Source organism: Paramisgurnus dabryanus, chromosome 5 (assembly GCF_030506205.2).
Source record: "Paramisgurnus dabryanus chromosome 5, PD_genome_1.1, whole genome shotgun sequence".
Lineage (NCBI taxonomy): Eukaryota > Metazoa > Chordata > Actinopteri > Cypriniformes > Cobitidae > Paramisgurnus > Paramisgurnus dabryanus.
Genome location: NC_133341.1, coordinates 17056888 through 17121124, shown reverse-complemented (window position 1 = coordinate 17121124; position 64237 = coordinate 17056888). Strand labels below are relative to the sequence as shown.

The following is a 64237-nucleotide window of genomic DNA, read 5'->3' as shown; positions in this document are numbered from 1 at the left end:
AGTTGCAACTCTTGCGTCATTAGAATAGGGTGTTCAACACATCACCGTTTCTGTTAAAAATATGTCATTGGAGAAGGTAGGGCATAAGGCGATCTGATTGGCTGCTGTATGCATTGGCGCTTGAAAAGTTGAGAAATGTTCAACTTCAGCCGCGAGCAATGGAAGATGCCAACGCATCCTCAATTCAGTTCGGCAACGCATGATGTCACCCATTTAAAGTAGGCTAAATGAGTAGCGTTACAGCTTAAGCCCCGTGTGAATGTACCGTTATATGCACTAAAAAAAGAAAATAGGGTCTATTTAGATTTCATGTAGACAATTGATTTATGTGTAAAGTTGTTTATTTCTTTATGTCATTTTAACAGTTGCAAATATAATATCGCTAGTTCAGCCATATATTGTTATTCTAATATATGAATGCATTAGAATTGCAAACAATTTAACACATTATAAGCATTATAATCAACACGGATGGTTTCCCAGACAGGTTTTAGATTAATCCAGGACTAGGCCTTAGTTATAATAGGACATTTAAGTAGTTCTTGCAAACAAACCTTACAAAAAACAATAGTGTGCATCTTCAGACAATATAATGGCACTTATATATGGTGGGCCTATGTTAAGATATGTCAGTACATGGTGTTTTTAAATTAAGCTATGTTAAACATGCATTTTAGTCTGGGACTAGGAAGCCCTGTCCGGGAAACCGCCCCATAACGTTTCAGTATTACAGTTAAATACAGCAGCACAAAAAAGTGCACACAAACACATTTTTTAAGGCATATTTTAAGAATTCCTAAGTGATCAACACTTCACATTGGATTGTAAAACAGCTGGGTACAGATGAGCTTTTTCTGAAGAAGTGAAAAAACAGAATAATTATTTATGCGTATCCTATTAGTTCCCAGACTACCATGACTTTACATAACAGCATGTATACACTTGTAGCGAGAAAACTTGATTGCTCCCTTTATTATCGAAGCGTTCTATCCTGCAAACATGCATTGCGTTGTTGACAGACACAACAGTCTCATTATCAGGTGCACAAAGCAGACAGGTGGGAATTGAAAAATCAAAACAAAACGTATGTTTTTTATTTGTTTAGTACTACTGTCATGTTATCCAACACAATACTTGGCGTCATACCAATAATCAATTAACATCAAATTGTATACAGTATACATGTGTATTGTAACTGAACTGAACTGGATACATAATCCTGCATTTAACTATTGTATTTCTGTTGAGGACAAATCAAAGTCAAAGAAGACATCAGTAATTCATAATGTCCACTGCAGTTTATGTAACACATAAGTGTTTCTAAAACTAAAATCTCTTTTGTCAGTTACAGTAATGTAAGTTGTAACCATAAACTCTTCTAAGTATTTTCATATCTCACACTTTCACAATGGAGAAGTATTACATTGTTTTGTACTACATGTCTTAGGTGTTAAGATCTTTTGAGGAATGTGGGACCAGCGAGTCGTAAAAACCCAATGGTGGTGGGCCACCTTAATCTATTGGCTTTTGGAGAAGCTTAGGAAAGCAATCAATGTTTTCTCTTTATCACTTCTGATGAGCTATTTCACGGTAACCTTCTTCAATAAATGGAAAAACACACCCAGATGCTAAATCCGCAACAAATGCTAGATAACATTCAATTTGATCTTCTTCTCCTCATATGAGAGATGCTCTTAAGCATGCTTTCACAGCTGGAACCCCTGCAGTTGCTTGAAATCTGGTCTTAAGGATGTCAAGCCCTTAGTCATAGTACGAAGAAAATTCACAGTAATTTAAAGTGCACTTCACTAATCATAGCAAGCCTCTTTTTTACACTGTGCAGCACTGTTCGCTGTTTGAAACAATTTTTAGGTTCTCATTGATTTATTTTGCACCCTAGTAGTTCATAATGTTCACCTGCAATAGACATTTAAGCCTGGTTTTACAGACATGGCTTACCTAATACTGTAGGCCTTATAAATAAAATAAACATGCCATATAAAAGACGTTACTGGTGTGTATCTTAAGACAAATAAATCGCACTGATTTTATTTTCAGTGTTTTAGTGGACTTGCCTTAAGCCTTGTATGTGAAACTGGGGTTTAATGCCATTTACAGTAGCAAAATGTAAGTCCAACACAGTTGTGAAGCCAGTGCCTCAAAAATGACCACAAACTACCAAAGCAAATATCCAAAGCTGCAAATCACAAAAGAATAATATTAAAATGGAAGATGCATTTATGAATTCAAAGCTGTAAAATCTGCTCTGACTGTGACTTTTACTATGGCATAATCAACCAAAGAAATACAGGCCACCACTAGGTGGAGCTAGGACACAAATAGAACTGATAACTCAATGTAACTTCTGTACACTCGTAAAAATAAAGGTGCTTCACGATGCCATAAGAACCATTTTGACTGAATGGTTCCATAAAGAATATAGAAATGTATAAAAGTTATGGTATTTGACTAAAAGGTTCTTTGAGGAACCAAAAATATGTCTTCTACTGCATCGCTGTGAAGAACCTTTCAAGCACCTTTAATTTTACGTACTATTTTCACAGTTATGGTCAAAATACTTTTTAACATTAAAGACAGATATCGTTTATTGCTTTACCTCTCTTGTGCAGTAATGCTGTGAAACTTACTCTGACAAACTCCATCCATCATTCCACCTGCTGGTAAACATTCTTTTATCATCCATGTTTACATGCAAGAATTAGATTTTATGAGGTTGTAATGGAGTAGCAGCCACATAATGGGCAAAAAACATCATACAAATGATGACCTTAGGAGAGCTTAAAAAAATACTTAAGCTGTCTTTGGACACATTGTGGATAATGTAAAAAATATCTTTGAAAGGACAGTGTCAGCGAGAAGGTTGTTATTGACGTGATAGCAGCAGTTGTGCTTGTCTTTTTCTGATTGACCGCGTCTTTTGCCAAAGGGAACAGCTTGGAAAAGAAGATTACTCGAGTGGAAGGGACGGGTGGTGGGCTTTGGTCCCCCTTCCTTGCCCTCGGGTTGTTGAGAGAAGGCAGGTAAACTCATAATGCGCTCAACAGATTTAATAATGTGCCATGGCTCGTCCTTGGTGTGGGCAGACGTGGCCCCAAACCAGACAGTGATTGATTATGTGAGAACGAACTCAATGATGGCAGTGTAAAATTCAATCATTCATTTGATCTATCCGTCATATCAAGCCATCTTTAAAAAATGGGGTATTCAACTTAGGCTACCTTCTGGTTAGATAAAGGCTATCATCTAATAAATGTACACGGAGTCTAAGAGAAGTCCCGTGTGTTAAAAAACAGCTTTCCTGAAGTGCCGATGTGTGATGGACTAATTTAGACTAATAGGGCTTTTTTTGGACTCCATCTGTAGCGCTCATTTCATGTCATTAAACACGTTTTTTTTCCTCTTTTTTTTCTCCCATGTGTCTCCACATTTAGCAGAAGAAGGTGAGAACAAGTAGGTAGGCTCACAATTTACCACTGGGGACCTCTTATATTAGTTTTATGTTGCCTGAAAATCTCATGCAGTATGATATTTTCTGCATTAGTGTGTGAAAAGCTTATATATCACATCTGTACTGAGCAATTTGAACGTTTCACACATCTGTCAAACGTACGTTTCTGTGCATATGCTCACATTTCCACACCATCTGAAACATCCAGCATTTTTGACTTAAAAGATTTGTACTACTTTAAGATTATACAGCACAAAGTAGCTATTTTAAAAACAAAACACATTTGCTGAGCATTTGGCTGATTCACAATGAAGTGTCTGACAAAAGATAAATTAAAATGCATGGGGTTTTCTTCAGACAGAGTGAAACGGCAATACATTGGATAATGTGATTGACTAAAAAATAACTGATTTGTAATAACTTTTTCTTCTCAGAATGTACTGTCATCAAACTGAGGAAAAATCCATCATCCTGATCATTAGCAAAACATCTTCTCTCATATACAAATATATAACGAATAATCTGCTATGCTCTCTGAAAGACTAAGTTTAAACTATCAATAGGCGAGGCAAACCATAGCAATTACTTTTCAAATTGTTGTTCAGTTTCCTTGTTGTTTAAGGTCGCCATGAAATTGAAAACTGTATTTGTTATGATATATTGTAATGTTTTTTTTATATAAATGAATTATCTGGGCATTTTTTTTTTAATTCATGTGCCCTCATAATCTTTAATCAAAATTGCTAACCTCCTCTTCTCCTGATGACATCATGCAAACGTGGGTTGTTGCTGAGGTCAAGTAGTATGCATAGTTTATGTCAAGTCCTCAAACTTAAAAACTTTGTGTTTGGTTTGGGGTTAGGGCATAATATATGTGGCCTGGAACACAAAACCAGTTGTAAGGGTGAATTTTTTAATAAATGGAAAGCTAAATAAATATGCTTTCCATTGACGTATGCTAGGATAGAACAATAATTGGCCAACATACACCAATTTGAAAATCTGGAACTTGAAAGTGCAAAAAATCTAAATATTGAGAAAATCACACAAAAATCCAACTTTAAAATGTACATTCAACAAAGAACATTAAGTAACTTGAACAAAGATTTCTTTGTTGAAGGGCATCAGTTGATTATTTTGTGTTCACTGAATGAAAAGAGCATAATCATTCAGCTAACAAATATTATTTTGTTGACTGGACTTAGATGTATAAGTTTTTATCCAATTCGTTCACCCAACTTGCCAAACTGAGTAATCTGAACAAGCAATTAAAAAAAACAATGGTCGGAAGGGTTCCCAGCATGCATTGCGACAGGTTCACTTCTTTGGTTAATATTTACTAAAAAGATGACTGTTTTAATGTTTGCTTGATTTATTTATGTTGTTATGTTGTTAATGTTAGTTATATGTTGTATTTAGAGTAATTTTTTAAGAATTATGTTTGTTCATTGTTACCATGATTGATAAGTGTGTGTTCAGTGAAGAGGGCAGCACAACAAGTCAGCGCACATCATTGTTGCCTCACAGCAAAAAGGTCTCTGGTTTAAGTCAGACAAAGACTTTGTTTATGAGACCTTTCTAAGTACACTCCCACAGTCCAAAACATGTAGATTAGTTAAATTTTGATATACTAAATTACTCTTTACCCAACTTAGTCACTAGTTGAGTAAACATAGAAATTTGCTTATTACCTAATCAGTTTAAGTTGGTTCAACTTTTTGGTGTAAATTGACATTACTCAGTAAATTGAGTTAGGTGAACTATATCATCCAAGAGTTGAGTAAACTCAAAAAACCTGTGCAGCAATTTGCCTTGAAAATTTAAGTTAAGTCAACATTTTATTTTTTACAGTGCATTTAAAGTCCAAATTGAGTCCTTACCCTGCATATTAAAGGATTACTCCACTATCTTAAACCTCACCCCATGTCTTCTAAAATGTTGATGTCTTTTTTTGTTCAGTCAAGAAGAAATTAACTCTTTCAAAGCCATTGACGAGTTATCATGTCAATTAAGAGAAAACAGTTGCCTGAAAAAACGTGTTCCTGATGAGTTTTTATGGTAATCTGTAATACTGCAATTATCCACCAGATGGTGGACCAAATTTATAAAAAACTTAAGCCAAAAATTATTAGTTAATTTTACACGCCTTGTTTTGATAATCATTTTGAATTTGGTCTCGAAAAAAATTCCTTCACAAAAATGCAATTATTTCAGCTTTTGCTCAAAATTGTGTATTTTTTAAGAAAAATAACCAAACGTAACAGTTTATAAACAGAGGAAAAAAATAAAGATATGGTTTTGATTGTTTGTTTAATTAATGTTTGTTTAAGAGCAGAGGGTCTGTTCTTTCATTTGATATATTTGTATGTTTATATATTTTTAGAAGAAAGTTTTCCTGGAAGGCATTTTGTGAAACTTTTGGGAAAATCACAAAAAATGCTGGCGGGCAACTTTTCAAAAAAAGGATGCCGGGGAATGAGTTTTTTTTTTTTTTTTTTTTTAGAAAAACACAACATGATTTTTCTCAATTAAATTGACTTTATTGGAACCCAGCACTTTACAGTTTAAATGCAATTTAAAATTGCAGCTTCAATGAGCTTCAAATGGCTCTAAATGATCCCAACTTAGGCATAAGGGTCTTATCTAGCAAAACGATCGTCATTTTCAGCAAGAAAAAAAAAAGTACTTTTTAACCACAACTTCTCATCTTGCACTATCTGTGTGACCTCCCGTAATGTGTCATGACGTCAAATATCACGTGTGACGTATGCAAAACTACCAGCCTAGTGTTTACAAGCGGAGAAGAGGACCGTTCTGACGTTGTTGTACGTGGAATGATATTAATTAACGTCCTTGTGTTATATTTATTGTTTAAATGGTCCGCAAATGTGTGTTTCACATAAGTAACGCATTAACTTTTCACGTCATGACACATTGCATGCGGTCACACTTGCGCATCTGACAGATAGTGCAAGACAATAAGTTGTGGTTTAAAAGTACATATTTTTTATTTTCTTGGCTAAAATGACAATCGTTTCCCTAGACAATACTTTTATTCTTCGGTTAGGATCATTTAGAGCCCTTTGAAGCTGCGTTGAAACTGCAATCTTTTTTAAACTGTAAACTCTTAGGTTCCAAGAAAGTCTATTAAACAAAGAAAAATCCCAGAAATCAAAGAAAAGTCTCAAAAAACGTAATTTCTTCTCAACTGAACAAAGGAAGACATAAACATTTTGGATGATATCGGGGTGAGTAAATTATCTGGATTTTTTTAAGAAAGTGCAGTAATCCTTTAATAATAAAGATGGTTTGTTTAAGCACTCTTTACTGGCTTACAACTGCAATGCCCATGTTGACTGAATAGGAGACGTTATAAGCTTTTACATAAACCAAATTTTAATGGAAAGGGGTAGCAAAGCGAAGTTTGTAGGCAAGTTTCTGGTCAATTTTGATAGTGATTTTGGCACATCTACTAACTAAAGTTTTGTTATATTTACGATTGAAAATATTATTTCCAATCGATCCACAGTAGAAAACTCATGCCCTCTATTTTCCTTGTCTGATATTTCATTTCACACGGAAATATGTCAATATATGCAGTTGATGGAGACTTCCTGTTCATGGGGACTTTAAGTGAGGCAAACTGTCCTCATGTCATTCTGCAATATAATCAAAACCTAATATGAACAGTCCGTAATGAAACTCCTTTTTGAGATAACAGAGCTGGCATCAGAATTTGTGATCAAGTGGAAATTGAAAATGGCAAATTATGCAGCTTTACTTGGTTTATTACAATAGGAACCCCACAGATACCCTTTCGTGCCAAAGGTTATATATAATTCATATCATTTATTACTGGCAGAAAAGCTTAATAAAGGAGCACCTTCAATCCAACAGGATTAGCTGTGATAATTTGCCAAATTTTGGCAAAATATTCTTGGATTAGCTGGTGACTTTAATATCTCAGTTTGCCGGCTAGTGTGGCGTTTCGCTTGGGTTTCCATCAGGTGAAGGACCAGGTTTAATCAGTATTTTAAAGACATGTATGATAAATGAGTGTTTTCATTTTATAGGTTAAAAGGAATATGCACATTTCTGTTTCTGCATATATAACACATTGGATATAACCACTAAAGCACATTTGGTGATGGTACATAAAAACAGCTGGTATCTTGCACATCTTGACATCCAAAGTCTTGTTTTGTCAGTTAGTCCAGCGATAAAGTGTGATTTTCCATGACACCATCCTTTATCCCTAATTTTCACCAAACAGGTTAATTAGCATGTCAGAAAGTGACTAAGTGACTGAGATTTATATTTAGCAGGGCTTTCTCTAATCAGGGCTGGCAGTGTTCAGTCAAATGAGTCATAATTACTGTCACATCAAGTACCTTGGGTCTTTTGCACGAAGCAAGCTGAACGAACTCAAGTTGCAAGGTATGGTTTGAGTTGAGAAAACCTGTGTTGGTTTGGGTTTATCTGTTTTAAGATTCTGGTTATCAACTTTCTTTCTCAACTCCGAATCTATGATGCCCATGCTCTTTAAGGTCATGACCGACTTTACTTTCATTACTTGACATATTTCTGTGCCGCCGCCAGACCATAACTAACAGGGGGGCACGCGGCTTTTAACCAGGGGGACTCAATCAGCAACAATAACTTGCTAAAACAAGGCATAAAAACAACAAAAACAGTGCAAGCACACACTATCAGTACCATATCACGTCGCAATGCTGTTAACTATCTATAGCCACATATAAGCAAATCAAAACAACGCATAACTTACCTTAAAAAAAGCTGAAGGCGGCGTGGGCGAACATTAAACTTCCTTAAAACAGTGTCCTGTACATTTGAAAATTTCGGCTCAAACTTGTTGGCAATAATTTCCGAGTTTGAGCCAACCGGTATTAGCATGAAGTCACACTGAAAAAAAAAATCCTTTCAATTTACGTAATTTTAATGTGTACATCGGTCCCACATAATCCGATTGTGTAAAACCAACATAATTTTCCTCATTTAATTTTTATGTGTCAGACCAAAACATTTTAATTGTTTTAAGTAGTCTAATATAAATATGTTGACTCAAAGTGCTATTTCTCTTTACTATAACACATTTATTTTGTAATGTTTAAGTAATTTTATTATGTAAGGGGACTAGATTTTCATCTGTAATTCCAACATGCTTTTTTAATGCTTATATTATGGGATTATGTAACTCTAAAGCAATTTCATTATGTCTCTGGCCCCAGAATAATCACCCATAATTATCCAAATGTTATTTATTTCTTTTTTAAATACAAAATACATTTGCATTGGCATAAAAAGCAAAGAGTTTTGAACAAAAGTTTAGTGATATTGAGGCAAACCACTGCTTTCAGATCATCAATTAATTTAAATCACTACACATTAATTCATTAACAGTCAATAACTATTACAACAATCAGCACATGCAGTACATACAAAGGGGCAATTTCCCAGACAGGTTGTAGATTAGTCCATGACTAGGCCCTAGTTATATTAGAATATTTTTTACAAAAAAAGTTTACAAACAAACCTACATTACAAAAACAACACTGGAGTACATCTTGAGACAAAACAATGGCACTGATATATGTCAAGATATGTCAGTGCAATATGTTTTCAAATTAAGGCATTGCAAAAGTCTGGGACTAGGAAAAGCCCCATCTGTGAAACTGACCCAAATGTTTAAAATAGTTACTATCACAGTAGATTTAGAAGTGCTAAAGCACAAACACTGCATTCCAAAGAGACATGCAAAACAGTAAGTACTATTATTTTTTAAATGGATTTACAAACTGGAAAATATCAATCCTTCAGAAAGTCAGAGCTACAGCATTTGTATAAACTGATAATCAAAGATTCAACAAAAACAAAATACAACAACCATTTCCAAAATCAACTCTGAGCAGCAAACTGTTAATGTTTTAATAAGAGAAAACACTTAAAAAAGATAAATAAAAGGAACATAAATGAGCAGCACAGTCTTTCTGATCCTTTCACTGAAAGAAACGGTTCGTTAAAGTTACGCTCAATGCAGTTCCATTAAAATCTTTTGGATTTCCTCAAAAATAAAGCGGAGATCAGGATAGCTCAGGTTTAAGGCATACATCAGCTCAAACAACATGGCACGATGTTGCAACACCTTCATGCCTTCCAGGACTATACAAAGATCCTCTTCTTCATCACAAGAAGCATGTTGTTTGAGAGCACAAATCCCAACAGTGGTGTCTTCAAATGACCTCACTGATGCTGACTTCATCCATGCCCTGTACAAAACAGACCAATTTAGTTAAAGAAACAGAAAAATGTTACTGTTACAATAAAAGTGTCATTGGAAATTAGTACAATGCAAACAAATATAAATGTAAGTATACAGACCCATGTGCATTGCCACAGCATGTTACAATTGGTTACAAATATATGGGTTACAAAGCAAGGCAGCTGCACTGTCCACTGCTCTGGGTGTGTGTGCGCGTTTACTAGACTGGAATGAGTTTATATAAAGAGGCCACATTTCGAGTGTGTGCTACCATACCTGACAATCACAGCAAAAGTGAATTCTCTCATTCTCACTCTCATGTTGTTATAAACCTGTATAAATGTCTTTGTTCTGATGAACACGAAGGAAGACATTTATTTTGAGGAATGTTTGCAACCAAACTGTTCATGAGCCCCATTCACTTCAATAGTATTATATTTCCCCACTATGGAAGTGAATGGGGCTTATGATTGGTTTGGGTACAAACATTCCTCAAAATATCTTCCTTAGTGTTCAACAGAACAAAGACATTTATAAAGGTTTGTAACAACATGATAGGGAGTAAGTGATGAGAATTTTTATTTTTGGGTGAACTACCCCTTTAAATCTTCCCAGGTGTTTTAATGACCCTTGTGCCATGTAACTAAAACATACTACATTTTCTGTACTTCCAACAATGTTTACACATTTTTATGTCTATGAATCTATATTACTTACTTCTGTCATTTGATCATTGATTGTTCCAAGCCTTTTTGCTAGCTGTCCTCCTTTCTGATAGAAGAGTTTCGTCAGGTTTTTGGATTGGAGGTCCAGGTGACACGCAGGAACATTAGACAGTAGTGATTCTTTTAAATTCAGCATTTATCTGAAAACAGATTAACCAACCATTGTATATTTGAGTACTGCGAGTCAAAGAATAATACATGTATATTAGTTACAAAAATAAGATTTAGCTACTAACAGCAGTAAAACAGTGATAGGAATTACTTACCAATGCTTTTGAGTGTGTGCAAGGATGATAGACCTATAAGAGGAAATATTCAGAGGTGAAATCAACACATAACCTCAAATGATGAAGGTCACACATACACAGAGCAATAATGAAATAAGTATTAACGTTATATCAGTCATACAAAATTTTGACAAAATGAGACCTTAAAACAACAAGGTGCTCTTCTGAAAACGTCAGCTTTAAGGTGTGGCACTTCAAAGCGATTTTTTTTCAGTTAATATAACAGATGTCACGCGAGGCATTAAAAAAAAAGCTTTTTCTAATAGAATCAAGTGTTGCTCGTGGCGTAGCGAAGTCACGAATAACTGACGCGGGTCTGTTCATCTGATTAAGCAGACAGTTTGTTTAATACGCAATGTCATTATTAATGTAGTCAATTGATATCATCTGGTAAATTACTTACATGGATAACGTTACTCTGGACAGAATAACGTTTGGTTAGCGTTTTATTTGTCCTGAACCGTTTCCATAGAACAGCTGAGTAAAAAGTGCCTCAAAAGTCAACTCAGAGCTGACAGTTTTCAACTCAGATAAAACTACCAAACGTGAAATAACGTTATACAGCTGACATTTTTAAAACGCTGTTTTTCTTTATTAGCCTTACACTTACTGACTGACTGACTGACTGACTGACTGACTGACTGACTGTAACGTTAACTTACTCCACCAACCTCCTCCAAACTAATTTTTACTACAAGTCATTGCAATCTAGTGAAGATGTATCACGTATAAAGTGAACATAAATAAATAATAGAACTTACTTTAATAACGTGGTGTCCGTCTGAGAGAGTTCTTCTGACTGACTGCTGCTGAGTCTTCATTTTGGCGCCCAAAACAAACGATATTGATTCTCCTTTTATGGCAATTGACGTACTTTTCATTGAGCTGTACTGCCACCTTCTACTCAGGAGGTGCCATTTTGTGTGCAAACTCAATTTTATTGCTTTAAGTATTCAATTCAATCAATTTTAATCAATGTGAGAATAATGTGTTCATTTTACATTTAAACAAAACATTTTAATCCTAATCAATTAAATTATGTTTACACAAGGAATATAAATATTTTGTGTTGCATATACATGTTTATTTTATTTAAATTCAAAGACCCACCAAGTCCATTTTTTTCAGTGCAGATGGAGCAGGTGGTGCTGGTTCGTTCTAAATGTTCTAATTTCCATATTTTACACGAACCATAAAATGCAACGAAAAATCACGTTGCCTGTAAGTCACATTAATATGCTATATGTAATGACGCATGAGACGCTGAAAAACAGCCTTCAACATGAAAAAAGTAGGTGTACATAGTTGGCTCTAAATAAGTGTATTATACACACATTTAAAGACATATTAAATGAAAGGCAACTATATTTGTTTGTGATTAAAAAATGAGAATGAAAACTGACTAAAAACTTAACGGCAACATATTTCAGGGAATTTAATTTAAAATAAAGTTTGTTTAATATTAATAAAATATAGATTTGCATAATAGGATGACAATGAAAAGTTAAAGATAATGAAGAGTCAAAAATAATACCATTAATTAAAAAGATTTTACATTTTATAACACATCTTTATAATATTTTTATGCAACCCAAACTGAAATACATTCTTTTGAGAACATTGTTTAAGAGAAAGTGCACTGTGGTCTTTATTGTCCTTTATAAAACGGTTAGTTCCAATTCTCAAATCTCATTAGTCAATAGCTGTGCTTTATTCACAATATAACACGGCTATGAACGCTTCACCCAACGATTCCATTTATCGCTGTGCCCTTAACCACACCCTTAGCAACATGTATTAGTTTGAGAACGGTTGTTGTTTTTATTTGAGCTTTCATGCATATTACACATATTGGAACGTTGTTGTTCACAGTTAGGGACTACTTTATAGCGGAAGGAATGCTTTTATTGATTTCATGAAAGTTGCACTAATAATTTTTTTTTACTTAAATATTGTGTGGTAACCGTTGTATAAAAGCCGCTGGTACCTTATTGCTTACTTAACGCCTGTGCATATTATAGTAAAATGTACAGTATGGTTTATCCCTATTCTTTCCTCAGGTTTGCTTTTTGCTATCTTTTACCCAAAATAAACCCTGCTCTGCAACAGGTTAGCCGTGTAGTCTAGTTTTCATTGAAATGAACCCTGACTTAAACAAATTCACCTTCTTGAGCATGGAAAACTCAGAGTTGGCTCAAACTAAACCCAAACTTATCTGTGTAGGCACTGAAACAAGCTTTGTGCAACAGGCCACTGTTGGTTTTTTCAATCCTGCATTGGGTCAAAAATGGACATAAAAAGCCCATTTGTTGGGTTAAATTAACCCAGAAAATGTTTATTTTTGACCCAACAATCAGTTAAAACAATCCAGCATATTTAATTACAACCCAAGGGACTGGGCTTGTCCCTTTTTGACCCAACGCTGGGTTGAAAATAATGCATGCTAAGAATAAAACCGGTATCTGTGATAACAACTTGTGTCCCAATTTGCATACTTGTCCACTATTTCCTTTATTATAGAGGAGGCGGGGCTAAAAAATTATAGGTCACATTTTTCCTGTGATTTTGAAGCCTTGCTTGTGTTTACGGTGTGCAATATAAAATGTGTTCTTGTTTTGTGTGTAAAAAAAAATGCAGTATTTTTCACAAAATTGACTTATCTCCAAGGCCGCCTTAATGCACGGGCTTACCTGGGCTGAAGCCCAGGGGCCTCCCAAGTTCAGGGGCCTCCCAAGTTCACATTCATTTTGTTTTTTAACTTGTCAGGTTGTCTGTCAATCACTCTAACTGCACGTTACATGGCTGCTGATTGGTCCGTGGTAACTTACTGTGAAATAAAATATCAGACGTAACAGATTTTTCTATTCCGTGTAATGTAATTAAGTGCGCGTTGTCAACTTGGCATTCCTGCATGTTAGACTGAGTGTGACAGAGAAACGGGAAATAATCCACCAACAAATGAAAGTGAAATTTCTGAAATTTCATAATAAGCACTGAGGTGCAGGTCTCTCTCTCTTTCGCGTGCGCGCTCGCTCTCTCTGTGCTCGTGCAGCTGTCTGAGTCTCTGGCATGCAGAAGTCTCTCCAACCGTGCGCAAGAAACTGTGTCGCCAAATAAAAAAAGGAGTTCCCGAACATTAATGCTGTTCGTTGTTATAAAGTTTAAGTTTACTCGCGTTTATATCAGTGCGCAGCTGGAGCGATGTAGTTTGACGCGATGTTAGCTCACAGTACACACATCTGGTTTAGAAAGACGACGCAACGGTAAATGTGCAAGTCAAAGCGTGACAAGACCATCTCAAATAATCATCCCCTGATCGCACCATTCATATTTATAATCTCCTTATCTAAAGATCTTATATACAGGTATGTTCCGTGTCTGTTTTGTGCATATTCATACAGTACGTGTTCGTTTTACATGCGTATGCATAAATACTAAATACAATGCATACTATATCTTCAATAGCCTACAACATAAATAACTGATTAAAAAACAAGATTCTGTCTATAAAGACTTACTGTACTGTATCTTTTGTTAACATTAATGCATTTTCACTTTAAAACTAACTTTAACTTCTTATATTTTTACAACTGTGGTGAGCATTTAGTTAGTGAGTGGCAATTTTCTGCAAATTTGTATATTCCAAAATCTATATAAACATAAAGCTTATAAACATATATACTTTTGGTTTTATTTTCACCACAAGTTGCTGTGTGTGGTTGTTAAATAAAGTGTCTTGTGTTTATGCTCAAGTGGGCTCAGTGATATGTTATTAATGATAATCTGGTGTTTTCTGGGTCAAAGAGGGAAAACTACATTTTGTGATGTAGATTACATAGATATTATACTTTTTTTTCAAAATGAGACTATAAATTGAGGGTATGGGGGGCCTCCAAAACCTCTCAGCCCCAGGGCCTCACATTAGGTTAAGGCGGCCCTGCTTATCTCTATAGACGATATCATCAGACGCACATGCGGTGACGCTATACGCGTCTGGTCCGACTTTTACTTCCGGTTTCAGTTTTTCTAATGGTCTGACTAGTTGCTAATCTTAACTCTTGAACAAATAACTCGTCAAAATTAATGTTTTGGTTTCCTAGGTAATTTACGTGTTGTTTATTTTGCTTGTTATATAAATAAAGTACATTTAAAGGACTTTGTTGTTATTTATTCTTAGCAAAGTTTACCCGAAGTTAAAAACTGACGTATTCCTGTGGACGAAGGTTACTTAGAAACTCTTATTTTGACGTCATTTAACCGGGAAAGGCTGTAGTCAAAACCGTCCATTCACTGTAGGCTTTGAAAAGCGAATTCTGTAAAAGAAAATATATCGCTTGGCATTGAACTTTGAGCTTTATCATTTTGCAGGTATTATTTATGCTCTAACAGCAACCTCACACACCAACTAAAGTTTGAAAAATGGGATCACAAAAAACGTGACCTTTAAAGCAACAGGTTGCTCATTCATCTTTTACCTGACAAACAGCAAATGTTTTGGTTAAGTAAAAAACCTTCAATTTGGGACAACACCTAAAATTCATACACTCCTGCAGTTGAGGTCATGCAGCTTTCACCCCGCCAGTTTGGCAGGCAATCAAAGAGTGCTTGAAGGCTGTATTGGTATCAATAGGTTGAACTATTTTAACATGTTGTATAAGGGTTTTATGTTTAATAGTAACCTTAAAATTACATGAAAGAAAATATCTATGCTGATACACAGTAAAAGCATTAATGGGATCTATTACACTGTAAAGATTATTTGCTACCTTAAGTATTTTTGTTCAATCAATCCAGATTTTCAAGTCATTCAACTTACTATAATTTATCTTGACAACGTATCTCTAGTCAAGATAACTTCTAAAATCGAATAAATTTTTTAGGCATCAAAGAATTTTTTACAGTGTAAAGTTTTTGATTTATAGTACATAGCTATATCTTTTTAATTACTGCTGGCGCCATTTATTTCATATTTGCTCCCAGCTGTCCTTGCCTGCCATTATGGTGGCGTAAACAGAATGGGTCACGTGACATCCGGAACTACTCTGTAAAATACTGGCTGGAGGCATCAAAAACAATTAGATACAGTACTAGTTCTTTTGTGAGTTTTCATTAATGAAAGTAATACAAGAAAACTCATGTACTGTGTGCCTGTGACTGTTATTGTCACACTCCTCAACAATAATGAAGTGACACTTAAGACAGAGGGAAGTTGCATGCACAGACATTGATGGATATTAATGCTAGCACAGATGATTTGCTATGCTAACATGTGAAAACACTGTTGTTTTGCATACTTTTTGATGTCACATGCTTTTGCAGGGTTTCTTTTGATTTTTAAGTGTTGTACATGAACAAGCAGGACCTTTCACTTGTGGCCTTTGTGATGTGCAAAAAAGGAAATGGCAATTAAAGCCATCTGTGGTGCGATTAGCCTGTGTCCTCTTCAAAGCTTTTCTCTAGAGATCACATGTTCTCTAAAAACACACAGATGTTTCTGAGCTAATGAGGTAGAGAAAGCAAGAACGGAAACATTTCGTATGATACGTACACTTTGGGAGCCGAAAGGAACAAAAAACAAACATATCAACAATAATTAGGCTGAAAACAGCATGCATTTCTGTAGCCAATACTTCCTGTTTTTGTTGGAGTATAACAACTGAGTAAGATACTGTATAGTGTGTCCCAAATCCAACATGATCTCACAGCAAGTTGTGTTATAGTCCTGAAAAATTATATTAATTTATTTGTGTCCATGGCACGAAATTAATTTTTTTTCGTCCCTTGAACACAAATGTCTTTTTCGTGTCACTCACGAATTTCTATAAATAGTTTTTTGTGTCCTTGGCACGAGTTTCTTTTCGGGTCATTTTATGTATTGTTTTCTAATTTTTTTCCTATTTTTTAATCATTGTCGCCTGGAGTTGGGGTTTGGGTAAGGATGTCTAAAAATGTTACAGAAAGTAATTCTAACCCCAAGCGACAATATTAAGAAAATAGAAAAAAAAACTATGAGAAAACACGAAAACGACATTTGGCAAGGCAAAAAAATCGGAATTTCGTGCCATGGACACAAATAAATTAATCAAAATTTTTGTGAATATAACACAACTTACCGTGAGATCAGTCTGCCCAAATCACATAATTATTATTCTACACTATTTTGTAGTATAAATAGCAAAAAATACCTGGATGATACACTTACTTAACTAAGTGGAACACTGGACATGCACTCAACATTCACAGTTTTGCTTATATACGTAGCAAAAGAAATGAGGGTCTATCATTGCCACCAGCCAAAGTAAAAACATAGTAAACAAATAGAAACTACTCCCTATTAAGAGAATGAATGTGTATTTTCCCCATTTTAAAATAATTTGTTGGGTCTTCAGATAGATTATACCTGTCTAGGTGGGTTCTGGAATGAAAAAGTTTGGGAACCTCCGGTGTATAATATGTTATTTGGGACACAGTTTTAGATTATAACAAGCCTGACCGGTCGATTCAAAAGTCATTAAACACAACACATCTAGGGATTAGGTGATATCGAATGGCTCACCTGGGCTACTTTACCACTGCTGCTAATGTTTCATATAACAAAATGAACTCATAAATAATTTTGTTTCAAAATATATTTTGTGTATGTTACCTTTATATAATAACCAGCTTCATGGTAGAACAGCAGGTCAACAATATTTTCACAATGCAGACCCACTGTCAGAAAAACATATTAAAAAATGTTCCCCAGCTGTCACTGAGGCAGAAAAGAACACATTTGCACTTAAAGAGTTCCTTTTAATACCTCAAAGGTACATATTAGTACCAAATGTACACATCTGTATCTAAATAGTACATATTATGACCTTTTTAAAGGGTAGCGCCCCAACGTTCCTCATTTTGCCAAGTGGTTGATGTCCTCAGAGCAACATTACAGTATGTTGACCATGGGACAACATTTCAATCAACCAATTAGAAAAAAGTTAACAGTTTGTTTCAACTTTAAGCCAGGATTAGATTTTTCTAGACCATTGTTTTTCACTTATCATTGCCCTCTTTTTTAAGTTATGGTTAGGGTTGGGTTTAATTTTCCAAAATGTTGTCCTTGCGTCAACACATTATGTTGCCCTGAGGACATCTCTCACTTGGCAAAATCAGGTCGAGCTACTGCCCCACTGACAGCTAAGGACTATTTTTTGAGCATTGTTCTGATATTCACACACACACACCTTACACGATTGCATGCTTGCTTTTCTAGACTTTTCAACTGAGTGAAAGCGATGAGTTATGGATGAACCTCGTGTGACAATATAAGCTGTTTTATGACACCAACAAAAGGAGGGACAGAATCTGATGTATGACTCATAAACCTGATATAGCGACACAAACACGCGTGCATCGCTGGAGAACAGCCCCTCGGTACAGGTCATAAATCAGAGCACATGCATCTACATCCCGCTGTTACCTTAATTACTGCTTCTATTAACTGCTGTAATTAATCCATCATTATTTCACTCACACACTATAACTGCACTCATTCACCTGCGTAGATGGTCTTCATTTCACTCTATAAAAATACTTTCATACGAGAGATAGAGCTTGAGCTGATACAGCAGACAGACCGACAGACATCATTACTAAGATGTTCATTTTAAGCATGTGCCCCTTGAATACATAAATACAGCACACACATAAATCCCTTTATATATCCAGCCTCAATTCCCCTCACTTGCCGTGCAGACATGGAGACGGCAAATGAATTCTCAAAAACAGTCCAGATCATAGTGGGCAGCCTGCTGATAACATTGAGGGGGGCTGTGGGCCAAGCATTGAGCATCAACAGTGCCCAGGTGAATGTTAATAGCCCCAGCGCCTGACACTCGACTGAGTTAATGGCCCTGCTGACTCTCTTCAGGGCTTTTTAAACATCCAACAGGTTGAAATATATTGGTGGAGGCCACACTTTACAGCTCCACCAGTGACCAGTGAGCTTCTCACCTCACAGAACAGTAAACAGGACTGTGTCACAAAGCATTTTTTAGGGGTTTGGGTGAACAGAGGAAGAACAGTCTGTGTTTATTGTGTGAATCTTTTCTTACCTGACCAGTTCCCTTAGAATGCATGAACACATTTCTACGGCAAGCCCTGAAGGGCCAAACACATCACATATCTTCACAAGGTTACGTTTTTCCTAAATTATACACTCACCTAAAGGATTATTAGGAACACCATACTTATACTGTGTTTGACCCCCTTTCGCCTTCAGAACTGCTTTAATTCTACATGGCATTGATTCGACAAGGTGCTGAAAGCATTCTTTAGAGATGTTGACCCATATTGATAGGATAGCATCTTGCAGTTGATGGAGATTTGTGGGATGCACATCCAGGGCACAAAGCTCCCGTTCCACCACATCCTAAAGATGCTCTATTGGGTTGAGATCTGGTGAGTGTGGGGGCCATTTTAGTACAGTGAACTCATTGTCATGTTCAAGAAACAAATTTGAAATGATTCAAGTTTTGTGACATGGTGCATTATCCTGCTGGAATTAGCCATCAGAGGATAAGAACATGGTGGTCATGGGATGGACATGGTCAGAAACAATGCTCAGGTAGGCCGTGGCATTTAAACAATGCCCAGTTGGCACTAAGGGGCCTAAAGTGTGCCAAGAAAACATCTCCCACACCATTACACCACCAGTCTGCACAGTGGTAACAAGACATGATGAATCCATGTTCTCATTCTGTTTACGCCAAATTCTGACCATCTGAATGTCTCAACAAAAAACGAGACTCATCAGACCAGGCAACATTTTTCAAACTGTCCAATTTTGCGGAGCTTGTGCAAATCTTTTCCTATTTGTTGTGGAGATGAGTGGTACCCGGTGGGTTATAGCCCATCCACCTCAAGGTTGTGTGTGTTTTACAAATGCTTTGCTGCATACCTCTGTTGTAACGAGTGGTTATTTCAGTCAAGGTTGCTCTTCTATCAGATTGAATCAGTCAGCCCATTCTCCTCTGACCCTTTAGCATCAACAAGGCATTTTCGCCCACAGGACTGCCGCATTCTGAATGTTTTTCCCTTTTCACGCCATTCTTTGTAAACCCTATAAATCAGGGTTCCCCAAATCTTACCCTGGAGAGCCGGAGCACTGCATAGTTTAGCTCCAACCCTGATCAAACACACCTGAGCAAGCTAATTAACATCTTCATGATCATAAGAAAGTTTGATAGGGTTGGACCTAAACTCTGTAGGGCTCTGGCCCTCCAGGGTAAGATTTGGGGAACCATGCTATAAATGGTTGTGCGTGAAAATCCCAGTAACTGAGCATATTGTGAAATACTCAGACCGGCCCCTCTGGCACCAACAACCATGCCACGCTCAAAATTGCTTAAATCACCTTTCTTTCCCATTCTGACATTCAGTTTGGAGTTCAGGAGATTGTCTTGACCAGGACCACACCCCTAAATGCATTGAAGCAACTCCCATGTGATTGGTTGATTAGATAATTGCATTAATGAGAATTTGAACAGGTGTTCCTAATAATCCTTTAGGTGAGTGTATGCTATAGTTAATGCCAGGTCCATACTGAAAAAACACAAATAAATAGTTTGTCTGATACAGGCTTAAACATAAAGTCTGTTTACTTTATGTGAGCTACTGACATAAGCCTCACTGTAAAACAACCAATCAGAGCAGAGCTCAACATTATTATTCATGACCCTTCCAAATAAGGTAATACCAGCCAATTTCTCTATATGACCATCCTAGAGTTGTAAATTGACATGTAAAAGCATCTCTGGATCATAAAGTCACATAGATATCAGAGAACAATTTAACATATTGTATCAATACATTTTTAGGCACCTTTAACTAAAGACGGATCTACTGAAAATGCCTTATTACAGATATACCACTCACTCACATTATCCTGTCATGTACATGTATGACTATTCTTGTACTTTCAAAACGCTCTCAATCCTCAAGGCTGTTAAGCCAGATCAAATGAATCAATACCAGATTCAGACCTAAAACAGCTGTTTGTTTGTGAACAGGGATGAAAACGTACAAACATCAGCCGGTAAAGCTCAGCGCTTCACAATCTAGACAAATTGGATCATGACCACAACCTTTTCTGTTGAGGAGGGTAATATTGATTTTCTCTCTCTCTGTTTTCACCTGCTCTATTTTGGGTTTAATTTGCTTTAGTGCCTTTCAATTTCTTCTCTATACAGCGTTAATTATCTTTTCACTGTCGGACATAGATTTTATATCTTGGGAGATGTATTTATTAGGCTTTCTAAATCTTTCCTGTCCTGTTTATTCATTGGAATAGTTGGAGGGGTTGACTACTGCTGTAGTCTTTACGCCACAGATGTCTGAAGCTGGATACACGCAATACAAAATACGTGCGTGGAGACTTTTTAATGTGCCACAGAGGAGACATAAATGTTTTTACGCAGGAATCACAGTCTTGTTTTGAAAATCTCTCGTTACTTGTAAATCGTACCCTCTACCAGCACTGCATGTCAGTTAATGTTTTTTAACAGTAAATAGGCCATTGTGCCTGTTTGTAAAATAATGTACACTGACAGGAAGTTAAAGGGAAAGTTCACCCAAACATTAAAATTCTGTTATCGTTTATTCACGCTCATGTTGCTCTAAACCTTTATGAGTTTCTTTATTAAGATATTTTGAAAAATCTTGGAAAACACATAGTTTATTACGGAAGCCGAGACAGGCAATTGCTTATTATTGGATTATTATTTTTTCTTGCTTGTTTTCTCATAATCACTACATGATTTCTCGTGATCTCAACATAGCAGAGGTTGTTTTCTCATGATCATGACTTAACTTTCTGGTAATCTCGATATAACAAAAAGTTGTTTTCACGTGATCACGACTTAATTTTATCATGATCTAAGAAGATAACAAAAGTTGTTTCCTTGTTATTGTGACGAAATCCAAATGTCGTAATGTAATTTTCTGTCTATAATATTTTGCGTATTTTGAAGTGGACTGCTGATGCATACTGTATGAGTTGGTCTTTGCCGTTACCACACGTGTAGCAAATTTTCAATAAACTTAATAAATAATAAATTTGGACGGTTTATGTTTGTGAATTTAGGGACCATCTCTAAAGTAAGACTGTACACGTTTTGTATCTTCAATAGTGTTTAAAGGTGACATAGAATGGTTGAACGGGGTATTTATCCTTGTTCTATGTAGAAAAACAAAATTTTGGTTGGGTCTGTAATGCCTTAGAAGCTTCCTAAAAACATCTCTCAGAAAGCTATATTATGGGGGATATTAAACGCGTGGTATTGCACCTATTTGCCATCCCTTCGGGCTTAATTGGCAACCTCATTATGAAATGCAAGCACTTGACGCTGATTGGCTGCCTTTGCTGCCACTCAAAAGAATGTAACTTCGCCGTCTTCACAACACGGACAGACCAAAATTTTACAGATAGAAGAGCACACCTCGAAACGCGACTCGCCATTTCACCTTGAACTTCGCCTTGAACACTGCTGCAATTTACTTCCCATTGAAGGCGGGAGGCCGGATGTATGCAAATAATTTTGAAGGGGAAGGAATTGAATACAAGTGGGGGCGATGAGATTTTACGTAATATTTATCCATTGATCAGATTGGGACATTTTCTGGCGGACATTTCTAAAGAAGGAATTTTTCTATTAAACAGAGATGTTCAGGATGTCTAGCACTTTTCGTATGTTCGTTTATTTGAACAAATATAAAAAAAATCTAAAAAGTGTGCTTTATAGCTGACAACCACATGAACACAGTTTTTTGTGACTGTGTATTGACTTTAAGTCATTCCATTTAAATGCTGTTAAAAATAAAAATGTGTATATTATATGAAGTAACTTTAGAGACGGTCCCTAAATTCACCACTATCAGATTGTCAAGTTCTGACAAATTTCAGATTAAATTAATTCCTGATCCAAGTAAAATTCCATTTGTTTATCCATGCTAATTTAGCAAAATATTCTTTTGCTGTCTACAAACAAAACAACACGTTATCCAGTACACGTAAGCTTTAATCACATCACGAGAATACAACTTTTGCTATGTCGAGATCACGAGAAAACAACTTTTGTTATCTCGGGATAACGAGAAATGAAGTTGTGATCATGAGTAAAAAAGCAAGCAAAAATAAAAATAGTACACACCCTCTCTCTGCTTTTGTAGTTTATGGTACCCATTCACTTCCAAAGTATACGCTTCTCTACTATGGAAGTCAGTGGGTAATATTAACTGTGTGCTTACCATCAATTATCAAAATATATTTTTTTGCATTCAACATAATAAACAAACTCATATGAGACAACATGATGGTGAGTAAATTATGACAGAATTTTCATTTTTGGGTAAACGTGCTTATACAGTCAATACAGTACTGTAGGTTATCAGTCCATTCTGACAGCTTGGGTACATGCAGTTGCTCCATTATTCTTTACAGAATTGTGTTATTTATGTGACTTATGAATTAATTTAACAACAAAATTTACTCCAAAAACATTCAGCTTAAAAGGTGTACGAATTGAATCGGCATGGTGTGAAGAGAACTGTAGTGTCATCTCTTCTCCCTTTGCACACTACACGATGTTCAATCTTTTTCTCCATGTTCAATTAACCGTGTCTCTATACATCTCAGCAGCTCCCGCTCAAATACAGTACACTTCTAAAGCCCAAAAGTAATTATAAGATGTGGGCCTCAATCAACCCTCAGACTGCTATATTTAATTAAAGTGGTAATGATTGTTAATGACTTTGTTGATGGATTCATAGAGGGATGTGGGTGGTTTAAAACACAGTTTCTTTCCTTTTTTCTTTCCGTCGTTTCTTCTCAGTACAGTTCAATGAAATATCTCATGTTGTGTGTCTATAGTAACAAACGACTGGACACAACTCTTTTAGGTACTGTATGTGTATGGTTCCACTCCTAGTGGGATTCGAAGCAGTGACCATGGCAGCATGGAAGTTAGGCACACTAAAATTCAACAGCGTGATCTCACAGGAATTCTCGGCTAAATTGCATGATTTTGTACAAAATGAAACATACAAAAATGATCATTAGTACAAAATTAATAACGAACCCTGTCTCTATACTCATTGTCACTGGGGCAATCATGCTAAAATGTGCAAATCACAATGTCTAATTTTACTTGTAGTTCTAAACGTAGTTTCGAGAGGAGCCTAAACATTCAGGTCTGTCAATCATCATTATGGGCGTATATAAGGCAGCCTTCCGGCCTCCGGGTCCAGCTGCAGTTTTTTCGGCATCCCACCTCCTCCCCATCTCCTCCTTCACTGCTTTCTTTCTTCCTCTGTGCATTTCTGTTGCAAGGGGGGGGTTGAACTTGGGGCTCGAGCCCCGGCCTCAGGTTCGCTCTCTCTGAAGGTTCAGAGCTCAGCTGTAGAGCTCCCTTCGAGGACAGCAAGCCAAGTTTGTTTACCATTAATCATTAAGATCTGAATGCGCAGGCGAACTATTGAAATACGTATTAGCCAGCTTGTACCATTAGATTGCATTGGTTTAACACCTGGAGCACGTTACATGTCAAAATAAATGCATTGTATGCATATGCATAAACTAATGTTTATTACCAATCTCATCGGAGGCTTGTTACATCCTCCAAAACTCTCTTGGGGATACAAACAAGTTCTTTTCACTCGTGAGAGCTGTGTTTGTGTGTGAGGATACATGAGAAAGCTCTCATTTTCCAATTTTCTTAATTCCAATGGCACAATACCAGCTGACAAGCTTTTTGAAGAAAACTCCACATCAGCTAATTCACATGATCAACATATCATTCTTTCTAACCACAGCAATGGCTTCTTTTACACAAAACAACATATGCCTGTGTTTGCATGTGATTAATGTGTCCATTTTCCAGCAGTGTTTGCTGTGTCTTGTTGGTCACCACAGGGGCCACATATAAAGATAGATGATGTTAATGAAAATTAATTAAAAAGACATGTACTGTATGTGTTAAAATAAATAGCATACCAAACCAGGCTGTCAGAGCACAAACATTGTAGGGAAAATCAGTTAGCAACCGCTGCAGGACTATTGTAATGGTGAGGACCAGTGTGTCCTCTTTATCCATACAGACTGTAACTTTATAGAGACCACGCTGAACAAAAGCATGCAAAAAAAAAATTCAGTGATGTTTTAAGTCTCATTTCAGGTTACAACAAACTGCGACTCATGGCTGCAAGGCAGATTTAAAGGGCAAGTGGTATTGCGTAGTATTTAACAACATTCTGTGATGATACATACACTGAAACAAAAGGGTTAAGTGGACAGTATTGTATTTATTGAAGTTGATGAGCATACTGTATATAGTAGAAGTGGAGATGATGGGAGTAGACAGGTATGTAGGGGCACACACGCACACTGAACAGTCACAGGGATCTGGGTTTGCAATAATGACTTTTCGTATGTCCTTAGGAGCGAGGGATATCCAACAAGAAATGACAACAAAGGAGATCGCTGGTTGGCGATATTGGGAGTCTGGTAAGCATACGTCTGAGGAGAAACACAGGTAAGTTCCTACAGAGACCAGACAGTGACTGAGTTACCCTTACGAAAAAGAAGTATACTTCAAGTTCATTTTATTAAGTATACTTAAGTAATGTTGGAGTATAGTTTTCAGAATACTTTATGTAGTAAGTGTACTAACATTTATGTTCTAGTAGTATACTTGTAAGTGTACTGCTTGAATACCGCTTGGGACTAAATTGGCCCACTTTTAGTATATAGAAGTATACTTCTAAGTGTACTATAAGTGTAAGAGTAGTCGACTTTAAGTGTACAACTAGTGCACAATTAGTTATTCATTTGTACTGCAAGTGAACTCATAAGTATACTAGTAGTTTTCTAGACATATACTTCAAGTGTGCATGCAAATGTTCTGTTAGTATACTCTTAGTAAACTAGTAGGTTATTTATTGTGTGCTGCAGGTATACTTCCAAGTGTTCTTTTAATATACTTTTAGTTAGCTAGTAGTTTACTAGTCATATACTGAAAGTGTAAATGCAAATGTTCTGTTAGTGTACTCTTTGTAAACTAGTAGGTAACTTATTGTGTGCTGCAGGTATACTTCCAAGTGTTCTTTTAATATACTTTTAGTTAACTAGTAGTTTACTAGTCATATACTAAAAGTGTACATGCAAGTGTTCTGTTAGTGTACTCTTAGTAAACTAGTAGGTTACTTATTGTATACTGCTTGTGTAACAAAGCACTTTGACACTGAGGATCCATCTGCAGGTTTTTATTAAACACACTCATAACAGCAAACACAGCAATGTAGGCAAATCTCGTAGTCATGAAACAGGCAAAAGGGTCAGGGCAGGCAACAAACATACAGTACTCATAAACCAGGTAAAACAGATCAAGATTAATAAATACAGATAGATAAGCAGGCAGGCAAACCGCTCAGCAATGATAGCCGGTACAATTCAAGACTTTGCACTGACTGAATGTTTCCAGAGAGTTTATATAGGCTGTCCAATGAGTTTCAGGTGGCAGACTAATCAGTCCAGGTATGCGGGATTATGGGAAATGGAGTCCAGAACGAAAGTTTATATTCAGGGGGTTCAGCCATATAGATATATATACACTGTAGAAATTGTGAGTAAAAAAGGAATGAAATAATTTACAAATCTCATAAACTTATATTTTATTCACAATGGAATATAGATAACATATCAAATGTTGAAAGTGAGACATTTTGAAATGTCATGCCAAATATTGGCTCAATTTGGATTTTATGAGAGCTACACATTCCCAAAAAGTTGGGACAGGTAGCAATAAGAGTATAAAGGTTAAATTTACATATAAGGAACAACTAAAGGACCAATTTGCAACTTAATTGGCAACATGATTGGGTATAAAAAGTGTGGCAGTGTTTCTCAGAAGTCAAGATGGGCAGAGATAGTCTATATTCTATTGTGAATAAAATATAAGTTTATGAGATTTGTAAATTATTCCATTCCTTTTTTACTCACAATTCCTACAGTGTCCCACTGTAGTGTCCCATTATATATATATATATATATATATATATATATATATATATATATATATATATATATAATTTTTGTATTTATTATTTTTGTTTGATTAGCTCACTGATATCATACGAAAGATTTAGCTTCAAATTGAAAGTACAATTAAAAGGTACAAGTAAAAAAATTAATACACAGGAACATTGTATTGTATTTAAGTGCAATATATATACATTTATAGTATGATGTTAAGTTCACTTAAAGTAAAGTTGAGTAGTAAACTACTAGTTAACTAAAAGTATAGTAAAAGAAAACTTGCAAGTATACCTGCAGCACACAATTAGTAACTTACTAGTTAACTAAGAGTACACTAACAGAACACTTGCATGTACACTTTCAGTATGAGTACACTAGTTTACTAAAAAAGTATAGTAAAAGAATACTTGCAAGTATACCTGCAGCACAAAATTAATAACTTACTAGTTTACTAACACTAAAGATTCTCCATAAAGATAATATACATTTGTACACTACAAATACTTTCAAAATGTACTTAAAATATACTGTTTCTAAAGGATGCTAAATAATGTATTTTATAAATATGCTGTCAGTGCATTATTATAATGATAACTTTAACAGATAAAGTATACGTAAAATAAACTTTAAAATAAGTTCAAATTAGTATACTTTAAAAATGGCACAGAACTTTAACTCCAAGCACTGCATGAAAAGAGGTGTATCCGTACTAGGAAACTCCTGTAAACACCACTGATTTTCGGATGTATCTACTAGTTCCACTGAGGGTAAACTTCTAATTCCACCAAGTTAGGAAACTCCCGTAATGATACCAATTCGGATGTATCTTGCTGATGGGATATTCCTGTGGTACATGCAGCCATTTGTTGCCATGGCAAATAATCCCATTGAAGATTTTGTCAGGGGACATTTTCACACCTGCAGAGGTACTGGGATTTCACACCTTTGCACAATTCTAGTGTCTCCATTGGTGTTTAATCTCGACACTGATTGGTTGCTTTTAAAACCCCCTCCCAAAACTCTGACAACTATTGGGACACAACTTTGAAACTTTCCAGTTGAGATCATTTGATTGGTTACACTTTGTATTAAGCCCAACCCAAGCCCTCATAGCTTAGTGACTTGATTGGTTATTTGCCTGCTATGCAGATAGACTACAAACCCCCCCACTATATATATATATATATATATATATATATATATATATATATATATTCATATACTCATATACACCCCAAAACCCTTATGTAAAATAAAAAACTTGAATTGAGTTTGAAATGTTTATTTAATAAAAAACTGAACAATTCACAATTGTCACAATAACAAAATAATATTATACACAAATATTAAAAGTGGCATACATAAACAATACTATTTAAACTCATAAATATACAGACAGAGAAAGCAATATTAGAGTAAAATAAAACAAAATAAAAGCAACAATAAAAATTACATTCAAAGCAGTACTATGTAATGTAGCAGTGGCGGCTCGTGACTGCTCATCCGAGGGGTGCAAATTCAAAATAAGTGTTCGGAGTGTCATGTGTGTTGCTTGTGTTTTTAAAATGTGTTTGTTGCTTCATGTAAACCATGTGCATCACGGGTTTAGTCAAAACACGTGATGCACATACACGCAGAACACATATTTTGAACCACACAAATGACTGGCTATATACATGTTGTGACAAACTTTGCATCGAGTGCTCACAAAAAAAGAAGTCACCAGCTGCCACTGTAATGTAGTAAATATCTAAATAAAATAAAGCAAGATCAATATAGTTGTTGTTCAAGAAATCAGTCCTACACTGCAAAATAATGACTTTCTTACATAGTATTTTTGTCTCGTTTTCAGTAGAAATATTATTTAAATAAAATGCTTTTTCTTGATGAACAAAATGACCTAAGAAAATAAGTCTAGTTTTAGACAAAATAAATAAATGCACACAATTTAAGTGAATTTGTGCTTAAAACAAGCAAAAATATCTGAAAAAATCTTAAGTTTTCTTTTTTCTTAAAAACTTAATTCAAGCACAATTTTCTCACCCCATTGTTAGATATTTTTGCTTGTTTAGGCACAAATTTACTTAAATTGTATATTTTTGTCTAAAAACTAGACATTTTCTTAGGTAATTTTGCTCATCAAGAAAATACATTAGTTTAGAAACTGATTTTTTGCAGTGTAGATACAATTGCAGAGCTCTGTCTTGAAATTATTCAAGAATTTCTCACTGTAAAACCTAAAAGTTAACTAAACTCAAACCATTTAAGAAAACCGGTTGCATTAAACCATTTAAGTTTTAAAACACATAGATTTGAGTACTGTGAACTTAAACAAATTGAGTCACATGCAGTTATGCACTTATATTTAAGTTCACACTAACTAAATATAAGTGCATTATTGCACAAGACTTAAGTTCACAGTACTCAAATGTATGTTTTTTTTTTAAACTTAATGGGTTAAGGCAACCGATTTCCTTAAATGGTTTGAGTTAAGTTAACTGTTAGGTTTTACATTGTAAAGCATATACTTGTCAGCAAAGGTAACGTTGATGCACCCTCATCTGGACAGACATCTCTTTGGAGCCCTTTGGAAATATAAAAGTACATATAAGTATTTGGCATAATACTAATACACATACACACGACAAATCAAATGACATAGAATTAAAGTTGTACATTTTAGAAAGTTAACATTAAACCAGTGGTTCTTAACGTAATTCCTGGAGGCCCACTGCCCTGCATGTTTTGTATATCTCTTTTATCTGACAGACGTAGTTCAGTTCATGGAGATCCCTTCTAATGAGCTGATGATTTGAATCAGGTGTGTTAAATAAGGGAGACATACAAAATGTGCAGAGCAGTGGGTCTCCAGGAATAACGTTAAGAACCACTGCATTAAACTGTACAAAGATACAACAATATATGATCAAAGAACTTCATAATACTTCATAAATCTTCTTACTTAATTTTCTGTGTTGATGTCCTCAGAGTCTCTGTGTTGTTCTGCAGCTTCATTACAGTAGGCTACTTCAATATAGTTGTCTATCAAACACAGAATAAAAAAATAGAATCACATACATCATAACACATCTATTTACGATTTAACCTCTTTAATTTAATAATTTAATTATTAAACTTACATCATTTTGGCCAGATTGCAGTGACATCAATTTCTTCAGTGTCTGGATCAGTCTGATGTTTTAGCTTTCACTGTTACTTCATTATATTTCTCTGGCAAACACAGAATTAAAAATTAAAATCACATATCACAATACATCCGTTTACTATTTAACATGTTTGATTTTAATTTAATGTAATCATTGAATGATTAAACATACATCAGCTTTACCCAGAAACCTCTTCATCGTCCACAAAGTTGACCACAGTGTACATGACCTCTGTAAACACAAACATGTATAGACTTCATATTTAAAAAGATGAAGAACAGCAAACATATAACGTTTAAATATATTATGACTCCAAGCTTCTTTACAATTAGCATCTAGGTTCTCTTACAGTGAAGCTGGCTTTGTTACAAATCAATATAAAGCTATTAAAACAGTCTTGAAAAATAAGCAGCATCTACCAGAACTGAATGAGCTTTTAAAACAACAAAAGATCGTCAGTATAATTTAAAATAGCAGAGAGACACTTGCTAGCTGCTAACATTTCAAACACACGAGTTACTGTTGTTTTGTTTGTTTTAATCAAATAACGTCTCATCTTGGCTTCTTTAAAGTTTTGTTTTTAAAAATTTAAACATCGAATTGATTCTTCTAACAGCCCGGTTTGAATGTTACTTCGCGTATTTTTAACCTCATGTTTACCGCTGTGTACCACGTATAACCTTAATGTTTTACTGTTTGTGGTTTAAATTCAAACAGTTCTAGTATAAAGACAAAAACGAATCATAGTTAATAACATAATATGAACAAATAGGCAACCGATCAGCGCGATGCAGACAAATGAATTAAATCAAACTTACCTTACTGTTGATGAGCAAACAAACAAATAAGAGACGGAGTAGTCCAGGCAGTAACGGTTCGCGATTTGAATTTTCCGTCAAGCCCATAGGTTGAGCAGTCACACCTGAAGGGTGGGGGCAGATGAGTAGGTGCAGGTGCATTCTGGGAAATGTAGTCCTTTTCTTTAATATACTTTTTATAATCCGCGTTTTCACACTATGCATTGTTCTTTATACTTGATTATTAATAAAAAATAAAAAATATTTTTATAAAGTTTATTACGTTGACAAAGCATGTTTAGTTGACAAACATGTTAACAGTTATTTGGAATGATGCTCAGATTTTCTTAAATATAAAATCTTTGTGAATCAGCAGCACCTTCTTGATGAAATACAAAACTCTTTAAACATGCCTCAGGAATTATCTCTGGGTTTAGTGGATGAGTGGCTCATCATTGGAAACATTGAACGTATACCTAAATTAATTCTTACTTAAATATTAGTAAATATAAACTAATGCTGAGTTAAGACATGTAACTTACTGAACTTACTTAACTACAACATGAACTCAAATTAATTTATTGTAAATGACTGCATTAACTAACAATGAAAAACATGTCGTAGTTAATGATGACTCTTAAATAGTTTATTATTAGGATATGCTGTAACTCAGCATTAGTTCATGTTAAAGTAAAAATACATGTATGTCTTTTTTCACTGTGATATATGGACCCTTATTATATTATAAAGTCCCCATCTCTTTTGTTTAAATTGATTGATTGAAGACAAACATTATAATATGTGGTCTGACTTTGTGCAAGCATGCATTATCAAATGCTAAAAGTTACCTCCTCAGATAGACTAGAACATTGATTGGTGCCCGAACATTTTCCTTACAAGGGCCAAACCTGACTGAGGGCCGTGGGCCAAAAGTAAATGTTGTTGTGTTATATTAAAATTAAAGTTGCCCTGATAACCCCTAATTTATAATTTTCTAATATTTTAAAAATAAATAAGCAAACATTACTCTTGTTTATGCATAACTAATGCAGTTTTATTTTCCAAGGCTTTTTGTAGAAAAAAGAAATCGTTTTGCCAATCAATTTTAAATATCCTTTTCTCTGTGTGCCACTGCCGCAACCTCTTCATTTTTAGCCTATAGTACCCGAGTTCATTAGGTTTTGTGATGCATTTTATACACCTTCAAATATGCATGAAACATAAAAAAATTTAAGGTCTTTTGTGGGCCAACTTTGGGCACCTCTGGACTAGAAGTACAGTAGCTGACAGGTATCTGCAGATATGTTTACCCGAGTTTGTCAGTCTGTTTCACCCAACATGTTTTGCATCCACATGTGAAAGACTGTCTTTTAGATTATGGACCTGTCTATTGATATTTTTGTTTCTATTTTAAAAGATTTAATAAAATGTTAGGGTAGAATTATAATAACAACAGAAACAGTGAACTTCAAATCATGAGACATCAGCAAAAATAAGCAGCTTTACATTTCACTGACTAATTTATCAACATCCTAGCTAGCAAAAATGAGTTACATGATGTCATTTGAACGGCTTCTTTTAAACGATGTATGCAGCATTGAGAGATACGTTCACAATATTCTGACCTAGGGCAGTTGGAGACATGTTTTCAAAGTGTTGGAAATATATATTCTGAAATAATATTTGTTGCATTTCTCTTGAGTCAGAGACATAATTTTCACACATTAAAATGATAATTGTGTCCATTGAATTTTAGTTATTTTGAATGATGCTTAGTTTCTTAAATAGACTAATTAAATTATATTAATAATAAACATATTTAGAAAACACAGTTTTTATGTACCACAATACTGTATGTGCTGTCTTAAAGAGACATGGTTAACCCCCCACCCCACCCCACTCAGCTCTGAAAACAAAGAAGACACCTCTACCTGTGGGTCATTAACATATAAAAAGCCGTTCACACCTCACACCCACCGCTCCTCACAACCAGCTGTAAGGATTCCTGGAAACTTCCACCAGTTCCTACATACATCCACAAACGTAAGGTTTCTGGATGTTTCACGGGTTTACTTTGGTGTATTACCTTTCCAAGCACTCTGCCTCAAAAATCTGGCAAACCTAAAGTTTAGCAGGGATTTCCCATTCCGTATTTGTCCGTATACAGCTCTTTTCATGCAGTGAAGTATATTTTTTAAAGTATACTTTTAGAAAATATACTAAATTACAATTATTTTTAAATATGTTAAAAGTTTAATTGTAAGCAAATGTTGTAAGCATACTTTCAATATATTCAAATGGTACATTTCTTTCTAAGTATATTTGTAATGTACTATTGCAAAGTTAAATATACTTGAAATACAATAAAGTATATTTATTTTTCACCAGGGCAATTCATATGGCTTTTTGCAGCTTTCTTGATGTAACTTTCGTTGTTGCATTTTTACTTTATACTTTTAAGTATAATGTCAGTAAGCAAGTATAGGCCAAATATACTTAGACACTTCGGTCAGTATAGGTCAAGTATACTTTAGTACAATTTAAGTATATTTCTGAGAAGTACCTAAGGAACATTTTAGAGAAGTACATAAAAAGTAAACTGAAAGTATACTTTCTTATTTTAAGTTTAAAAGAAGAATACTTTTAGCACACTTCAATAAACTTATTTTTCGTAAGGGTAGTGAGGTTTAAATAGTGTGGTAATGAGTGAACGGGGAACAGGTGGTGTTGATTAGAATTCCAGTGAACGTGATTGTTGGTGAGTGAGGGAAAAACCTGGCGCATCCGTGACACATTCCTCTACTACTGAGCGCTTTAGGAATCACAATATATTAAACTGTAATTAGGATCACACATCACAGTCTGTTTTATGACCCTGGAGAAATTTTTGTAGTTTTGAATTTGCCTGAGAAGGAAGACATTCAGAGCAGTCGAATATTTACAGAACATATTCAAATAATAGATCAAAATACAAATATCTCAAAATACTGGAAATGAAGGAAAACAGCTCTCATCTTAAAAACATTGCACTTTGATTAAATAAAGCTTTAATTAATTCTGCTTGTGTTGTATTTGGATTAAAACAAAACAGAAAATCAACATAGCCTAAATTTTTGAATACATCTTAACCAATGATCTAGTTTATGAATTAACTTCAATTCTACCATCAGTGAGATTTTACAAAGTAAAATGTTTCGTGATGTTTGTCTTGCTTTTTCATCCTGTTTTTCACATGGAAAACTGTTCCTTGTGGGGATACAATGTGCATGCTGGGACTTGAAAATCAAGTTGTGAAAACAGCCTGACTTAACAGACCTCTAGAAACCCAATAAAAGCACTGGCCAGATAAATCATGATGCTCACAAAAACACATACCTTTTATACTTTAAAGGGCAAATGTTATGCAAAATCCACATTTACAAGGTGTTTGGACATAAACGTGTGTTGGATGTGTGGGAACACAACAACCATACGATGAAAAAAATCCACCCTTTTCCTTCTTCTGTAACCGCATTCCTTCTTCCTTGCCCATTTAAACAAAGCAGTGTCTTTCGACATGCTGTTTTGATTCTCTTGTTAATGTGACATCACACAAACAAAGCTCACCCAAGGCCACTGACTGACTGGTTCATTTTACCCAAAATCTTTTTTTTCAAATCTGTTTGTTAGCATATTGTAGCGCTATTGTGACTAAAGATACTATTGATCTATTTTAACCAAAGGCGCCCACTGTTTGCTGATAAAAGAGTAAGGAGCTGTAGCTCATTTGCATTTAAAGTTACACACATGAAAACGGTGCTTTTTGCTAACACCCAAATAGGGGCATTTTGGACATGCTATAACAAATTATCTGTTGGTTATTTTGAGCTTAAACATCACAGATACATTCTAAGAATACCTGAGACTTAAATGTACTTGTAAAAATTGGCATAATATGTGCCCTTTAAAACTGTCTTGTATTGCAACCAATATCATACTATTTGGCACCCTTTACATAAACCCTTTACATCCTATTTCCGTCTTTTGATGCTTTAAAGTGGCTGTAGTCTATTTAGGACTGCTGGCCGTTAAATATGATTAGCACCGCTACATTAAATCTGTATGTGACAGCATTAAATTCATCCCAGATGTGTTTAGCCTATATTTCTTGCAGCTTTCCATTGAATTCACATGAAATTTTGTAAAAATATGATTGAATAATCACATTAGATTTGTATTATTATTAAAAATGTTAGGAAGAAGGATTTTATGGGTATACTATAGCACAGAATGTGTTTTATAAATAGCAGCTAATTTAAAAGGAAACATACAGTATTTGTGACCCTGGACCACAAAACCAGACAGTAGCACAGGCATATTTATAGCAATATCCACCAATACATTTATGGGTCAAATTTATCGATTTTTTTAATGCCAAAAATTGTTATGCGGCTTTCACATAGGACGCAGTGTGCGCTGCACTATGAAACCCATTCATTTCAATGGCTTGCGGCGTGCGAGGGCGTTTTTTTTTTGTTGCAGCGAGCAAAGCGTAAACCCAAACGCCACGGTCAAAGTTCAAAATAGTTTAACTTTTGCGCTGAGCTCTGTGACGATTACCCGCACGCACAATAAAGATCATTTAGCTAGGAAAATTCTTGAAGAAAGTTGGGAAACTAGACAGATAAAGGGATCAGGTTTTGCATGGAACACTAATATATGGGCAAAAGAAATGAACCTGGATAAAAGAAAGTATGGACCAAGTATTACAATATCACCAATTCCACCTTGGTTTTTTAGTGAACCACAAATAGACCTCACAATACATGAAAAAATGCTAAAGGGAGAAAGTGGAGGGGATATTAAAACAATGGCAATAGATCATATTAAAACTGTTCATTATTCATCCGTTCACATTTATACTGATGGGTCAAAAAACCCTGAGTTATGGATCACTGGTGCAGCCTTTTATGTCCCAGAGTTTAAGTATGGAAATAAAGGGAGATTAACTAATGGAACGTCAGTGTACCCTGCAGAGCTAGCGGCTATACAAATGGCTCTACAATGGATTGAGAAAACAAGGACAGTATCTGTTAAGGAGGTGTTAATATGCTCAGACTCAATGGTGTCTCTCTTAATTCTTCAAACTTTTAAATCATGCAGAAATGATATATTAACAGAAGTTTTTATTAGTTTATATAGACTAAAGAATGTGGGAATATTGGTGAGGTTTGTTTGGGTAGCAGCCCATGTTGGGATTCAGGGCAATGAGGTGGTAGATCAAATGGCTAAAGAAGCACTTCAATTAAATAATATCAATGTAACAGTAATTTTGAGTAGTGCCGAAGGGAAATCGCTTATTAAACAAGCATGTAAAGATATGTTGCAGATATCTTGGTACTCGTGTATGAAGGGAAGACATTTTTATAACATACAAAGTAAATTAAAGCAAAGTAATATAAATCATAATATAAGTAGGAAGGAATATACAATATTTACGAGATTTAGAATGGGACATACTAGGCTCAATGCAAATACAGTATTACATCATAGGTAAACACAATACAGGTCTTTGTGAGGGGTGTCAGGAAATGGAGACAGTGGAACATGTTTTAATGACATGAAATATCAGCAGGAAAGAATATTGTATATTAGAGAAGTACAAGAAATGGGTATTACAGAATTCACAATGGGTAATATTTTAAATGAAGGGACAAATACGGGTAGGCTAATAAGGGCAATAATGAGGTTCTTAAAAAACATCGCAGTAATTAATAGAATTTAATCAGATTCATGCAGATTATCTTTGTCACACTCCAGTACAGTAGGTGGCGGTATGCACCTTTACAGTTGGTTTGCAACCCGCCAGCAAACCCACCAAAGAAGATTACCCACGCGGCCAATAGAAACAAGACATCCAAACAAGCAAAATGGACGACAAGCTTAAATCATGCTGCTTCCGAAACCGCATACTTCATACTATATAGTACGCGAAATGCAGTAGGCAAGGCGAGTAGTATGTCCGAATACATAGTATTCGAAAAACAGTATGCGAAAAGTACCCGGATGACCTACTACTTCCGGTTAGATTTTGCAGTGTGCATACGATGGTCACTTCACTATCCCATGATGCCCCTGCAGAGGACTTATCCAACGAAGAAGAAGAGGCATGCCGCTGTTTTCGCTCTGAAATGACATGACATGATGACGACGTATGTCACGTGATGTAGCAACATGGAGGATGTAGTACGTCCGAATCTCATTCATACTACCAGGATTCATACTATACAGTACCTACTGTTTTAACGGCAAGTAAGTAGGTACTTCATCTTATTCAGTACCTACTATACAGTATCCGGTTTCGGACGCAGCCTCAGAATTCCCGGAGCTTTATAATACAAGTTTATGCTCCTACAGAGACATCGGAAGGAGAGCCGTGTCATGGAAACACGTTGCAATTCAAGTTGGCATGTCAGGTGTGTTTTAAGTCAAGTAGCTTGTTGGTAGGCAGCTTAAAGTTACGTGAAATGGAGATGGGCAACATCAGTCTCTGTATTCCTCATCGACTATTTAACGCAAATATAAACACTGTAGTAATTTATTGAAAACCCCACCTACTTTGGTCTGGCCATCAGAAGACAAATCGCTTGGCTGCGCTGAACACAGCGACGAGCGCAGCGCACACCGCATCCTATGTGAAAGCCGCATAAGGATATTAGTATTGTCATTAACGTGTTGCTAAGGACTTTATTTAGACAACTTTAAAGGTGATTTTCTCCATATTTTTATATTTTTGACATTATTAGTTTACGAGACAGGTTCACAATTAATGACACTGGAACTTCTTGGTAGAAATACCTATAAATAAATAAAGAAGATGATCACACACACACACACACACACACACACACACACACGCACGCACACGGATGAGTCTTTCAAAGCTTATTTACTTCTGAATAGCAGCTAAAACAGTTAGTCTGGCTGAAGATCACTTGTACATTACATTTCCCTACTTTATTAACCACTCTGCAACCTCAAATTTCTTTATTTTAATCTTTATCTAATCCTCATTCCACCTTTTAATTCCAAACCCAATCATTTTTAAAACACTGGGTGTAATTCAATTTTCCCTTCTGCAAAGGTGAGTAAAAAAACCCTTCTGCTGTAGTCACATTTTTGTTACTAGAGAATTATGTGTCGGTGTGAGCGTCATGCTCCTTGGAAGAACTGTTTGTTCATGAAATTCCTGGAAATTGTATTTTTTGCAGCATATAAATTTCACATTGTCCTCTTTGTCTGTTGCTAGTTAGTTTTTTCCTGTTTATTTTACAGAGCCACTTGTAAAAACTATCACCTTCCATTCACTGGCAACACATCCATTGTTATTGTCAAAAGCCTCCCAGAATAGTGTGTATTCTCAATTTATTTTCTTTATTCTCTAATATCAAATCAATGACTAAACATGTGTTGCAATGTTCTCTACACACTCAGATACAAGCCTGTTACACCTATAATTACATCTTTTCAATCATTTTGTGATTGAAATTTTTGTATATTCATAGGTGAATGTACATTTTAGTTCCACCCAATAGTTTTGCAATCTGTTTCTTTAAGCAAACTGGGCCAGACATCATGACACCTGCTTGATTATTAGTTTGGGCTTAGGGTAAGATCTGTTTGCCCTACCAATGGAAGATAGAGGAAATGGAATCACCATTGGTACAAAAATGAAAAAGTTCACATAAAATGCTTCCCTTTAGCTATGCAAGGCATGTTACTTTTAACATAAAGAATTGTTAATTGACAATTAAATTCCTTTGGCCTTTTTAATGCTTATTCAGTGAGCAATACAGTGATTTCTGGCTCAGCCCAAAAAGACCTAGATATGTTACAAGGTGGGACATAAACACGGTGCTTGAACATTTTATGAGCGCATGCACTAAGAAATGAGCCACAGCTACTACACAGCTTTGTTAATTTAAACTCCTCAGAACAACCAAAACGGCAAAGCATTGTGCTAAACTCCCAACTTGATCATTTCTGTACGTTGCTTTCAAAGCTTTTAGGGCAGTTATAGTGAATAACCTTTTATTAAAATGAAATGGGAGAATAGAAGAGAGGAACAGGAAGACCTTTCTTTCTATACAGAGATGTTTTTGTAGTTGATCTTCATTAAAGCCTCCCTGAGGGTTTAAAAGCCCCGCTAGAAAGCTTGACTGTAGCAGTTAAAGCGTGATGAGAAGAGCCGATGTGTATCTCAATGACCTCCTGAGCAGTCATCTGCCATTTTATGACAGCATATTACGTAATGAATTATTTAGCATTTCTTTATCTTCTAAATTTCCTTCATTTATTAATAATGAGGCTGATTTGAGTTTAACTGAGCAATCGTGTGGATTCCATTCACCTGACAATGTTTTGGTTATATCAATGAATAAATACCAACCCGTACGATTGTTTTGGTCGTTTGTCCATTCCCTCAAATACGACCAACAGATGTGTTTACTAAATTAGCTCCTCTACAGGCAGCAGATATGAAATCAGTATGAAATTATATTTTGGGGTATAATTTGGCTATGATGGCAGCATTGGGATGTGATTTTCAATTTAAACTGCTTCATTTTATTTATAATACACATTACACTATTCAGGCATTTAGGGCACATAACGTACCCATTTATCTATTAAATTATATTAAACACAACATACAAAACAGTCATGACTTTTTCAAAAAAGTACTTGAAATATTCAAAGTGTCGCAAACTCAAACGATCGATTTATATGAAGAGAAGACGCAAAAGTGATCACACTCCTCTGTAGATTTCAGATCCAGTGTACACAAAAACTGCCACCAGAAGAAGCAATGATACGTCATCTTTGATTGTGAAATAATATTGGCTCTCGTGTCTCGTGACCAATTGCATCTTTACGTTAGCTAAGAATGTGAAGCACTATTGGTTGTCATGACCGACATGCGCTGTGCTCTAATGTGCCAATTTATGTTTGAATGACACCTGACTGTGCATTGCATTCATTGATTTCTATATATAAAGTGATCAAATGATTTCAGTTAGCAAAGGTCTGCAAATTGTTTGAAATACTTTTATACTGAAGTTGTTTTTTGTCAATGTATGCAATAAATCCCCGTGACTGTACTTTTACTGCGTGTTGTGTTTCATATGGTTGAAAACTGTTTGAGTTTAGGGTAAGGGTGGGTTTAGATGCTCCAAAATAACTTAAAAACCATAAGGCAAAAAAACTTAAAACGTAAACACAGGTTGTATAAGCTGCCAGCCTTACACGTACCTTGACGTCGTATTATGATGTTTGCACAAACAAACTATTAGGTTGTTATACAGTATTTGGAAGATAGTATCATACATACTTAAACAGTGCTGATATTTAGTATAACTTTCTAATTTTTACCTCCACCTATCTGTGTTCACTGAGGTCAGACTGTGTGAGTGCGGAGGGGAAGTTGTGTTTGTCTCGCTCCAGATAAAGTACAAAGATTGCTTTGAGCAGGGAGAGTCAATTCACTCCAGTTACATACAGTTTTTTAATCTGAGCAATGCTGGCTAACAGAGCTTGAAAATAGAGGGGAAACGTGTCAAACCGTTCTGCATTCTCCGTGTATAATGTACTGTATAATACAGGGGCATAGTGGGCATCTTTAAAGTGAGGGGGACAGGGACATTTATATGTATATAGTAAAGCAAAATAAAGTTAACTGTGACATGCCCACAAATTCTTCATACAGTGGTCTACTGGTAAAATTGATAAAAAATTGGGACCTGAAATTATTTAGACACGTTGGCCTGAGCATGTTTTGCCTGCTTTTTCTTTAATTCAAAATTAATTTGTTCTTCAAGTAAGTGGTCAGTAATAGAAAACAAATAATAAATAAATTATATAAAAATAATGAGCAAAAGCCCAAACAATTATAATATAACAAGCATACAAATAAACAGTGCTTTTTATGTTTTTCATGTTGGTCTGTAGAAACGTAATCAAATGTAAAAAATACTGTATGCATAATCTTATACTGTATAGCCTAAATTACATTAACTATAAATTAATCATTTTTGCAGTTACAAAAGGTGATTAATCAAGACAAATTCATGATTTTTTCTTTGTCCGTTGTTTGATTAGCATTAGAAACAGAAGGCTTATTTGAGAGTAAATGCAGGGATCCAATAGGCTAGCCTGCTATGCATTTAATTTCTCAACTGCTTACAGGTATTTAACTTAAGACATAGACTGTGTTTACAAGGATAATTACGGTATTTTTAGTTCGTTTTGCATAAATATGTGTGTTTAAGCGCAAGATAACATGAACTTTGCATTTGGGCACTGTCTGAAACATTAAGATGCAGATTTCCAAGCACACGCTTCAAGTGGGCGTACACGTAACATTTTCAAAGAGCATGTGAGTAAATCTGTTTCATGTCTTCTTGTGTTTAAAGGTCACGTTCTTGCTGATCCCATTTTTCAAACTTTGGTTAGTATGTAATGTTGCTGTTAGAGCATAAAAATACCTGCAAAATGATAAAGCTCAAAGTTCACTGCCAGGCGATATATTTTCTTTAACAGAATTTCCCTTTCAAAGCTTACAGCGAACGGCCGGTTTGGACTACAGCCTTCTACTTCCCGATTTAATTATATCAATATAAAAAGTTTTGACTAAACTCCGCCCACATAAAAACATCGGTCGTCAACTTTGGCTTAAACGGCCCTGCTAAGCTAAGCTGCTGTTAAATCACAACACACTAACCAACTACACCAGGGATTCCCAAAGTGTGGTACGCGCACCCCCAGGGGTACGCGAGCTGCCACCAGGGGGTGCGCGAGAGGAAAAATGTAATGGCGGTCTGTTTCTTTAAGTGGGATTTTTCCATACAATAAATAAATAAAAAAATGAACAGTAAACATTTCCTTTGTAATCGCTTTTATTTTAAATAAAAAACTATAATTTATTAGTTTTTGATAGAAACGTAGAAGACAGCTGCTGTCTTTTTCTACGCACTGCTCTTCTGTTATGCACTGCAGCCGCTATATGCGTGCCAACTCGTTTCATTCATTCCATATATATTATAAATATGCTTAACTGGCTGAAATCAGGGAAACTGTCATGTGGGACGTCTTATGATAAAGTTGTTAGTCACGAAGGAGGAGAGGGACCAAGAGAGAGAGACTTTTTTATGGCAAAAATAGAAATAATGAAATGTGACGAGACATGGGCACAGGATACGCGAGCAATGTGTTTTCATGCATGGTAAAGAGACCGCCAATGAATTATATAATAAAATACATAAATACTTACTGTAGAGAACTTATTAAAAGCTTTCATTTAATTTTGTTTGAAACTTGTGCTGTTAATGAATCTGCAAACTATTATACACCTTTTGTGCGAACAGTAAAGGCTTTCGTTAATGTGTTTGATGGGTCTGCACGTGACGCACTGGTAAACATGAGGAAACCTCTCATATGTCATCTATTAGCTGACGGCAGTAAGTGTACGTTTTTTACCATAGTAAACTCGAATGGCGTCTAAATATCACAGTGGTTAAACGCATACACGGGGGCGCGCATCATCTACGCTGAGCGTAGTTTCAGATGGTGCAATAGGCGTAATATTTTTCACAATGTTGGACGTAGCTAAGCCCGACGTAGGACTATTACACCCAACTTCTTAACGACCGCCTAGTGCAACCGGCCCTTGGTTATTTGCGCATGATTAAACATGAGTATTTATGGTGAGAAAATATAGCTTTTTTGGATTTTTTTTAAAATGGGGATTGGGGGTGCGCCAATCCGGTTGGGACATAGAAGGGGGTGCGCAGGAAAAAAGGTTTGGGAACCCCTGAACTACACAATCAGAATTCGTACACATTTCTGATGGAGGAACTTCATAGAACAAGGAAGACCTTAACCCGTTTTTTGGTCAGTGAAAACAGTGATATACAGATAAGTAAATTGTATGAAAAATACCAAATTTTTTTCACGTGAAACATGAACACATGTTATATTGTGCACTGTAAACACAATCAAAGCTTCAAAAACACAGGAAGAACGAGACCTTTAAATGTTTAAATTGCATGTGAAATAGTCATTTGTGACTACGCATGACTGACCTGATCAAGCGCTGTTCCCATTTCACTCTTTTGAAGCTCAAACAGACGCTCGTGCATGAAAGATGCTTGCTCACTTGTGATTGGGTTAATGTTACTTTACTTCACAAAAATACATTGGCGGAATGGTGACAGTGAGTTGAAAACTGTGGAGGACACGTCCTTCACGTGATCTACGCCCATGATATATTACTCGATATTATTTATTGATATTAGGTACCACAGCATGATTGCTTGTAATATTTCTTAAACAACACAATTTATAAAGGAGACAAACACAAGTGAGGAAATATAATGATACAGGAGATGGAAAGAAAAGCAGTGCATGAACATTTGACAGTTCTTTTGTGACAGTGATATAGACAAGTAGGGGTTGTAAACAGCTTGAGTTGCACATCAAGAATGCATGAAAAGACAACAATGCTCTTTGTACTTATGCATGTTTTCTCCCTGTCATACCAGAGAGTTATTAATTGTGATCCTGCATTTTTGAAGAAAAGCCTCATTCCTTTAAACACAAAGTATCCTGCAAACTGAAAACTCTCGAACACTTATATGCCCATATTAACCCAACTAATTGAGAAGTATTCTTTATCCTATGTCTCCTTACTTCACTTTCATAACCTTTTTTGTTCACAATGAATCCCGTTTTATTATAGTGCGATTCTCAGTTTGGAAGGTTGCGAGTTTGCTTTTTTCTATCTCGCCCCAGTGCATGTATCTGTGATGTTGCTGTTAAAATGATAAAAGGAAGGGAAATGTCAGAGGAAAATTAAAGTGATTTTATTACCATGGCAGCTGCTTTTATTTCTTGCAGACCTGACGGCTGTGAATGAGGGAACCTATATTAGCATAACAATCAATACCACCATGTAGAGGGAAATGGAATGAGACAGATTTATTATTATTATTGTTTTACAGGTTCGCCTATAGGAATTTTCCTGCTGTCCCTGTAGCAAAGGTAAATGAAGTCAATCTTAGCAAGTACACCGAAAAGAATATGTATGTACATATTATTTATTAACTCTCTCATACACACACACACACACACACACACACACACACACACACACACACACACACACGCGCACACGCGCACACACACACACACACACACACACACACACACACACACACACACACACACACACACACACACACACACACACACACACACACACACACACACACACACACACACACACACACACACACACACTGGTTTCCATGTTTTATGGGGACATTCCATAGACGTAATGCATTTTATACCGTACAAACTGTATATTCTATTCCCCTTTCCTACCCCATTCCCTAACCCCAAACATCACAGAAACCCTTCTCCTACTTCACATTTTCAAGAAACCAAATTTTGTTCGATTTATAAGCTTGTTTAGTCATGGGGACATCAAAATGTCCCCACAAGGTCACAAAAATACTGGTATTCCTATCTAACATGATAAATACCAGGTACACACACACACACACACACACACACACACACACACACACACACACACACACACACACGCACACACACGCACACACACATACACACACACACACACACACACAAATACATACTTTCCTTACTTTTTTGTCAGATTTATTTCCAAGAAGAAAAAATAGATATACTGTACTATTCACAAAAATGTCTCATTAATCCTTATAGGAAATCACCACCGTTTTTCAATATTTTACTATGTTCTCAACTCAACTTAGATAAAGTAATACCCATCTTTTTTCAATGCATGCACTTAATCTTTGTACAGCGTGCTGTGAATGTGCTAGCATTTAGCCTAGCCCCATTCATTCCTTAGGATCCAAACAGGGTTGAATTTAGAAGCCACCGAACACTTCCATGTTTTCCCTATTTAAAGACTCTTACATGAGTAGTTACACAAGTAAGTATGGTGGCACAAAACAAAACATGGCTGAATGTTTGATTCTGTTTTTATCAAATACACATATCTCTATGTATGCTAATATCCATTTGAAAGGGTAGAGTGGGGAGGGGGCTGAAGTCAAAAAGGTTGAGGTTTGTTATTCTGTATTCGCAAATATAAATATATGTCTAATTAGCCCTGTAAGAGTTAGAATTAGTCACATGTTAACCCCCTACAGGTCTTATTATTATTATTTGCATAATCAAGATCATAGGCTAATCACAACAATGGATGTTAATAAAAATATAATGCCTGAAACGTGTTGCCTTTTGTTTACTTAAGAAATACTATAATTGAATAAATAAAAGAAACATTAGTAATATTTCAGAAAATGCACAGCGATTACCTTAAGAAATATGTATTTAAACATCTAAATCAGTTTCTTTGTGTTTGTGAAGAGCTTTCATAAATCTTAAAGTAGGCGGTGCCTGCCGTTGCCATCTTGGCCACGCGTCATCGCCCATCAATCACGGAAAGCCAAAAATGGGTAAAGAGGCGGGGACATGGGTGAAGCTGAGAGGGATGGTTGCGGAAACCACGCCCGCCCAGCTCGATTCCAGTGACAGCAGTGGCAGTTCACCTGTCATTCAAGTGACCACGCCCTTAATTATGCAAAACTTTAAGGCTTAATATAATTTAAATGGATGAGTTACATTAATACACCTCAACATAAGAACAATGAGGATTATTAAAAAATGACTTTGAAGATTTTGGGGCTGGACTAATTATTTTAATCTGCATAGGTACCAAATAGGTGCTACACTAGTCTCACTCAAAAATATGTCTAAGTCTTTCTTGCGCTGATAGAAAGAAAGAAGTCTGTGTGTACTGTATGAGCATCTGTCTACATGCTGTCATTGCTGGGTTTGATGTTCGTGCCGTGACGTCCCCATTTCATCTCCCCTGTCACAATCCCATCTCTCTCGCTTGCTCACACATACTTTATTTTGTTTTAATGAGAGGAATATGTCCATCCTTTCTCTTTCATCATAACACTGATGTGCTCTTCTTGTCATTAGCTGAACATTCACTGTATGAGTGTTTGCCATGAGACATATCAATAAGCGTCAGATGTCTTGGTTTATGTGGAATATTAAACCCATCTGAAAAGCTCCTGTATAACAGTGTCCAGTGGGCATGTTTACTATACTGGGGAACATCGGTATTTCCAGCTTCTAAAGATATCAGACACATTTTGGAGAGGTTTCCTGGACAGGGTTTAGATTAAGCCAGGACATGGCCTTAGTTGTTTTAGGACATTCAAGTAGTTTTTACAAAGATACCTTACAAAAAACACTACTGGTGTGCATTTTGAGACTTAAAGTAAGCCCTGTTTGGAAACTGCATCGCACAAACACTTGTGTTTAGGAGATAAATCTATGAAACAATGCTGTTTCTGTTTCAGTCAGAAGCCTCTGTGGTTTCTGTAAGAAAAAGTTGACCAATTAGAACTGTTGTGGTTTTTGTGGACGTGACCCACTGTTGATCCTTTGAAGAGGTGCAGGTCAGTTTATGGCGTACTATAGGTTTGACACAAAAGTATAAATAAGCCTTTAGTCATGGGCTTGTAGATACTGCATTCCTAGAGGGCCATTGACCACTGTAGTTTTATTTAAACTCCAATCAAACACAAATCTAATTCATTCTGTTGTCCATATGTTTGCGTGTACCGTATGTGTGTGAGTGTTTGTTTCGGGGGTCCTGGAGGACATAAGCTGATAAGATAGAACAGAAAAGGCTTTTCACAGCTACTGATAAGTGAAGGGAGTTTGTCACATGATTCGCAAAGCACAAAGAGCTGCAAATGGAAAAGTGAATTATATCAAAGTGGAAAGGTGAGCATGTCTGTCTATCCATCTTTGTGTGTGTGTGTGTGTGTGTGTGTGTGTGTGTGTGTGTGTGTGTGTGTGTGTGTATGCATGTGCGTGCGTGTTCAATGCCACCATTATGAATGATAGATTGCTGATGTGCTATCAAGTTATGATGATGTTATTTTGATGCTACCATAAACATTCATTGCTTTTCCTTTTAGTAAATAGGCAGAACAATCAAGCGTGTCGCACAAGCCCTGAAAAGTGAAGACAAAACGTTTCGATCGACAGTGACTGGTCCTAGTAAAGGTCATAAACCCGCCCTCCCCCATGTTATTCAATGGGATTTGAGACCAACTAAACAAATGAATTAAACATCAAGTATCTTTTTTCCGAAGCTGGTTTCTGTCATTTACTGTAGTTTCACGCTGATGTAAATTCAAGTGATTGTTATTAAAATAAGTTTGTTTTTAGTTAGTAATTTAATGCTATAAAAACGGTGGTGTGACGTCATGATTGACAGCTGTGACATGCGCATTCTGTGAGAGCAAGGGCAGGGCCTTGATTTCATGGCTTTACTTCCTGCTCACTACTGTGCAGGGTTGGTCCCGAAATCGCTTCGCACAGACTCAAGACCCAAGATGTAAGTGCCGTATCGAGACACTGGCGGCCTCACTTTTTACCAATGGAAGAGAGCGAAAGGGCATCGTCCATCTTTTTTTACAGTCTATGATCACAATGCATCACGTCCACATGTTGCCACATGCATGTACTCACCACAACTACCGCTTAATCACATGGTTTATAAAACTTAATATTTGGACCTTTATACGCATTTATAAAGGTGCACAAGCATCAAAGTGGGAACCGCATTCTACAGTATATCTGAGCTCATTTTTCTGACCCTGTCCCCGCTGAAGTCATTTTTGTGATTTACTGTTTTCTGCATTAAATCATCCTACATAATGTAAAATACATTCTGTGAAAATACAACCTTTATAACTTTAATATTGACTAAGTAAGGCCATGCTAAAGATTGAAATCAATGTAAAATCAATGTTTGAAATTAAATTTTGATGCTCCTAATCTTACCATTAGATTATGAGACTTTAGCCTGGATTTCACAGACAGGCTCCTTTGTACCTTAGAGATACCAGTATGCACCTTTTAGGTACCAGCGTGTACCTTAGTGGTACCAATATGTACCTTTATAGGATTAAAAAGTGTACTTTCGAAAAAGTACCACCAAAGTGGCAACATTTGTACCTTCATGTACCTTTTTGTTCTGAGAGTGTACTAATGGGTTCAAGCTTATATTGGTGCCTGCTTTGAGATGCCATAACTATACCATCTGATTCTCAAATCACAGCCATTCATGTAAGCCATTATTTTTAAGAAATACATTATTTGCGACACATATTGCTAATATTTTCATTCATTATATTTCATAAGGTAGAACACTTGGGATGGCGTTTGTTCTTGTGTCCCATTCAGCCTTGTCATGATGTTATTTTCTTCAGAGTGAATAGTCATGACAGACTTCAGGTGAGGTGGCAGATTTACTCACTATACAAACCGCAGACTACCATTTCACACAGATTCATTCAAAAGACTCTAATGTGAATATATGGAGCAGTCTGGTGAGATCGAGAAACTGTGAAAGGATAGTTGAAAGCAGGAGTAAAAAGTTAATTCAGCACCGCAGAGGTCATCGCTGTTCCATCAAAAGAGGTTAAACCAATACTATCTGGTAACCAATAGCAACACAGGTTTCAGTTCCCTTATCAACAAAGCAGTTTTTGGGCAAATAAAAGGCCAAAAGAATGAGATAGTCTAGATGATGAAGATTATATGTCTACAAGAACCGTCTTCATATCAACAATCATTTTATTATGTATTAAGAAAATGACTATTGATGCGAACGCCTGAGTCACTTTGCGGCAAAATGAGTTCCAGGTCTCTGCGGACCCAGAGCTATTGACTGAAGTGTCTCTTACAGGGGATGATATTTTTCCTATAGCTTTGCTTGGTGTTAATGGTGTTTGTAGAGCTTTAGGCCCTCAAAAACACACAGGATTTAGGTTTATTGAGGTGGTCTGTTAAATCAACACAATCCCTCAAACTGAGACTATGTGTGAGCGTTTGTGTGTTTGGAGACAAGATGTAGACTCAGTAAAGCTGAAAATTTGGTAGAAAGTTGTCAGTAAATGATTCATCAAGCACTAATGTCGACGTTTGCAATTGTTTGATGTTAAAGAGCACCTATTTCATTGCTAAAAAACAACGTTATTTTGTGTATTTAGTACAATGTGTTCATGTGGTTTATGGTTAAAAACACATTATTTTCCACATACTGTACCGTATATTTTGTAGCTCCAGATTTCACTCTCTTCCTGAAACGCACTGATTTGAAAAGCTCTGTGTCCCCTGATTGGCCAGCTAATCTTGACGTTGTGATTGGCTCGAATACCTCTGACGTCAGCCTGAAATGTGACGCTCCACAGTCTCCTGAAGATGCGTATACCGTAAATAGCACGAAGTGTAAAACTCGTGCAATACATACGCCAAATTCCACTTTGGCGTGCATATGACACGCCAGTCCTTCCCATTCACTTAAACGTTGCATCTTTTTTTGTCGTTTTATTTATTGGTTTCTCAATTTTTTCTGTTTTTTAAACCATTTTCGCTTGGGTTTAGGGTTAGATTTTAGATTTGCTTAATGAGGTTATTTAATATACAGGTTTCTCCATGTTTTTGTCCATATTTAAGCCATGGTCGCTTGGAGTTGGGGTTAGAGTTGGGGTTTGGGTTAGGATGTCATTTTTATATAACAAAAAGTTGTTCTAACCCTAAACCCAAGCGGAAATGGTAAAAAATAGCAAAAAAATTTAGAAACCAATAAATAAAACGACATAAAAAGATGCACCGTTTAAGTGAATGGGAAGGACAGCCGTATCATATGCGAGCCAAAGTTGATTTGGCGTATGTATTGCACGAGTTTTACACTTCGTGCTATTTATACGCATCTTCAGGAGACTGGGCTGGACGCTCCTTACCATGTTTGAAAGATTCACGCACAATGCAATGCTAACAGGAGTTAACTTACAGGCTGTTCCCTTATGATTTCTAGCCAATGAGCCATTTTTGTGTTAATGTAAGTGCTACCTTTTTTATAAGTGTATGCAGAAGGTTATTAGTAATCATTTTCAGGACTGGATCTCTTTGTCTAACCAATAAAAGACAGAGGAGATATTTCAGGAAACACATTACTTTTGCATTTGCCTGTGGTGACGCTGATGGAACAGTTCACTAAATTTTCACAAATTGTGCTTTATTTTATCACTGTGTCAGTCCAAATTTCTTCCGTCAAACACAGATGAAAATTTTCTGATGATTGCTACTGTAGGTGCCACTTTTCACGCAATTACAAAAACCCTTTAACAATACTTTTATGGTTCATTAGTGTCCTTTTTGCCACTATTGTACCTTTTGTATTGAAAGCACCCCCCCCCCCCCATACCCCCCACCTTTGCAACTGCATAGAAAATAACATTTTGTGTTCAACAGATGAAGTCATGCAGGTTTGGAACTACAGGTCAAACCATTTCTTGTAGAAGTAGCTTCTCAAATCCTGGCACTGGCTCAAGTCTAGATTACTGTAACTCAATCCTGGCCAGACTCCTAACGTATGCAATCGAACTTCTGCAGCTCATCCAGGAAGCAACTGACAAGTCGATATTCAGTCTTCCCAGATAGAAGCACCTGGTCTGTACTCTCACTGGATCTTATTCCTGCTCAGGTCACGTTCAAAATCTCTGCCTTGGCATATTAACAGACCAAAAGCACTCTACATACAGCCAGTGATAAAATCCTATCTGGCAGAGTTTGCCCATACAATCTTCCCACAAGCGCTTAACGGCATTGCATTTCATTACATAATGGATTAATAATGTAGAGCCAATTCTTTAAAATGATTTTACCATCACCACTTGTGCTATATTGTGTAGTTGTCATGAAAAATGTGTATATTTGTCCATAATATATGTGACACTGATTGTGAAAATCTAGCTAAATTCACAAAATTATGAAATTAGGGCATCAAAGTTTGATTTTAATCACTGACTTAGCTTAGTATTTGACATGAACTTATATTTTTACAGAATGTTTTTTACATTATGTAGGATGATTTTAAATAATTTTATCCAACACTTTTGTACTCATTCAGCTTCCCGTCTAAAACAAACATCACCCAGAACAGCCATATTTACAATTAGATCCACAAACAAACCAGGATACTATAAATGTAAGCATTCACACGATTTATGAGCTGTACACATATACAAAATGTATTTACTTATAGTGCAATAAGAATTCTATGAATCTAACCTTGCTGCAGAGTTTATTGGATCCTCGTAACCTCATTTTGCCTCCAGTAGTATAGTGCCTCTATTTATTTACACATACACATTGTGAGTTGATACACTTGATCACAGTAGTGCATCACTGTATGTTATTTTAAGTCTTTTGCAGTTTTAAAGTGAGACAGGCAATGGCAAAGAGAGATAAAGAAAGTGTGTGTGGTGGAATGAAACTGAGGCTCTTGCAATAATTTATCAGGTGGAATTGACTAAAGTCATTTGCCAACCAGTTTGTACAGATACACAGAGTAACTGTATATTGAAATGAAAATTGTCTTGCATGGAATTAAATATTCAGCATTTTTCAGAGTAACGTGCGGATTTACGTTTGTGTCAGTTTCAGGCACTCTCGAAAACAAATAAGAAAAAAATATAAAAAAGACTTGGTCACAAAAATGTATTATATAAATATACTAATATATTTTTTAAGATTAAAAAGATAACTAAATAACGTAATGTAATCTGCAATATTAAAATATTTAACCCAAAATTTGTGTGTTACTTTTATACTTACATTATCATGTATCATAGCAATATGCTTTTTCCTAATTATATTGAGTTTAATTACAATCTCAACTATGCTGGTTAACATCTTTTGTTTGCTTTTTTCTTTCTTTTTATGCTACCCTGTGATTGGATAATAATTCCTGAGCCCTTACACATTAACCTGAAAATACACAATACACTACATTACAAGATATATAAAAAATAAATGCAAATAGAAAAGCACACCTGAATATAGGATAATTATCAATGTATTTAAATATAGCTCTTTATCCGTGTTGTATGTTTACATGCCTGTATATTTCCGTGTTTACGGCCTGAAAATCACACTGGCCTTTGGTACAAAAGAGCAGACAAGAGCCAGCTCATAAAAACGTTCTACGTCTTGCATATTATTCAACACAAAGGTTTGTACAAACAAATTAGATGTTGCAGTGTTAAATTTATATATAACTGCAACAACGTATATGAATTACAGCTGTTGCTGTCATTAGAGCAACATTGGTTGGTGGCGAGCGGAAGAGATGGGACAATAAATTGGTTTTACTGCGGAAAGTAGATTGTGCAAAGGTGCTGACAGGTTTATGAGCCCTACCAGAACAAACAGAGTGGACTGCTTCATGCTGAAGCCTTTCTGAGTCATGTTAATAGCAGGTAACTAAGTGCTTCCTCCTTCTGATCAGAGTCTAATATACATCAGAGTCACCACAGGCAGTCTATGCTTTATAGAGAACCATACAAAAGATTTAATGAATACAAATTGTGTACAATGTATAAATTATATATAGTGTACTAGAATAAAACTTAAAAAGAATAGCATGCTATGGCAATAACGGAACTACTTTATTTTTATATAGTTGCTTGAGTAATGTAATTATGGAGTGCACTTGAAAAGCGCACATGGGGTAAACAAATTTTTCTTTATGCATAACAGTTTTATGGAACACAATAACTGAGTTTTTAAAATGTAGCTAAGGTGCCTAGCTATACATTTGCTATACACTGTATAGCAAGTTTAAAGAAAACGAGTTAGACATTCTTTTTAAGAAATACCTTCAAAATAATGTATGATTTAAATCTGGCAAAATGACAGAGCTACACCTGTTTGAAGTTGACAGAGTCAGCAAAGTCAGTTTTGACAAAAATCTAGTTTCTGAAAGGTTCAAAAACAAAATCACAGCATCCATACCTTAAAATCAATGGTAATAGATTAAGCACACACCAGTTAAAAACAATACTATAGAAAGATATATGTTCAACTTTTTCTATTGTTTGATTGACATTGAGACAGACAGCATTAAGATCTACTGTAATGCAAGGATTTAATATAATGTTACACAGCAGATATTTTTTCCTAGCACTTAACCAAACATTCTTTTAAGACATAACATATCAGCGTGAATTCTTGTAAAACTAGATATTTTTAAAACTGTAATTTTGTGTATATGTGTATATATCGGGGTCACCAGCTTGCGCATCTGTGCATGCTTCGGATCTGCCAGGTCGTTTTCATGTCTATTTGCTTATGAACTCTTTTAACATAAAGCAAGTCCTGCGCTCTATTTTCTAATTCCTGCATGTTTTAAAACCCAAACCAAAATGTCAGACGTGCATGGATGGACACGCATTAGGTTCAATTCAATTTCAATTCAATTTCATTTATATAGCGCTTTTCACAATTGCTTAATAGTTTCAAAGCAGCTTCACATTAATAGATGCAGGAAAAATCACAGAAAAATCATAAAACATAAGCAGCAGTATACAGCGGTTAAGATTAGTCATACTAGCGAGCGTAGTAATAATGTAAGCAGACTCCCCAGAAAAAAAAACCCTATGAGAAAAACCCAAAGGTTAAGCATTTAGGATGGTACATCTTTCAGAAAACGTACAAATAAAGATAATTTTTGATGTTTAATGACTATTTACAGCATTGGTATTGCTAGATGAGTACTTAATGTACTTATTTTAATGAAAATGTATAATATTTTGCACGGGTAAAAAGCCCTTTGAAATGACAGAAAATATGTCACCATGGGAAAAATAAAGGTTAAAGTTTTTAACACTTACGCATGGCACACAAATAGCCCTCCTCACATGAAGCCCACAGGAGACTCGAGTGTGGTTAACACATAATTTCTTAACAGTTTAAAGTTAGGATAAAACAAATCTGTTTTAGAAGCAAAAACTGTTTTCATGAATGTAAAATAAAATAATGATCAAATATGATTTGCAATTCCAGCAGTTATAAATCCTTTTTGAAATGATGGGTACATCTGCGAGGTAGCATTGAAAACAACCCTGACAAATAAAATATAACCACTGACCTTAATGGGCTGTCATAATTGCATCCTTTCTGACTGCGGTCCTCACCTAAACAGCACTTTATTATAATTTACCAATTGTCCAGACACTGTTAGCCAGTTGCACTCAATGTAACAATGAGTGGCCTTTACACTGTATAAGCAACACAAATATTCATCCAGACACCAACAGAACAATTTAAAATCAACCTACAGTAACAGTTTTCAACCCATTCGCAAGAATCAAAAGTTATTTTTGATAGATACAGGGAATTTAACAAGAAAAAATGTGCAGGACCTAATTTACTTAAAATTGATTGAAGTGGGGTGTTTGAAGTAGAGGGGTTGAGAAGGAAATAGGGAATTATCAATTAGTAAAATAAATTAAAAAGGAAAGCAATTATTTGGAGACAAAGCTAGGTTTGACATGTATGGAATAATTGACAAAGGGCCATTTAATTATTTGAAATTAATGCACACCCAAGGTAGTAATTTGCTACACCGCGGGTGGGCATTATTTTCAAATACTGTAATTCAAAGTACCGGAGTCAATTATTCTGCAATCACAAACATTGCTCTGATGGTTATTTTAAGGTAAGGTGTGCATATTTTACAGAAAAAAATAACCAACAACCAGAGAATATTTCTCAACCAATCAGAATTAACCTTTCAACAGGTCCGTGGTATAAAAATATTTATTCCACTATCTTTCACGCTGTTCTGGAAGGATGACCATTTATTTCTGATCTGATATTATTTCTTCCACTGGTATCTTCACTGGGGAGTTTGTCTTTAATACAGCAAAATATGAGCCCAGACAAAATCATTCAGCAGTGAACACACAGTCCCTGTTGCACCTCTCTATCATTATCTATCTCTGTTTGTCGGTCAGCCGAAATGCGTACAAATACAGATTCGGCGAAACTGAGATAAAATGTTCTATCTCCCAACCGTACCACTAAACTTAACCCTCACAGATTTATGCATTTTTAATTTTCATTAAAACATTTGGCAAGTTTATTAAGAAATTAATTACAGGAACAGTTGGGGTGTCATGATCAAAAGTTATATTTTTTCTACATTCTGGGACCATTTCGTTCAATTATTGTTGGTCAAACCAGCACAGACAGACTGACATGCCTTTCAAACTGGGAAATGAGAACAGGATGTTCTTCAGCAGTTGCCAGTTGCTTTAAAGCACACAAAAAGATTCTATCAGAAAGAAAATTTAGACTTATTTATGGTGCAGATGTTTGAGATGTCGGTCCATAGATAGCAATTGAAAACTCTGAAAGCATTAAAGTGCACCTATTTCATTGCTAAAAAACACTGTTATTTTGTGTATTTGGTATAATACAATGTGTTTGTGTGATTTATGGTTAAAAACACATTATTTTCCACATACGGTACATTTTTGTTGCGGACGGATATATGTACAAAACGTATCGATTTAAAAAGTGCTGTCCCCCTGATTGGCCAGCTAATCTGTATGTTGTGATTGGCCTGAACACCTCTCACGTCAGTCGGAAATGTGACGCTCCTTACCATGTCTGAAAGAATCGCTCACAATGCAATGCTGACAGGAGTTAAGCAGGAGGAATTATGATAATGTCGGTCTTGACTACATCACCAATCCCAGGAAGTAAACTGTTGCCTACAATCCGTGTGTTTGTTGTAGTCCAGCAAAAAAGATTTACGTTGGAGATGATAACTCCCGTCATCGTTTACTTTGGGTTATGTACCTTTTGCATATGGTTAACACGTACTAATACACACTTACACACTAAAGGAAATGTAATATTGTGAATCGGACCTTTAAAAAATGTCTGGAAAGGGCCAGGAAAGATTTCCTAATACATGAATTGATGCGTGTATGACTTTAAAATTAAAGTGTGTGAATTTTTTTATTCGAGCCGGCAATTTTGGGGATTTTGCAACTGAAAAACAACTGAAACTGAAAAAACAAATGGCATGACATTGTATAGTCTGATGTCCAAGAGGTGGTTCTTTTAATGAAAGATTCACATTTAACCAGACAAACACTGTGTGATTTACCGTCCCTATTTGAGCTGATTTCTGATATGTGCAACTTTTTTAGTCAGGCCGGATTTCAGCTTCATGGGGTGTCATTTGTCACGCAGTGTGCAAGGGGAAACGAAAGGCGATTAACCTGGTCATAAGGGTTTGAATCAATGTGATGAATCATCCTCCATGAACTCACCTGATCTAAATAACATCTGATTCAAGGCACCAACAGACATTTCAGTTTGACTTGAAGCAAGAAATTCAAATTCAGTATTTTGACTGACTGCTCAAGACACACATTTGTAATAAATGATAAAGATGACATAAACATACAGAAATTACACCACAGGAGGTCTCAAAATCCATGCAGTGCAAAAGCAAAAAATCCTTTTATTTCAATGTTGTTTATTGATTTTTTTTAATATGCACACAATATGAAGAGCCAATGTCGTACACAGAAATAACAATTTACTTTTCTTTACACCTAGATTTTTTTGTTTCATTCACTTTCTCTCTCACACACGCATACACACACATCTCCGCACACACACACACATTCTGACAAAGACCCTAAATTACAAATTTCGTTCCTGTTATAATGTTCATTCCTGGTTTCGTCTAGTCTTTTTGTCCTTTCTCAATTTCCTGACATTGTTACATAATTTAACATCTTTTCCCTTCATTCACCAGTCTGTTAGCTTTTGTTCAGAGCATCGATGCCATGGCAACGCACTGAAGAAACGTTATTGACAGCCGAACAGGCAGGCATGGTTAACTCTGAGGCAAATGATGACATAGAGAAAAGCGACTGATTGCCGTGTAATTCCACAGAAAGAGAGAAAGGGGAAATCACAGTTGAGCATGAGACGAGGGAAAATGGGGAAAAAAGAGGGATAGATTGAACAGAGACACAGAACAACAAAGGCAACTTTGAAGGGGACTCTAGAGACAGAAGTTGAGAGATGGTCAAGGAATGAGCACTTGGACGGTCTTCAAGTGTCCATTTAAGTCTCCATCATCCTCCAACGTTGCTTTTACAGTCCTATCTCCATATACTTTCTCTAGTAATGTGCTCATTTTTCGTGATTGTACCTTTAAATGTTCTTGAGTTTCACCCCTGGCAGACCGTAACTTCAACAAGAGTCCATTTTTGTGACTTCTGACCCATACAACAGCTCTTTACAACCCAAGACAATGGACACTTTCCAGCATTATCAACACAGTACATGTTCTGTCCTTCTGGGTTCATTTCATTTGTGTGCTTTTGTCAATTTCCTGTAAGAAAACATTTGACATGCGCTAAAAGTCTCTAAAACACACACACTGTACATGAAATCTACACATAATTTAAAGCTCTTGATACATTTATGAAGTAACATAACGAAGAAATATTGCTAATGAAAAACCCCATTAAAAGATGACTAGCTTCATTATTTTTGTAATCATAAAATCAAATATAAGATAAGGGAATGGACATTTGTTAGTGCATTAATCATATTACAGTAAAAATGCAAATTACTCAAAATTTAAGAGAAGTTCACCGTCATAATGAAAATGGATCTTTATCAAAAAAGTAAAATAATTGGGTTGAGAGAGGGTGAATGAAAAATAGGGAGATCAAAGGAAGAACAAAAGAAAGAAAAAGGGAACAAGTCGGAAAAGAGCGAAGACGTGAGAACAATGAGCAGTGTAATTGTACTAAATGACATGTTGACCTTTTCTACTTCCACAGGGGACCGAAGAAAATAAACTCCAGGAGCGAGAGAGCGAGGGGGAGTGAAGAGGTAAAACAAACGAGAAGAAGATCACAAGAACAAAGAGAAAGCGAGCGATAAAGGGAGAGGGGAGCAGAACAATACTTGAGAGGAAAAGCACAATATTCAGGTCTGAGATGCCTGACCTTTGCAAAGTGAGCCAGAGGCAGTGAACGTGCTGACATACATGACCACGTTAACGCTTAAAGTGAATTCTGGGTTGAGTTGTGTAGGGCAGCTAATTTAAATCAACGAAACAACACGTGTCCGTGTGTGTGTGTGTGTGCATCCGACGGGTATGTGTGAGGCAATGACACTTTCCGTATATGTGGAGGGAGCATTTGGTAAGTAAACACACTCGATCGGCGAGTACGTCGAGCCGATAAAGAGATCCCTCAAGAACACTCCAGCTCTACTAAACTGTCATCCTGACTCAGAATTGCACACTTGCGATGACGACGATATCACATTTCCATTTTATCTCCGTCTGTGTCACATAAGCGCGTGCGGCCGGCATCCATCTGTGTATGCGTGACATGAAGAGCTTGGCTGATGATCACTTGTTGGCAATGGCGATCAGACAAAGTGGCCAATATGCTTGTTAATGGCCCGTCAGACAGATGAGAAACAAACTCCCATAGAAACCTCTTCACTCCTCTACTTCCAGCTCAACCTCTTTTATTTCAAACCGTCGTATTTAAACTACCCCTCCTGCTTCAAAGACAAAAAATTTGGCTGGTTTGTCTGTTTAGCATATTGATACGGTAAAAAATTAAGTGTACAGTAATGGAGCGACTGCATGAGCAACTTTAAGTGTTCCTGTAGCTCAATTGGTAGAGCATTAGGTTAGCAACACAAAGGTCATAGGTTTGAGCATAGAACGTACTGAAAACATTTATAGCTTGAATGCACCGTAAGATACTTTTGGATAAAAGCGTCTACCAAATGCATAAATGTTAATAACAGGAAGGGCATTTGGAACCGTTCCACTGTGTCTTTGTTGTACTTTCTTCTCTACTCATGAATAACCTGGGGCAATATAATGATATGGTTCATTCACTATCATTGAAAAAATGTGAAGTGTGACCCAAATAGCTGAGTCAGTGCTGGGGTGTACAGAAATCGAGGGCCTGATCATTAAAGATTGTCACATGGAGGGCAGGACTTACAGCAGTCACACGACAGAGTGACTTTTCCGCCAAATGAATAAACAAAACAGAAATTGCTAAGCTATCAACACAAGCTTTCTTTCAGGTGAGCGACAACAACTGTCCAACTGTTGTTTTCAACATTATAACTTTCAGATGTAAGTCTTTTTAACACATACAGTACGAGTATTTTTTATTTCCTCCTTGATTCGTTTTGTTTACTTGCTCTCTCTCTCTTCGCGCGTTGGCCGGATCTTCATTTCCGTGAATTTTAGCGAGTACTGCCATCCAGTCCAGGACGACCACTCGATCCCGTCGGCGTAGGAGGTGTGCTGTCCGCGCAGGTATTGGCCGTTAAGGTTGGACGTGTGGCAGTTGCGGTACCACCAGGCGCCGTGATAGAACGAGGCGCAGTTGTTCTCCGAATGATCGTTGTCTCTGTCCTTTGTCGTGAACTTCATTCCGTTGTGCTTTAGTAAGGAATCGCCTGTTTGCAGGGCACAAGTAGGAGAGTGCCAACACACACACACATAAACAAAAAGAAGAGGGGAAAAAGAGCAGAAAAAGGCAATTATAGAAGTTGAAACAGAGCTGACTTGCAGTATTTTTAATACGTGCACCAAAACACACACAGAAACTCATTTCACACACAAACAAACACCAATGAATACAAACAACTCAAGACGCCGTGCGCACACAGTTTCAAGCACACACCAGCAAATCTGCCTCATCTCTGTAGCCCAGACAAATGACAATAGCATTTTCAGCACTTTATCTTAGTTCATTGTGAATTACGCACAGGAAGTGACCGAAGGCCTACAATGACTTGGATGAAAGCCATTTGGTTCTTGATTGTCTCATTTTCTTCTCGCTCTTTCTCATGTTAACACCCTTAAAGACTTTATCTGTTTTCATCACTGATGCACAGTTACTTTGTGATGACATCATAAATAACCTTATTGATAACATTTTATCTTTCTCACATAAACACACACAAATGAGCAGGTGCTGCTATTTAGCTGCACAAATGTGTCAAGTTGAGTTCCCACCCAAAATTCCAGTTTAAGATGTGTTTGGTCAATCGGATGACAAGTGGAAGAGAGACAAATTCCCATTCACACCTGCGGCCTCATTTATCTACAGAGCGTAGAAAATTTGTTCTACGAATGAAATTTAGTATGTGCGTAAGTCCAAAAAAATCTGTATTTATCAAATGTGCGCACGTGGTTCTTATGCACATCAGTAAATAATGCTTGTTGATAAATCCCACGTGTTCTTAAGCATTATGCTCGTGCACATTTATGGTCATTTGCATTCTGAAACACCTCCAATGAACCATATTTGGTGAAACACCCTTCCTTAATCACGTAGTTGTGCTTTTTCCCTCATTGCAATAATGGCAAAGAGAGAAAAAGTGTAACTTTAGAGACACAGAAATGGTGGATGAGGTTGAGTCCAAGTAACACATACTGTTTGGTTCACTTGGTGCGGGAGGAATGACTAACAAAATGAATGACTAAAAAACACTGTGTGGTTAATTCTGTTGGGTCTGAGGAGAGAACACTTCAAGAAATTAAAAAAGTGGTTTGACATTAAATTATCGGACAAAAAATGCGTCACAGCACACCGACGTGAAATCTGGAGGAGGACAGACAATGACATAACTTTCCACCGGACAGCCGCATATGGCCAGCATCATCGGCACGATATTTGAAAACGCGCTCCCGGCGGAACGCATGGTTTGCCAACTCTTCCAAAACACAAGATAAGCCATTGCACTGGGTCAAGAATTTGTCGCAGATTTATTTTATAGGGGTAGACACCAATTTGATGACACATCACAAAAAATCATTAACTTCAACACTGATTTGCTGTAACTATATTAACCCTAATAATTTATTTACACCTGCTTGTGGATAATAAATACACAAAGTGTTCTTTACACACTCGGGGTGGTCCTGTGTAGTATCGCTATTCTACCACTATGTTTTTTCCCTACCACGGACTTTCTTTTCCATGGCATTCTCACGGATTGGTTACTCAACTGCTTTTACCTATTTTCATCCCATTGTAGCTTCAGTTTAGGGTTGGATTTGGTGTTTGCATTAGTATGTCACTTTAAGTATTGGTTTATACAATTTTTTTCTGATTTATTCTTTTATATTTTCTAAACTTTTAACAATGAACGGCGTTGGGGTTAGAGTTGTGTTTGGTTAAGGATGTCATTTTATGTAAATCTAACCCTAAACCAAAGCGACAATGGTAAGAAAAAAGGACAAAACAGTTGAGTAACCAATCCGTGAGAATAACACGGAAAAGAAAGTCCGTGGTAGGGCCACGGAAAAATGCGGAGATCTGTGACTATCCTACGGAAATTTGTGAGATCAAGTTGGAAAAAAACACTGAAAAATCCATGGACAACGTCAGTATCAGAGTTCAACGGCTAAGATTAAACCATACTAGCGAGCTTAGTAATAATGTAACGTATATAAGGGGATGCTAAGTTAAGCCAATGTCAGCGGACTCCCTAGGGGTTGAAAAAAATTCCTAGGAGAAAAAAACTCCCAGCTAGAAGGAAATAAAAGCTTACACCTGTTTTTTAGCATTGTCCAGATGTGATCCAATCGACCAAAATGTATCTTAGCGTGGATACTTCTTAAGTCTTAAAAATCCAGTATTCCATTTTATTTGTAATGCTAGAATTTAAAGAGGTTCTAGTTCACACCAGCAGTTCAATGATCTGTCAGGACCAATATAAACAGATTTAAAAAAAGGATAAATTTATTTAACTGTTTATAAGAGTAATGCAAACATATTCTAGACAGGGCTGTAAAAGAGCCGGTACACTGTGTTCTACTGAGAGAGAGAGAGAGAGAGAGAGAGAGAGAGAGAGAGAGAGAGAGAGAGAGAGAGAGAGAGAGAGAGAGAGAGAGAGAGAGAGAGAGAGGGCAAGAGAGGTAGGAATAGAAAGAAAGAGGGAGTGTACTGTAAGTGGATGAGTACAATAGTAGTAAATGTCAGGTAGTACAGCGTAACCTCTCCGCGATTCTATAATCCTGTTCAAAACCCATTTGTGTTTAACCTTTCGTCTGGTCTAAAGGATAAAGAACGATTCATAATAGAGGATCTCATATACAGTTTGAAGCGAAGCGGTAGGCATCTACAGTATTTGTCTCCTCTACAACAGTCCCTGCCCTTGAACATCTCCGGTCTTCTGCTCCTCAGTCAGTTTCTCTCAATAACATCAAAGACCCTAAACCAAGAATTGATTCCAAACCAATGCTGTACTTTTCCCGCGGAAACACGCATCATTCAAGCTTGACAGATTTCCTCTGCAGCTATGAAAATAACCATTAGTCACACAAGGGTCCCCCCAAAAAAGATATACTTTGTGCTGTCTTGACAATTCTGCATAGGAAGCATTATATCAACTCATGTCCTTGCAAACCGCCCGATTCAGTCACCTGCTCTTGGGAATTACTGTTCATTTGTCATGGGGATATTATCACCTTTAAAACCCTTAAAGGGGTCATATTATGACATATTTTTAAGATGTAAAATAAATCTTTGCTGTCCCCAGAGTGTGTATGTGAAGTTTTAGCTCAAAATACTCCACAGCTAATTTATTATAGCCCGTAAAAATTGATAATTTGTAGGCCTGAGCAAAAGTGAGCCGTTTTTGGGTGTGTCGTTTAAAATGCAAATGAGCGGATGAAGTGCAAACAGTGATCACAATGATGGTGATTTGTTGTAATTGAAACTCAATTGTGCTGTCAAGTACTTTTTCCTTTCTCTCTTTCTCTCTGCACTATGGCAGTGCTGTGGTTGGATATTGCAGATAAAGTGGGCGGTATTATTGTAATTCGCCTTACTACCTACCTCACAAAACAGGCAAAATCTGAACGACCTATTTTTTCACACGCTTGCAGAAAATGGCTTACCCAAACAAAGTTACTGGGTTAACTTGATTACATTTTCTAGGTTGATAGAAGCACTGGAGACCCAATTATAGCACTTAAAAATGGAAAAAGTCTGATTTTCACGCTATGACCCCTTTAAGGTGATGTGGTTATACCATGCGCAACTGTCTGAAAAGCTTTGTTAGGTGCACCTCCATAAGAAATCACTGTAATGTTGCACGGGGTTGAGTATGTATGTGCGGGCCTGTTTGTGCTCACATGCTAGAGCGAATACCCAGTCACCTTGAAGCTGTCGGATTTTGAGATGTAATAGACCACACCAAGCCGGTCCAGAAGAGATCTACCTGTCAAGCTCCGATGCAAATCATCACAATGATAATCTCAGTGCTGTGATTAGGGAAGACCTGTCAGAAAACATGCAGAAAACCAGCAGCTCAAGGGCATGAAGACCCTGCCCAGCAGAGACCACCTGCTCGACTCCTCGACAGATACGCTACGGACACGATCCAATTCGAATCTGAATATATACCTGGTGTAAAGACAGGGGATCTCTCACCCCTCCTTCATGCTCTTTTATGGTGTGTTTATGTCTCTCCGTACCCTCTAATTCTCCTTACCTCACCTCTAGTCCTCTGGTTCCAACACAAAATGCGCTTTTTTATTTCGGTTTATCTCTTCGCTACCTGATGTTTGTTACAGGCTCAGAGGCGGTTTTCAATCTGGTCTGTGGAGATGCATTTGTCTATGTTCTTGACATTTATGTCAATGGTAGTAATTGATTTGGAGGCATTTCGTCTCCTGGACATGTGTCTGTGTGTGGTTATTTTGAGGAAGAAATGTGATACAGTGGTGTCCAGAAGTCAGGAACACACATAAAAATGCTTTAAGTCTTAAAAGGCCATGTTCATGATTTAAGAATGCTCCAGAAAGCATCACATGTGCTTTAATGGAAGAAATTAAATATGACATTTAGCACCACACGGCCTAACATGGTCAATATTACAGATTGTTTAGTGACCCTAAATATTTCATAAATTATTTTATTTCTTGCTGTATATGCTCCTTAATGGGGTAGAGCATTGCAAAATGCAAAGGTCAAGGGTTCGAGCTAAGAAAACACATAGTGATAATGCCAAATGATATTAACCGAATTTTTTTCTTTAAATGCAAGCACTTTGTTTATTTCAATGTTTAAATGAGGTTTTGAATCTAATAGTTTCATAGACATTTGCACCCTTTAATTTATGCTGTATTAGCTGGTACCTAAGTGAGGGCATTAAGTGCTTTGATTACTCCATCTGTGCCAACAAACACTCAAATTGACCAATTATCTATTCAAATAAACACTTATTAATGTTGACACAGATTTAATCTTGTCAAATCCATTTGCATAAGGGGTCTTTCAAAGTAAACCTGAATATTAGTGGTGAAATTGACCCCCAGTTATTGCAGAGACATGAGGTTGTCGTGTTATATGTACTGTTAGTGTGCGTATATACCTGCGGTG

General features: G+C 36.3%; 1 protein-coding gene and 2 long non-coding RNA genes across 5 annotated transcripts in view; all 3 read right to left on the bottom strand.

Annotated features, from left to right (window-relative positions):
- Window positions 1-8843: 8843 nt before the first annotated feature.
- On the bottom strand, window positions 8844-10846 carry LOC135748830 (uncharacterized). The gene is made up of 3 exons (XR_010532218.2): window positions 10741-10846; window positions 10467-10614; window positions 8844-9756 (listed from the first exon to the last, which is right to left on the bottom strand). It is a non-coding gene; the product is annotated as an uncharacterized lncRNA (long non-coding RNA).
- Window positions 10847-28210: 17364 nt separating this feature from the next.
- Window positions 28211-31056, bottom strand: LOC135748838 (uncharacterized). Of its 2 annotated transcripts, XR_010532222.2 has the most exons (5): window positions 30816-31056; window positions 30169-30228; window positions 29971-30061; window positions 29793-29872; window positions 28211-29415 (listed from the first exon to the last, which is right to left on the bottom strand). It is a non-coding gene; the product is annotated as an uncharacterized lncRNA (long non-coding RNA). The 2 variants fall into 2 exon arrangements; XR_010532221.2 differs by having other exon boundaries at window positions 28212-29415; window positions 30169-31052.
- Window positions 31057-56316: 25260 nt separating this feature from the next.
- fibcd1b (fibrinogen C domain containing 1b) overlaps window positions 56317-64237 on the bottom strand; it is a 107308-nt gene continuing 99387 nt past the window's right edge. For both annotated transcript variants that reach the window (XM_065266981.2, XM_065266982.2), the window contains 2 exons: window positions 64230-64237; window positions 56317-59297 (listed from right to left, as the gene is read on the bottom strand). The exon at window positions 64230-64237 is cut by the window's right edge and continues 172 nt beyond it. In XM_065266981.2, the coding sequence (XP_065123053.1) occupies window positions 59029-59297; window positions 64230-64237 (277 nt within the window). In that variant the 3' untranslated portion in view covers window positions 56317-59028. The remainder of the gene's footprint in view (window positions 59298-64229) is intronic.